Genomic DNA, 72,089 nt, shown 5'->3' with positions numbered 1-72,089 from the left:
CGTATCCCCAGATAACATGTATGGATAGCGTACACATTCAAAATATATGTCTATACATCAAGAGGCAGGCTCAGACGGTGTTAGGCCCAGTATGGATTGCACGTGATTGCACAAAGGTGAGAAAGGGTACCGTATCCCCAGATAACATGTATGGATAGCGTACACATTCAAAATATATGTCTATACATCAGGAGGCAGGCTCAGATGGTGTTAGGCCCAGTATGGCTTGCACGTGATTGCACAAAGGTGAGAAAGGGTACCGTATCCCCAGATAACATGTATGGATAGCGTACACATTCAAAATATATGTCTATACATCAGGAGGCAGGCTCAGACGGTGTCAGGCACAGTATGGATTTGACGGCCCAGACTACACAGCGGAGGAGCAGGGAGAGGTAAAGATTGCAAATGCTGGGGCCCTGCCCAAGCAAGGGGGGCCCACTCGTGGGTGTCGGTACTGGCACTGGGCCCCCCATAGTACGCCGGTGTGTCTGACGGCGGGTGTGCACCACCACCATCAGAGACACTTAATAGCACTATGAGGGACCCTGTGCCAGTGCCCGCGCCCAGGAGTCGGCCTACCCACCTGTCCAGGGCAACGGCACTCGCACGGTGTTGTGCGCTAGGTGGTGACCACGGCCTTGGGGGGGGAGGCAGCACAGTTAGGGAGTTTTTGAAAGTGGCATATGTTGATGTTGGACATTCAGCTGATGCAAAAGGCGAAATAGGTCAAGTCCCAGGAAGAGGTGGACCAAAGCAAGCCATTTTTCTGTCACCCTATGTGTCATCAGGGGAAGGTGGGACAAAATCCTTGGAAACCCATGCATGGTTCATTTTAATGAAGGTTAGATCATCCACATTTTGGGTTGACAGACGGGTCCTTTTTTCTGTCAGGATTGATCCAGCTGCACTGAAGACTCTTTCCGATAGCACACTTGCAGCTGGGCAAGCGAGCTCCTGTAAGGCATATTGGGCCAATTCAGGCCAGGTGTCCAGTTTAGCGGCCCAATAGTCAAAGGGGAATGACCTGTGTGGGAGAACATCGATATGGGAGGAAAAGTAGTTTGTAACCATAGTTGAAAACTGCTGTCTCCTGTCACTTTCCATCGATGCAGTATTACCAGTTGTGTGAGCGGTACTTGAAAAATCAGTCCACAACATTGTCATGAAACCCCTGTCTCCAACGCCACTTCTGCTGTGTGCACCACGAACACCTCTGCCAAGCTGCCCCCGGCCCGTACGGCTCGTGTGAGAACCATCACCGCTGCTGTGTGCTGGGAATGCCTCAAGCAACCGATTTACCAGAGTTGCTTGTTTATTAGCCAATATTAGGTCAAGGTTCTCCTGTGGCATGATGTTTTGTAATTTGCCTTTATAGTGTGGATCCAGGATGCTGGCCAACCAGTAGTCGTCATCGTTCATCATTTTGGCAATGCGGGGGTCCCTTTTTAGGATCTGCAAGGCATAATCTAACATGTGGGCCAATGTTCCCGATGTCAATGATGCACTGCGAGTGCTGGTTGGAGGAGCACTTTCTGGAAAATCCACATCCCTCCAGTCACGCACAAACCCTGTACCAGACCTTGCCACGCCAACATTTTCACTTGCCCCACGAGATGCATCCTCCTCCCCTAAGTAATCATCCCCATCATCCTCCTCCTCCTCTTCTTCCTCCACCTCGTCCAGGAGAGGTCCCTGAGCAGACAATGGCTGAATGTCATCAAGGATTCCCTCCTCCTCTTCCTCCTCATCAACATTGGCTGCAGAAGCCTGCTCCTTAAGGTGCGTCAAAGTTTGCATGAGCAGACGCATAAGTGGGATGCTCATGCTTAGGATGGCGTCGTCTGCGCTTACCAGCCGTGTGCATTCCTCAAAACACTGAAGGACTTTACAGAGGTCTTTCAGCTTCGACCACTGCACACCTGTCAACTCCATGTCTGCTCTCAAAGTGCCTGGCTGTGTATCCTCCCACAAATGCATTATGGCCTGCCTCTGCTCGCACAGCCGCTCCACCATGTGCAGGGTGGAGTTCCACCTTGTTGCAATGTCGATAATGAGGCGGTGGTTGGGAAGGTGGAGCAATCGCTGCAGCTTCTGCATACGAACGGAGTGTACAGGCGACCGGCGGATGTGCGCGCACAGTCTTCGCACCTTCTGGAGCAGGGCTGTTAACTCCGGATAATTTTTGAGGAAGCACTGCACCACCAGGTTCAAGGTGTGAGCCAAGCAAGGTATGTGGCTGAGTTTTGAAAGGGCTATGGCTGCCACAAAATTACGGCCGTTATCACTAACTACCTTGCCTGCCTCAAGATGTACACTGCCCAGCCATGACTCAGTTTGTCGCTTCAAGTACTCGGCCAGCACCTCGGCGGTGTGTCTGTCGCCCAAACACATCATCTGCAACACAGCCTGCTGACGCTTTCCACTAGCTGCTCGATAGGGGGACACCTCGTGTGCAACAGTGGCAGCTGCAGATGGAGTGCTCGTACGACTGCGCTCTGTGGACGAGCTTTCGCTTCTGGAGGAGGAAGAGGAGGAGGAGGAGGAGGGTCGAACGCCTACAGCCAACTGTTTCCTATACCGTGGGCTAGGCAGCACTGTCCCACCACCGCTGTCCCCTGTGGACCCTGCATCCACCACATTAACCCAATGCGCAGTGATGGACACGTAACGGCCCTGGCCATGCCGACTGGACCATGCATCAGTTGTGAGGTGCACCTTTCCGCTCACTGACTGCTTGAGTGCATGGACAATGCGGTCTTTCACATGATGGTGGAGGGCTGGGATGGCTTTGTGAGAGAAGAAGTGGCGACTGGGTAGGTCATAGCGTGGTACTGCATAGGCCATGAGTTCGCGGAAAGCTGTGCTTTCCACCAACCGAAAGGGCATCATCTCAAACGAGATTAGTTTGGCAATGTGGGCGTTCAAACCCAGTGTACGCGGATGAGAGACTGAGTACTTTCTTGACCTACTCATAGTGTCTGGGAGGGTGAGCTGGACTTGAGAGCTGCATATGGTGGAAGTAGCGGTGGACAGGGCGGACAGAGAGAGGGTTGATGATGGTGATGGAGTTGTTGTTCTTTCTGATGGCCTAGAATCAGTCTTTCGTTGATATAACAGTGGGATTCCCTGACTGCTGTGGCCTTGCAACGACACCTCAACATTTGCTGCTGTGCTAACCGGTGGCTTACAGTGGGGGAAACAATGTAGCGTTGCTGACTACCTTCGTTGTGATCAGTTGCACATGTGGCACTTAAGGTTTGGTGTTGTGTCCACGCTTGCAAGTGCATGGTGGTTAAATGTCTAAGCATGCAACTAGTATTCAAATTTTTCAGATTTTTCCCTCGGCTAAAGGTCTTTGCGCACTTTTTACAGATAACCTTGGCCTGATCATGAGGATTTTGTTCAAAAAAGTGCCACACTGCACTCTTCCTACTTTGGCAGACATTTTGTGGCCTAGCACGCTGTGATCTTTTGACCCTCTGGACAAGCTGTCCAGCAACTCTTTTGATTTTTGGAACCTGTCTTTGGAGTGCTCCGGGCCTGCCAGATAACAGCTGTTGCGATGTCGATGTCTGCTGTGGATGCTCCTCATCTGAGCTATTGGAAGCAGCACCCTCTTCCCCCAATGGATGCCAATCTGGGTCAACAACTGGGTCATCCATCACCTCCTCTTCAATGTCATGTGCACCTTCCTCTGTGTCCCTGTGTATGGTGGTATAGTGTGCGGGAAGGGGCACCTGAGTCTCATCAGGGTCAGAATCTGGCTCTGTACACTGCGAGGACAATGTAGTGCTCTGAGTGAATGTACCAGCAGAATCATCCATCAGCGGCTGTGCATCAGTGCACTCCATGTCAGATTCATCTTGGCCTGGGTAATTCACCATTTCACTTGATAATCCAGGCATGGTATGTGAAAACAGCTCAATGGAGTAATCAGTAGTATGGCCTGCGTCATCCTTCAATCTTGGTTGGGGTGAAGGACACAAGGAAAGGTGTGGTTCATGAACATGAGCCTCCAATGACGACTCAGTGCTTTTACTTTTTACAACTTCAGAAGAGGAGGCGATAGAGCTGGAGCCTGAGTCAGCAATGTAAGACAAAACTTTTTCCTGATGCTCTGGCTTTAAAAGCGGTTTGCCAACTCCTAGAAAACTAAGCCTTCGAAGGCTTATGGAGCCAGACGATGACGCAGGCTCAACACCTCCTGCATTCGGTCCTATTTTGCTCTTGCCACTACCATCAGATCCACCACCAACACCATCATTACCAGCTGCCAACCCCCGCCCAATTCCACGGCCTCTTCCACCAGCCTTCCTCATTTTTTGTAGAAATGTAGACAAAATCCAACAAACTATATAGTAATGTAAAACAAGGTACAAGGTGTCTATAGGACAGGGGAGAATATTAGAGCGCTATGTCACAGGCTCAATGGCACAGGTGTGAAAAAAGTGACTAGAGGATAAGGGAGATTTTGAATTTCTGCACACACTTGTGGACACTGGACACTTTTGGATTGTGTGAGGCCCACTGAATATTAGAGCGCTATGTCACAGGCTCGATGGCACAGGTGTGAAAAAAGTGACTAGAGGATAAGGGAGATTTTGAATTTCTGCAGACACTTGTGGACACTGGACACTTTTGGATTGTGTGAGGCCCACTTAATATCTGAGCGCTAAGTCACAGGCTCGATGGCACAGGTGTGAAAAAAGTGACTAGAGGATAAGGGAGATTTTGAATTTCTGCACACACTAGTGGACAATGGACACTTTTGGATTGTGTGAGGCCCACTGAATATCACAGCGCTATGTCACAGGCAGAAATTGGCTAGTGTATCACAATCTACAAGGTGTATGTAGAATTGGGCAGAATAGGAATCTCCCTAGAGTGTAGGTCTGTAAGAACGGAACAAGTCCTCCACTTATCCTTCCACAGTGACACACAGATAGCTTCACTGTGGCCGTGATAACAGCCGTTACACGGTACTGAGAGGAGCGTGCACGTACACGGCTGTCCGGTGTACGTTAAATTGTCAAGCTCCGTGTTTTTTAAGTATACGGACTGACACACGCTGTCTCTCTATAGTTTTGAATGCGATCAAACAGCAAATATATTTAACTGTTTGAAAGCTAGACAAAACTAGTAGGTGCAGGTCTGTAAGAACGGAACATGTCCTCGACTTATTCTCACAGAGTGACACACAGATAGCTTCACTGTGGCTGTGATAACAGCCGTTACACGGTACTGTGTGAGGAGCGTACACCGCTGTATGGTGAGAAAAAATGCACGCTCAGTACCTCAACAGGACAAAAAAAAAAATTGGGATTGCTTTTAAAAAAGCAGTTTGCAGAGCAGTGGGTAAACAGCAATGCAGCTGTCAGGAAGCCTTAGAAGGCAGCCTAACAACCAACACCACTGATACACCACTATATAGCCTCCCCTTGCACTGAACACACAGTGACTGGTGTGTTGTACAGGCAAAATCGCTAGCAGCAGAAGCAGTTTTTTTTTCTTCTTCCCTGCCTAACGCTCTCCCTACAGAATCATCATCAGCAGCAGCTCTCCCTATGCTAAGATCGGCAGAAGTAAGATGGCGGTCGGCATGCACACCCTTTTATACCCCCTGTGACGCCCACCAAAGCAAGCCAATCACTTGTATGCCCTTCTGAAAGATGGTGGTGACCCGTGCCTATGTCATCACGTTGCCCACAGTGTCCGTGGATCCTGATTGGCTGAAAAAGAGCGTAAAACAAACTTTTGAAACGCGACTTTGGCGCGTAAGTCGCCGACCTCATGGGCGACGTCATCCTAGGGTCAGGTTTCGTTTCATGAAACCCGACTTTGCCAAAAGTCGGCGACTTTTGAAATTTTTCGACCCGTTTCGCTCAACTCTAGTAAATACCAAGCCACGCACCCACCAGCACGAATACTGAATGCTCACATTGCCAAGTTGCAAGCCATGGAGAAGTTGCCGTTTAGGCTTGTGGGGACACAGTCTTTCCATGATCTTTTGGCTGTGGCTGCCCCATGATATTCGGTTTCTAGCCATCACTATTTTTCCCAATGTGCCGTCCCCGCGTTACAACAGCACGTCTTAAACAATCTAAAGCGTGCTCTCACCAGCGCCTTAACCGGGAAGATCCATCTTACAACAGACAAGTGGACAAGTACTTGTGGCCAGGGACGATAAATCTCTGTCACAGCACACTGGCTCAACCTGGTGGAGGGTGGGACAAAGTCTCAAACTGGACCATCAGCACATATCATACCCACACCACAAATAGTGGGCCCAACCTCAATTAGGGTTTCCTCCTCATTATATACGTTCAGCCTCCCCTTTTCCTCCTCCTCCACCTCATCATACTATGCTGAATTACCCTCCACATCACTCCCAAGTTGGGAGCTGTGCAGCAGCGCATCGGCAAAGGGGCAAAATGCTATGCTGAAGCAGATCTGCTCAGGTGAAACACCACACACTGCAGCATAGCTGTGGCATGGAATAAAACAACAGACCGATCAGTGGCCCTCCCCACTGCAACTCTAACCTGGTCTGGTTGTCTGCGACAATCGCCGTAACCTGGTGGCAGCTTTAGAGCTCGGGAAGCTGGTACACGTGCCATGCATGGCTCACGTGCTGAACCTAGTGGTGCAGAAACTTCTAAAAACATACCTTGACTTGCTGTACCTACTTGAGGTGCGCCGTATTTGCGCCCATTTCCGCCACTTCTCAGCCGCTGTTGCCGGTCTTGCAGCAGTTCAAAAGCAATTTAATTTGCCAAACCACAGACTCATTTGCGACCTGCCAACAAGGTGGAACTCAACATATAATATGTTGGCAAGGGTAAGTGAGAAGCAGAAGGCACTTTCTGAATACCAGCTTAAACATGCCCGTCACACTGAGACTCAGCCAAGACACATAACAACTGTCGAGTGGGTGTGGATCGCTGATATTTGTGAAGTGCTTGATAACTTTGAGTACTGCACCAAGCTTGTGAGCGGTGATCAGGCTATTATCAGCGTAACCATCCCTATGCTATGTCTGCTGAAGAAAATCGCTGCAGAATCAAAAAATGGAATCTTTACATGCCCAGCAGCTGGGTATGTTGCAAGATTTCACAATGGGTGATTCTACCCAGCCCAGCCAATATCATCAGGTAACATTGGGGGATGAAGAGGATGATGAAAATGAGGATGGAGAGGACTTCTTTTTCAGTGGTACCGAGAGGACGCCTCATGCTACAGAGGGGAATCCCAACCCCAGCTTCATGTCTGTCCAGCATGGGTGGGCTGGAGAGGTGGAGGAGGAGAGTCAGTGTGAGGAGAGGATGGGTATTGTTCCTCCTTCAGGGGTCACAGAACATTTGCCTCTTTGCAGCTTGGCACAAATGGGACACTTCATATCTGACAGTCTGTGCCAAGACCCTCGTGTAATCCACATTTTCAGAATAAAGGAAAGACTATGCAAAAAACTAATTTAGGATCCCCACACTGATAACTAATAATTGTGAAAAAATCATGAATTTTATTGTACATCAGGTCATGAAACACTACACACAATAAAAACATTTAAAAACAAGGTAAGGGACTGTAACAAACAAAAGGTCCCGTTGTCCACAATATGTCCACCAACTGCCTAGACAATATACAAATCACATATAAATAACTATTTAGTAGTAGTATGCTGCTGGTTGTTCCATTTAGGTAAGACCATAGGTTATGTCAAGCAAGACCTGATACACAGTGGTTATAATATACTCAGATAAAGTGTAATGTCATATCAAGCATAATAACTAAATAAATAACCACACAAAGTATGTGTTTAATCCCATTAGTCAATGGCTATAGCAAATCAGAAGTGAAATACTGAAAGATGCACTAGCCCTGGTTGAAGTATAGCTATATATCACCATTTCCCTATCAGGATAAGTATCAGAGTCCGGTCACCCAGTCATCCCAGTCAGCAGTCAGACAGGCAGCCCATCAGGTGGCATAAAGAAACCGTCTTTTTCTCTCTAAGATTAGAGAAGAAATTAAAGACAGGGAATTAAAATTGGAGTCTTTTGATAAGAAAACCTTGGTTGATCCTTTTAAAAATCAGCTCAGAGACCAATTGGATCGTTTTGAAAAAGATATAATTCGAGGGAAGAAGAGCAAGTTTCAACGTGACAGGACAGACTCGGATAGACAAAGAGTATTTAAATGGTCTCATCAGGGCAATATGAGGAAACAGTCCTTTAAGATTTCGACCAATAGAACAGGAGTAACAGAGAGTGGCCCTATCCCTAATTTGAGCAGTGATTTTTTATCCACGGATACAAGCGACAGAGAAAGCAGCATAGAAGGGGGCGAAGGAAGCCTAGGCCCTCGACAGAAAAGGAACAGGAACTCTCGAGTCTGGTCACCGACCTCGAAAAGAGAGACCAGGTTCAACAATCGGAGATATCGATAGGCACTGATCCCCGGCAGGACAATATTAGTGATGTGGGAAATTTGCGCATCATCAATTTGTCCACGTATATACTTTCTGACATTGAAACCAAGCTACTCACCAAAGGACTCTCATTTTCACCCATGATGTGTCTGGACAAATTCGAGTTGACAAAAGACTTGTATCTTTTCTGTAGGCAATTGACCTTTAAAATGCTGTATCATCAGCCGTCCCTCATTGATGAACTCCCCGACCAAGACAGACAGGTTTTCCGTGACTTGCTGGACTTACTAACTGAAAGTGAGACCGGACAAACCAGGCACAGATTTACTGGCAGACTCCCCTCACAGGCTACTCCCAAATTCTCGCTGTTTCCAGTAATACAAATATTTTTTGAGAAGACATGTAGTGATATTAGGGGCCTGAGGGTCGACAAGTATCGGGGCAATAATTTAAGTGTGGCTGAGAGGCAAGCCCTATATGATTTAAAAAATAATGATGCCTTTGAAATTAAGGAAGCAGACAAGGGCGGAAATATCGTCCTATGGCCCAAAACGATGTATTGCCAAGAGGTAAGAAGACAATTGGACAATAGCCATCATTACCAACTACTCCCTTCTGACCCTACTTTTATTTTTATTTTTAAAGGACAATTGGACAGAATTCTAATGAGGGCTCTTTCCTGTGACATCATCAATAAGAAAGAGCTGGACTTTCTGACAACTATCCATCCTGTGGTACCGACGATGTACATGTTGCCAAAAATCCATAAGTCTATGACACAACCTCCAGGTAGACCTATTATCTCAGGGATGGGGAGTTTATATGAGAGGCCATGTTCTTATTTGGATTACTTTTTGCAGCCAATGGTACAGACTCTGGACTCGTTTGTTCGTGACTCAACACATTTGATACTTCTTTTGGAGAAATTGGACCTACCGGAGGGCGCCATCTTAGCAACACTGGATGTAGAAGCTCTCTATACCAACATTGATCACAGTCTAGGTTTGCATGCTGTATCTTTTTTTCTGGAACGTCAGACTACGGGGGAGAGGGGACATGATGCCTTTATTCTGGAGCTCTTAAAATTCGTCCTAGAGAAGAATTATTTTGTTTTTGATAGAGCATTTTACAAACAAGTATCCGGGACGGCTATGGGAGCTAAATGTGCGCCCTCCTACGCCAACCTCTTTATGGGGTGGTGGGAGGAGACACATGTGTATAAACAACATCTATTTAAGGAATCAGTCACCAAATGGCTACGATATATTGATGACATTGTGATCATCTGGTCTGGTACATTGGATAAACTTAATGAATTCACTGGTGGTCTGAATGATAATTGCTGGAATATCAAGTTGACCTCTTCCTTCTCTTTTAGTTCGGTGGAGTTTCTGGATTTGAAACTGATGATACATCAGAAGCGTATAACCACCACTCTATTCAGAAAGAAAACCGCCACGAACAATGTACTACATTTTGATAGTTTTCATCCGGCACATCTACGACGAGGGATACCAAAAGGGCAGTTCTTGAGGCTTAGACGTAACTGTAGTCATACGGGAGACTTTTTACAGGAATCCCGACAGCTTACCAAAAGGTTCCATGAGAGGGGCTATCCAAAGAAGACTGTTTCAAGAGCCTTTGAATACTCGATGAACAAATCAAGAGATGATGCCCTCAGACCTCGGGTAAGGATGAATACACATAAGATCAGTCTTATCACGAGATTTAATAATCAATGGAGTGACATCTATCGCCTTTTGGGGAACAATTGGGGTATTCTCCTCAGTGAACCCAAACTTAGGGGCCTCATTGGTGATCAACCTAAGGTGGTAGCCAGGAGGGCTAAGAACCTTAAGGACCATTTGTCAAACAGCCATTATAGGCGTCCTATGGCTAAACTGAGGTCAGGACATGACAACAGAGGAACTTTCCCCTGTGGGGGTTGTACGATTTGCTCTATCACCATTTCTAACCAAGCTGCTCTTTTGGTTCATCTACCCCTACAGCTACAGTCTAAGGCCTACTTTAACTGCCGCACTAGGAACTTGGTCTACGCATTGGTTTGCGGTTGTAGAAAGATCTACGTTGGACAGACGACACAGGAACTGCGACGTAGAACACAGCAGCATTTATCGAACATATCTACCGCTCGGGTGGACAAGTCAAAGGGTAAGCCCATTTCATCGGTGGCAGCCCATTTTTTGGATTATCATGGGGGGTCTTCGGCCTCTCTACGAGTCATGGGCCTTGAGGGTGTACAGACCAACATTAGGGGTGGCAATGTTACGGATGAATTACTTCGGCGAGAGGCTAGATGGATATTTTATCTTGACAGCCTCTCCCCTGCTGGTCTAAATGAGGAACTGCTATACACCGGCTTTTATAGGAGATCTTAATTTGGCTTCTCGGTGTTAGATTGGCATGCGACAGCACCTCTCTAATTCAATCCTTTTCTTTCACAGGTCTTTGAAATGAGAGAGTGGCATTTCTGGGAGTTTCCTCTACTGTCCGGCTTTTCAAAAAGCAAATCTACTGAAGATCAAGGAGCTCTCCTTTGCTGTCTGATTTCCCGATTTAAACCAACTGAGGAATAGGGATCATATGCTGTTAGCCCATTGTATTCCCTTCCTATATATTATATTTGTCTTTATCCTGTTTCTACCCCCCTTCTTCTTTTTTTGTACTCTGCTTTTCTTTTCATTGTCACTTTGAATTGTTGAATCTTGTGTGGTAATATTGTAATACCCATTATATACTACGCTAAAAGGTGATTAAAATACTTAGGGTTACTCTCCAGTAGTTAGCGCATATATTGCATTAGGTTGGTGTTACAGCATTGTACACACATAGAGGGAAGAAAGGAAAAACTTCTTGCCATCTCTTAGAACTTCCCGCCTCTTTTTGAGGCACCTAGTTTGGAGTATGCTGCTGGTATGTGTTCCAAACCTTGCATTAAGATAGCTTCTAGTGAATACTTTTTCACTGAGGCATGTAAGGTAACAATAGGTCCCTTGATTATACCTATATAGGGACTTCTTATTGGGATTTTTCCCAATCTGTGTTATACCGCTCTCTTATATAAGTGCTGTCTCTGTATGGCTATTTTTACATCTATATGTGGTCTGTACAATATACCGTAGCTACAGGTTGACTCGGATGAGTACCTCATCCCAAGCTCTGTGTATTATCATCCTGTAAACTTGCGTCATATTACTTTCACTATGTAAATATTGTCTCTGTTTGGAGAGATTTTTTCACCCATATGTGCTTCACACAAAAAATATATCTTGGATGCAGGAGATCTGGATGAGCATGCAAGAAAATAATAGGTTTTTTAATCTGGACTAGTATTTTATCATAAGCTCTGGGTGTACTAATATCGTGCTAATTTGCGCTATATTACTTTACTATATAAGTGTTGTTTCTGTATGGAGATCTCTCTATCTATATATGCTTTGTACAACGTACTTTAGACGGAAGAGATCTGGATGAGCTTGTAGGGCAACAACAGGTTACTTGATTTTACCTACTTAGGGGTACTCTATGAGGACTACTTCAATATAGCCTTTGTATAGTAATTTCGTCAATCTATATGAGTCCTGTATGATATACATAAACGCAGGAGATCTGGATGAGCAGTCTACCTTGAAACTCTATTTGCTTAAATATTCTGCTGATTTGCGCTATACCACTTTACCATGCAAGTGGAATTACTGTATGGCAATTCTTTACATTTTTTTCATTTATATGTGCCTTGTATAATATATTCTTTAATATAGGAGATCTGGACGAGTTTTGTTTTTTTTTTTTTCTTCCTCAAACAGGTGTTTCCATGTAAACTAACTTATATTGATAATGTGACTTCTATATCTGTAAATATAGGTGTTTTGTTTAGAAACGCTATGCAACGTACCCTTTGTGCCATATTTGGCGTTTGTACGGTTAATAATTGTGTTGACATATATGGGAGCGTCTGATCGGGATGACTTTTTCACCACATGAGGGCGCTGCCTGCTTAGCAATCTCCCTCATACTTTCGTCATCTGTATAACTCCTCCCCTGATGTTAACTGTTCTATCTGGTACGTTGTTTGCGTACACAACTTGGAGTAACTCTGGAGGATTAGCCCGTGCTGTGCTCTATGAGCGTAGACGTCTTCTGTGTTACGTCACAGACGCCTTTGGGTCACTTCCCCCGCCCTGAGCGTGCTCTTCCGGGTATTACACCATGCGCCGAGATCCTGATTTCAACCGCTCTATTGCTGAGGGCTCCCAGCTGGTAATAATCTTTTCATTATCTTTTAATGAATTTAGTATATAAATATCTGGTGTACACAGGGATGGGGTACACTCACCTTGAGGAAGACACCTTGTGTGTCGGAACGCGTGGGTTTCTTTATGCCACCTGATGGGCTGCCTGTCTGACTGCTGACTGGGATGACTGGGTGACCGGACTCTGACACTTATCCTGATAGGGAAATGGTGATGTATAGTTATACTTCAATCAGGGCTAGTGCATCTCTCAGTATTTCACTTCTGATTTGCTATAGCCATTGACTAATGGGATTGAACACATTCTTTGTGTGGTTATTTATTCAGGTATTATGCTTGATATGATATTACACTTTATCTGAGTATATTATAACCACTGTGTATCAGGTCTTGTTTGACATAACCTATGGTCTTACCTAAATGGAACAACCAGCAGCATACTACTACTAAATAGTTATTTATATGTGATTTGTATATTGTCTAGGCAGTTGGTGGACATACTGTGGACTACGGGACCTTTTGTTTGTTACAGTCCTTTACCTTGTTTTTAAATGTTTTTATTGTGTGTAGTGTTTCATGACCTGATGTACAATAAAATTCATGATTTTTTCACAATTATTAGTTATCAGTGTGGTGATCCTAAATTAGTTTTTTGCATAGTCTTTCCTTTATTCAGAATCTATAGTACTTCTATGTAAATTTGGTGATCCCATTAGGTTATATTTTTGTACTATTTACTGATGGTGCCCGCTTAAATTGTCTTTTAATCCACATTTTCAATAGCAACCTATACTGGTTGGCCACCTTTCTAGACTCACGGTACAAGGACAAATTTCCTTCGCTACTGTTGCAGTCACGAAGGGGTTTCACAAAGGAATCCTTCAAGAAGGCCGTTGTCGACCATTTGATGGCAACAGCACCCTCAGACACCACTGCTAGCGGAGATACCAGCTCTGTGCAACAGCATGCATTAATGGGGAGAGATACGCCAAGCAGATCCAAAAGAGGTGGTGGTAAAATGTCCACAAACAGGGCTATCTTCAATAAACCGGCTCATCACCAAGGACTAGCTGGAACAGTAGCAATGTCAAGGAGGGAGAAGTTGAACAAGATGGTCAACGACTAAGTGACCATACCTGCATACTTCTTGACGCTTCTGTACCGTTTAGTTACTGAGTATCCAAGAAAGCATAGTTGGCCTGACCTCTCCTTCTATGCCTTGGAGGTGCTGGCCTGCCCTGCTCCTAGTGTACTACACCTTCCTCCACTTCTGCTGTCTTTGGTCTCCCCCTAGTGGCCAAAACCCTGTACTGCAACATTCTTCTCCTCTGTCTAGCTGTCTCCCACCTTTATATACAGCAGTCCATTTCCAGCACAATGTACATTAACCCTTGCTCTACAGACAGGTCCGTATATCAGTCCACTTCCCCTACACTCCCCCTTCCTTTGTCCATTGTCATCCTTGACAATCTCGTCCCCTCTCTTTGTCGTTCTGAAGCTTCTCCACCTTCTCTTGTCAGACCGGTTGTTGAGCCAGGCCCGCGATACACGGGGGGCTTAACCAAACCGGGAGCACCATGCTCCAAGTAGCTTACGGCTACCCGCCGGCATGTACGTCACCATGACAACTACTTCTGGTTGGGCTAAGACCACCCGGACTACGCTATGGGTGCGTACTTCCCACTTTTCTCCCCTTCTGTCACATTCTACAATTTGGAGCCCAATGACCGAGGCCCTAACCTACCAGGTCATCATCAGCGTCCTCCTTTCCTTTCGGGGTGTTCATGGTACTCAGGACCTAACCTAGGGACTGTTGTCTGTTTCAATCTCATCTGTCTCTTTCAAATTAAATAGTCATGGTCGGCATTTTTCTCTTCACTTTGAGTACCCGGGATCTGTTGAACAGCTCTTTTTTTCAAATAACATTTCAAACTCACTATATACATTATATATAGTTTCGACATTACTTTTTGATGGGTAGAACATTTACCCTATTCTTTGCAACATTCTACATTAATTACCATACTATACTTAAACTACTCACTAGTTTTGTTACCTATTTACAAAAGAACTACTCTTGATATGAAACTATTCACTCTTTATTCCCATTATACCTATATCTACCAGTATCATTATGCAACGTTTCAAACATTATCAAAAACATTTTTTTCCTCTTTAGTTTTAACCATTTAAACTAGTCACTTTCTCCGTTACTTCACAGACATCATTCCTACAATCTTATCAAACTGCACATCATTATCATACTGCTTCATGATGCATTTTTAAACATTTTTCAACAATACTTTTAAACAGTGGTGCTCACCCTTCCTTTGCGAACAGCACCTCCACACATCCCGGCTGCGTCAGGCACAGGGCTTCTTAACCCGAGGGGACATGGAAGAATCCCCTGAGCTGTGCAACGGTGCGCAGCAGTCCCGGTAGTCCGTGAACATCAACGGTGCTCCAGGCCATCTCCTGATGGCCTTTCTTCTTTGCCAGCAGTAGGGCACCCCATTGCCCTGGAACCCCCTGGATGTCTGTCAGTCCCTGGGCCACGAGTGCCCACTTTCCCCACAGTACTTCTGCTATAAGAGCGCACCAAGCGCCCCCTAAAAATTTTCTTCAGGTCCCGTGGACCGTCATGAACTCTTCAGATGAGCGCTGCATGGTTCCTTACCCTGGGGGAATGTGGGTCAGTCCTAGGGGCATCAACATGCACTAGAAGGGGGCCATGGAGGGTAACGCCGCGTGCATCCTGCGCTGTATCTTCACTTGGGAACCAGGCCCTGGCACAGGCCGAAGAGAACTCCACCGCTGCAGCATCTTTAAACGGTGGAAGAGTCTTAGGGACAGAGAAATGAGAAAATGGAAACGGTCTTAGGAGCGCAGGAAGGAGACTCAGACAAGAGATGGGGTTAAACTACAACACGTTTCGACGGAGAATCCGTCTTCATCAGGTGGAAGTTTATTAATGACATAGGGGATGGGGTATTTAAATGGGAGGCAGCCAATCACAACAGTCAAAACAGTCACATGTTATGATAGAATCATAGAATCGTAGAGTTGGAAGGGACCTCCTAGGCCATCTAGTCCAACCCCCTGCTCAAAGCAGGATTCGCTAAATCATCCCAGTCAGATGACTGTCCAGCCTCTGTTTGAAGACTTCCATTGAAGGAGAACTCACCACTTCTCGTGGCAGCTTGTTCCACTCATTGATCACTCTAACTGTCAAAAAGTTTTTTCTAATATCTAATCTGTGTCTCCTCCCATTCAGTTTCATCCCATTGCTTCTAGTCTTTCCTTGTGCAAATGAGAATAAAGTTGATCCTTCTACAATGTGACTGCCCTTTAGATATTTGTAGACAGCTATTAAGTCTCCTCTCAGTCTTCTCTTTTGCAAACTAAACAATCCCAAATCCTGCAACCTTTCCTCATAAGACAGGGTTTGCAGACCGGTCACCATTCTGGTTGCTCTTTTCTGAACTTGCTCCAGTTTGTTGATGTCTTTTTTTAAAATGCAGTGCCCAAAACTGGACACAATATTCCAGATGAGGTCTGACCAAAGAGGAGTAGAGGGAAATAATGACTTCACGTGATCTAGACTGTATGCTTCTGTTAATACATCCTAGAATTGCATTTGCCTTTTTTGCTGCTGCATCACACTGACTCATATTCAGTCTGTGATCTATTAGTATACCCAAGTCTTTTTTACATGTGCTGTTGCTTAGCCCTATTCCTCCCATTCTGTATATGCTTTTTTCATTTTTATTGCCCAGATGTAGTACTTTGCATTTTTCCCTGTTAAAAACCATTCTGTTAGTTGCTGCCCACTTCTCCAGTTTATTTATATCTTTTTGAATCCTCTCTCTCTCTTCTCTAGTGTTAGCTATCCCTCCTAGCTTTGTGTCATCAGCAAATTTAATCAGTTTACCCTCAATTCCTTCATCTAAATCGTTGATAAAGATGTTGAACAATACAGGACCCAGGACAGAGCCCTGTGGTACCCCACTTGAGACATTCTTCCAACTGGATGTGCAGCCATTTACGACCACTCTTTGGGTCCGATCACTAAGCCAGTTATGAATCCACATAACAGTTGCCTTGTCCATTCCATACTTAGTCATTTTTTCAATAAGGATTGTATGAGATACTTTGTCAAATGCTTTGCTGAAGTCAAGATATACTATATCTACAGCATTTCCTTGATCCACCCAATCAGTGATTCCATCATAGAAGGAAATTAAGTTAGTCTGACATGACTTATTAGTTACAAACCCATGCTGACTCTGTTTAATCACTTCATTTTTATCCAGGTACTGACATACATGTTGTTTAATAATTTGTTCAAAGATCTTTCCTGGTATAGAAGTCAGACTCACCGGCCTATAGTTGCCTGGCTCCACCTTCTTCCCCTTTTTGAAGATAGGAACAACATTTGCTCTTCTCCAGTCTTCAGGGACTTCTCCTGTTCTCCAAGAATTTTCAAAGATTATGGAGAGGGGTTCAAAAATTTCTTCTGCTATCTCCTTCAGTACTCTGGGGTGTAATTCATCTGGACCTGGAGACTTGAATTCATTTAGGTTAGCTAAGTGTTTCCTCACTATCTTTCTGTTTATAGATATCCTGGATTCTTCTATTCCCTTAATAGGACAGTGAAGAACAGTTGATGTTACATTTCCTTTCTGAGAGAAAACAGATGCAAAATAAGAATTTAAAAGTTCGGCCTTCTCAACATGCTGTCTTACCATTTCATCATTTTCATACTGTAAAAATCCTATAGCATCTTTGACTTTTCTTTTACTTTTGACATATCCCCAAAATCCTTTATTATTGCTTTTGACATCTCTTGCAAGCCTCAATTCATTGCCAGCTTTAGATAATCTGATTTGTGCCCTGCAGGTTCTGCAGACAGCATTATATTCTTCTTTAGATATGCCTCCCTCTTTCCATTTTATAAACATTTTTTTCTTCCTTTTTAGCATGTGCTTAAGTTCTGTGTTCATCCATCCTGGCTTCCTTAACTGCTTCCTATTCTTCCCTCTTTTCGGAATTGTTAACAATTGTGCTTTGAGAATTTCATTTTTCAAGATTTCCCATCCTTCCTGGACATTTTTGTCTTTAAGGATGTCCAGCCATTGGATCCCTCCAATTCTCTTTCTGAATCCCTTAAAATCTGCCATTCTGAAATCTAACCTTGACGTCTGAGTCTTCACAGGTCTTCCTCCTCTGGTTATCCAAAATTCTAAAATAGCATGGTCGCTACCTCCTAGGGTCCCAGCCACTTTTACCTCCTCAACCATTTCCTCCCTGTTTATAAGGATTAAATCCAAGGTAGCACATGTTACGACAAGATGACATCATATATTATAATACAAAAAGCAACTTACATAAAACGTGAGATAAAACAGCATTAGGTAAACAAGTTTTAAATGTATAAAATGTGCTAAAAGGAGTGATAAAATAATATAGATAAAAATGAATAAAATTATTAACAGGTTAGTAGACCAGTAAAAAGACCAATAAAAAAGCGAGAACCCATATTAATAATAAAAGCATGTAAACAATAGCTTCTAGGTAAAACGCAATGATGCTAAAAAGGCAAATAAAGTTATCTGGTTACTTTATCTATAGTTAAATTCAGGCCTTCAGGGGCAAGTGTGCCAAGCTTGAATATCCAAAAGCTTTCTCTATTGATTAAACTGTTGAAGCGATCAGCCACGGTATCAGGTATGTGGTCAATAATCGCTAGTTTCAAAGTTATTGGATTTTTTTGATGCACAGTTAAAAAATGTTTGGAAAGGCCGTGCAGGAGAATGCCATTTTGGATATTCTGTCGATGCTTGTTCAATCTAGCATGCATCGTTTGTATGGTTCGACCTACGTACTGTAGACCGCAACCACATTCAATCAAGTATACCACAAAAATAGATTGACAGTTAACATGAAAATTAATTTTATATGAGGTACCTGTAGTGTTGGATTTAAATTCATGTACCCCATAGCTCCTTACCCAGTACTGGTTCATCCTGAAAGGGGACCCAGTTTTGACCAAGCATATTCCCCCCCGACCTAGAACGGTATTCCGCAGAAACCGCACGTTACGGAACCTTGTTGCACCAAGCAACACCACCTTGAGTTCAGGCTCCCTATCCTCTCTCCCAATTTCTCTGAACCCTGGTTGCTCTGCATGTAGAGCCCCCAAATGTCTTTGCTGCACCTCCATTTTAAATGGGGTACATGAATTTAAATCCAACACTACAGGTACCTCATATAAAATTAATTTTCATGTTAACTGTCAATCTATTTTTGTGGTATACTTGATTGAATGTGGTTGCGGCCTACAGTACGTAGGTCGAACCATACAAACGATGCATGCTAGATTGAACAAGCATCGACAGAATGTCCGAAATGGCTTTCTCCTGCACGGCCTTTCCAAACATTTTTTAACTGTGCACCAAAAAAATCCAAAAACTTTGAAACTAACAATTATTGACCACATACCTGATACCGTGGCTGATCGCTTCAACAGTTTAATCAATAGAGAAAGCTTTTGGATATTCAAGCTTGGCACACTTGCCCCTGAAGGCCTGAATTTAACTATAGATAAAGTGACCAGATAACTTTATTTGCCTTTTTAGCATCATTGCGTTTTACCTAGATGCTATTGTTTACATGCTTTTATTATTAATATGGGTTCTCGCTTTTTTATTGGTCTTTTTACTGGTCTACTAACGTGTTAATAATTTTATTCATTTTTATCTATATTATTTTATTGTTCCTTTTAGCACATTTTATACATTTAAAACTTGTTTACCTAATGCTGTTTTATCTCACGTTTTATGTAAGTTGCTTTTATTTTTTTTTTTTTATAATATATGATGTCATCTTGTCGTAACATGTGACTATCATAACATGTGACTGTTTTGACTGTTGTGATTGGCTGCCTCCCATTTAAATACCCCATCCCCTATGTCATTAATAAATTCCACCTGATGAAGACGGATTCTCCGTCGAAACGCGTTGTGGTTTAACCCCATCTCTTGTCTGAGTCTCCTTCCTGCGCTCCTAAGACCGTTTCCATTCTCTCATTGCTCCTATCCTCCATTGGAGGTTTTCGGCTGGAGCTGCGGTGGAGACCTGACATTTTTGTCTGTCCCTTGGTTGCTTCCTAAGCGCTCCTCTATGACCGCTTATCACTGACTCTTAGGGGCAGAGAAGGCCTCAGTCGCCCCTGCGCATGGGTTAACACCTCCTCCGTAGGGCCCGGTGACCCCCAGAGATGCCCGGTGTGGATGTTCAGCAACAGGGACTCCAGACCCTGTGTCCCCACCGGGGGATAGTGTCGGGACCCAGCAGTTCACCACCGGTGGTGGTGTGGGCACGCTCATCTCCAGCAACGTGGTGACTCCACTTCAATCGGCTCCTAGCTCCTGCAGCTCCAACCGCAGGCGGGGGGCCGGGAATGCCGACCGGCAAGGAGCAGAGCGGGGAAGTCGGGGCCTGACAGTTCAGGCGTCAGTCGGCTCTGCAGAGGGGGCGGAGCCCGGTGACCAGCCGCGGTCTGGAGTGCGGCAGGGGCAGCCACAGGTGCCGGTGAGTAGGCCGCCACCGGGGTCAGGAACGGGGAAAAGGCAGCCGCGGTCACCGGCTAGTAGGCTGCAGCCGAGGATGGAGCAGCGGCGGCCGCAGATGCCGGTGAGTAGGCCGCGGAGGCTGGCAGCTCGACGGTCATGGCGATCTGGAGCGGGGCTGGAGTGGTGGCAGGCCCTGGTGGATAGGCCGCCGCCAGAAGATGGAGCGCGGCAGGGGCAGCCGTGGGTCGGTTGCGCACCGGCGACACGGGATGAGGTGCCGCCGGGCGGGGTGGCTCGGGGTCATTGGCGGAGGCGTTGTTCAGCCCGGCGGGGGCCGCAGAGTCATCGGGAGCATGGGGCGTAGGAGCGGGAACTGCCTGCGGAGCCGCCGGCCGAGCCGGGGGAACGCTCACCTTCCCTGGCGCCGCAGCTCCTTTCAGGCCATTCCACCACTCTTCTAGTGGTCAGTGCGGGGAGTCGCTGGTCTCAGTTGCTCTCCTTCGCAGCTCCCGGTCCCATCATCTGAGGTCCGCTGCTGCTCTTCATCCTGCCGTCCGACAGGACCAACCTCCAGGCCTGATGGTTCCGCATAGTAAGTCAGCAACAGATCCTCATGCGGCTTCTCCTGGTAGTCCAATGTAGAAGCACGCTCCTCCAATTCTTTCAGGTGCTTATAAGCCACTGCCATCCTATAAAGTTTTTTTTTCCCGCTCCGGATCCGCCTGATGACAGCCAGCAGTCCTGAACTGTTAGGAGTCGGATTCCTGTGTTTACTCAGCAGGGATCCAGATCCTCACATTCCGCACTCTCCTCCTATTTTTACATTGCAGAGAAGATTGCAGAGGAGATTGCCTTGCAGCAAATCTTTCCTGAGGCTAAGTCCTTCTGTCCTCTTACTGGGCATGCTCATGGGACGATCTCCCATTGGAGATCGGGAGTCATGAGCTCATGTCCCGCTCCAGTTCTCATTGGTCCATCTCAGAGATCTGGAAGCGTGCAGAAGGTCCCGGCTGCTATAAAAGGCGCGCATGGCTGTTCCGCCACGTGCTAGTATAGTCATACTTGCTGCTGTGTGTATGAGGACAGATGCATGATTCTGGTGACTGACTCATTTGAAACCCCTTCCCTCTGATATTACGCATGTGAATAGGGACTGAGTTAGTTTCAGCGCCAGCGCTCCTCTGCTTCAACTCGCACAGCTGCTAGCGTCCGACATTGCGCTCGCGCCTTGCCTTTGTCGTTTGGTGGCAGTGTCCACGCTGTGCTGCAGTAGCAGCCTCCTTTGCATTTGCAGTTGCAACGCCGTGCACACGGTAGGTCTAGATGGACGTAGTGCCGCCGTCTTGAGCTACTCCTGTGACCGTATACTGTGTGTGCGTTTTTACTGAGTACTGTGACTACAACAGGCTCAGTTATTTGTGTTTGTACTTTTTGCATCTCCGTGAGTTTAACTGAGATTGCTCTGCGCACCTGGGTGGAGTTTAACCCTGTGTGCAATTCCACCATATTGCTCCTGCCACCACATAGCAGAGGATATTTCACCTACTGCACGGTGGACCCCGAGCGGTGAACGCACTTTATTTATATTTTTATTTAGTGCGTTCTGCCGTTCCTAACATTATACTAGCGCCAGGGTCTGGCTAGTGATGGCAGAACAGCAGCAACTCTTATAGTGTATTCGGCAGCTTGAGGGCCGGCTGGCCACTCTTGAGAGGGCATTCTCAGCTGCACAATCCACCGAAGCTGCTGTAAAGGCAATCACATACGCGGTTTCCCATATGTCCATGTCCTCCCCCGCGCCGACAGTTACCCGCCTCCCGTTACCCGATAAATTTTCTGGCGATGGCGCCTCCTGTAGGGGTTTCATCAGCCAGTGCTCCATTCGACTGGAGTTACTGGCTGCACGATTCCCTACGGAACGGGCCAAGGTGGGGTTTATTGTTTCCCAGCTGTCGGGCAAAGCGTTGGAGTGGGCTACGCCACTATGGGATCGTGGTGAGCCAGAGGTCCGGACCGCTGCTCACTTTCTAACAGCTATTAAGCAGGTCTTCCTCGGTCCAGGGGTCACGCACGATTCCTCTCTTCAGCTTCTAGCTTTGACTCAGGGATCCCTCTCGGTTAGTCAGTATGCCGTCTGTTTTTGGACACTGGCTTCCAAGTGGAGTGGTCAGATAAAGCCCTCATCCCTGTGTTTTGGAGAGGTTTGGCGGAGCCCGTAAAAGATGCTCTCTCCACTAGAGAGGTTCCTGCCAGTTTGGAAGAGCTGATTGCCATTTCCACCTGCATTGACCTCCGTTTTTCGGAGCGTGGTATGGAGCGTGATCAATCCAAACGGAAGGTTACTCCGGCTCCCAACTTTTTTGAGCTTCTGGAACTACCCGAGCCAGAGGTTCCACCTCCAGAGCCCATGGAGGTGTCTTGCGCTGTTCTTCAGGCATGTCTGGCAAAAGACTCCAGTTGCGGCCTTATTTGTCAACACGCGGGTTCTCAGAAAAACTGTGCCCCGCAACGGCCAGATTCTGTACCACCGGGTAAGACCCTTGTTCCTCCCCACCTTCGGCTGAAGGTTCTTGCCTGGGCACACACATCCAGGAGGGGTGGTCACTGCGGCTATATGCAGACCACAAAACTCCTGGCAGAGTCTTACTGGTGGCCGCACAGGGCTCGGGATGTTAAAAAATATATTCGGGCCTGCGCCTTTTGTGCTCTGAATAGCGTCCTTAAGCGTAGAGCGGAGACGCCTGCCGACACACGGTGGCGTTCCACTTTAACTTCTGCTCCCGCTGTCTCCCACGGATCCCTTCTCAGACCTGGCAATCTTGCCACCCCTGAGGCCTTCCACGTGTCCCGGGTTTCTGTCATCTACCGGGACATCAGACTTGCCTGCGGACGAGTCTGATGCCTATACCTCTTACGGGCACAAGTTGGTGGATCGTAAGGCTCAGGGAGGGGGGGCCCTATGAGACGGGGTAATGTTAGGAGTCGGATTCCTGCGTTTACTCAGTAGGGATCCAGATTCTCACATTCTGCACTCTCCTCCTATTTTTCCACTGCAGAGGAGATTGCAGAGGAGATTGCCTTCCAGCAAACCTCTCCTGAGGCTAAGTCCTTCTGTCCTCTTGCTGGGCATGCTCATGGGACAATCTCCCATTGGAGATCGGGAGTCATGTGCTCAGGTCCCGCTCCAGTTCTCATTGGTCCACCTCAGAGATCTGGAAGTGTGCAGAAGGTCTCGGCTGCTATAAAAGGCGCGCATGGCTGTTCCGCCATGTGCTAGTATAGTCATACTTGCTGCTGTGTGTATGAGGACGGATGCATGATTCTGGTGACTGACTCATTTGAAACCCCTTCCCTCTGATATTACGCATGTGAATAGGGACCAAGTTAGTTTCAGCGCCAGGGCTCCTCTGCTTCAACTCGCACAGCTGCTAGCGTCCGACATTGCGCTCGCGCCTTGCCTTTGTTGTTTGGCGGCAGTGTCCACGCCACACTGCAGTAGCAGCCTCCTTTGCGTTTGCAGTTGCAATGCCGCGCACACGATAGGTCTAGACGGACGTAGTGCCACCGTCTTGAGCTACTCCTGTGACTATATACCATGTATGCATTTTTTACTGAGTACTGTGACTACAACAGGCTCAGTTATTTGTGTTTGTACTTTTCGCATCTCCGTGAGTTTAACTGAGATTGCTCTGCGCACTTGGGTGGAGTTTAACCCTGTGTGCAATTCTGCCATATTGCTCCTACCACCACTTAGCAGCAGTTATTTCACCTACTGCACGGTGGACCCCGAGCGGCAAACACACTTTATTTATATTTTTAATTTAGTGCGTACCGCCGTTCTTAACATGAACACAGTCCAACTTGTAATCCACAGGGAAAATCTTCAACCCATTCAGCTTGGGTCCTTTGGATCTTTGGGACAGGCTTACCGCGGAAGATGGTGTATTGGCGGCGATGATCCTGCCGACTACGCCAAATGTAGGTAGGTGTGCCGACCGGGGGTGACCCTTTTCTTTGCCGCGAACAGACAGAGACTGTAGCGGTCCTCTTTATAGGTCCTCTTTATTGGCCATCCTCTTGACGACCAACAGCGACACACAGCAGCTGCTCAACAAACTCTGCAGCACCACACAGCAGCTGCTCGATGCCGCATCTCCACACAGCAGCTGCTCGACTCCGCACACAGGCCCGGGTACCTTAACTTCCTTCCTTTGGCTAATTGACGTCCCTCGCGGCTCTTTCACTGTGGCTGCCCTAGGCCTACAACCACATCGCTTCACCAGTCTGAGTCCGTCTGTCTTGTGGTACCCCAGGCTGTCTCTATCTCTGGCTCTCCTGTCAGGGCCACCCCCCTGACCGTCTCTCTCACCAGTCCTTCTCTGGAGCTTCTTCCTGTCTCATCTCTCCTTCCAGTCTTCTGTACTCCTGAGCTCCTCTCCCTGGACTGACTGTTCTAGAACTCTCTGCCTTCCTTTTATCCCCTCTCTCACTGGGAATTCCCCTCTAGAGTTCCTGTAACCTCACCCCCCATGACTGTACGGTTTCGTAGCCCTAAGCTGATGTTCAGTCCTGCTCTCACTGCTCCCTGCTCCCATCTTGTGGCCAAACTGCAGTACTACACCTTCCTCCACTTCTGCTGTCTTTGATCTCACCCTAGTGGCCAAAACCCTGTACTACAACATTCTTCTCCTCTGTCTAGCTGTCTCCCACCTTATATACAGCAGTCCATGTCCACCACAATGTACATTAACCCTTCCTCTGCAGACAGGTCCGTATGTCAGTCCACTTCCCCTATACATGTATACAGTAAGTGGGTGTATTCCTGAGGATAAAGGGGGTGGTAGTCACAATATACGGTACTGCTGGCACTGTACTGTAATTCACAGATCTCACAAAACAGAGCATCAGCCACAGATAATATTTTTGTATTTCATTAAAGGTTTTTGCACACTGTTTGGCTCAAAATATTTTTTTTTTGTTTCCTCTCTAAAACCTAGGTGCATCTAGTAATCAAGTGTGTCATTTAAAGAGAAAAATATGGGAAATATGTGTCTGAGCAAAGTGTCTAAATACTTATCACCATGTGATATTTCAGTTTCTCTTTTTTAGTAAATTTGCAAAAATTTCTACATTACTCTTTTTTTTCAGTCAGTATAAGGTTTCCACTGAGCCCAAAGCCTCAGGTAAAACAACATGGCTCCCCCAAAAGAAATCCAGTGACATCTGCACTCCAAAGTAGAAATGCCTCCTCCTTCTAAGCCCCGCAAAGCACCTAAACCACATTTACCGTCAACATTTTTGGAATTACTGTAGTGAGGAGAACCAACCTATTTTATGGCGGCATGTCTCCAGAAGCATGAGCTTGGCAGCATGTATAGGCTCTGCAATATAGCGGCACTACAATGTATTGGGCACTACACCGGCCTATTTGCATTTTCACTCTAAAACATTAACTGCGCTTCTTTCAGGAAAACACCCATAGAGTTAAAATCGTCAGTACACCCATAAATGACTTCCCATTGGGGTGTATATTTCTAAAAGGATTCATGTGAAGGTACTTTTGCTGTGATGGCACTTGTGGGCTCTGAAAATAATGTATATGCAAAATATCCTAGCAAAATCTGTGCCCCAAAAGTCAAATAGCACTTCTTCTGTCCTGAGCCCTGTCTCACGGTCAAACATTACTTTAAAGGGAACCTGTCACCCCCCCCAGACGTTTCTAAGTAAAAGAGCCATCTTGTGCAGCACTAATGCTGCATTCTGTCAAGGTGGTTCTTTCACTTAGCGTCCCTTCCTCCGCCGAAATAATCGTTTTTTAAATTGGTCAGACATGCCTGAATTTTGACTGGGGGGCAGGTCTTTCCCCCCTGGACACAGGCGCCTCACATACGTCAGTCATGTCCTGCTTTTGAATTTGGCGCCGCCTCCTCAGCGTTCATTTCTTTTTCTCACCTATGCTGTAATATTCTGATGTTACCACAGGTCTGCCCTGCTCAGCTCCACCCCTACTGGTCACATGGTGCTGACGTCATCACAGGTCCTGTTGCACCTCTGCCCTGCTCAGCTCCGCCCCTACTGGTCACATGGTAATGACATAATCACAGGCCTTGCTACACCACTGCTCTGCTGAGCTCCGCCCCTACTAGTCACATGGTGCTGACGTCATCACGGGTCCTGCTGCACCTCTGCCCTGCTCAGCTCCACCCCTACTGGTCACATGGTAATGACGCCATCACAGGTCCTTGCTGCACCTCTGCCCTGCTCAGCTCCACCCCTACTGGTCACATGGTAATGACGCCATCACAGGTCTTGCTGCATCACTGCTCTGCTGAGCTCCGCCCCTACTGGTCACATGGTGCTGACATCATCACAGGTCCTGCTGCACCACTGCTCTGCTGAGCGAGAAAAAGAAATGAACACTGAGGAGGCGGCGCCAAATTCAAAAGCAGGACATGGCTGACGTATGTGAGGCGTCTGTGTCCGGGGGGAAAAGACTTGCCCACCAGTCAAGAAACAGGTATGTCTGACAACTTTTAAAAGCAATTATTTCGGTGGTGGAAGGGACGCTAAATAAAAGAGCCACCCTGACAGAATGCAGCGTTAGTGCTGCACAAGGTGGCTCTTTTACTTAAAAACGCCTGGGGGGTGACAGATTCCCTTTAAAGACATACTGCATATAGGATGTTGCAACCTTAAGGAGGAATTGTGTAACACATAGTGAGGCCATTTTTTTATCTATTTACGCTTGTGAACATAAAATACCTTGGACTAGAACAACATAGTAAAAATGTAAACTATTGGCATTCCTCTTCTCTTTTCATATTTTTGAGGTTTTTCATGCATTTATTGATAAAGTAAAGAGAGTAATTCACGACTATACTTTGTCCTGTATAAATAGCTGTGATATGGCCACATTGAAAGGCAGAAAAAAGCTAGGGTCAAAAATGTAAGATAAAAATAAATTGCTTCTTCGTAAAGGGGATAAATAGATATTCTTCATCTTTTTCTAATTAATTAAAGTTCTTTAATATTTTTAAAGAATATTTTGGTTGAATTGACATGATTTATTGCATTGATTAGTATATTTGAGGATTATTTCATGCATGGCTTTCCTTATGAGGGTAGGCTCGCACGTCCATGTTCTCTCCATCCGAGAAAACAGTAAGATCATTCTAGTTTACAGTAGGATCCATTTTTCTCAGTGGTGGAGAGAGAAAAAATTCTCCCCCTTGTCGATTCAGTTAACCCGTAAAATTTGGACAGTACTTGGATGTCATCCGTGTGCCGGCCGATATTTTCCGCAGACCCAGATTTGCATTGATGATTCTGATTCAACACTAAGATCAAAATCAGACCTGTCACCATTTTTATTTTTACTTAGACGAGGTCAGCTGTGCAATACTCAAAAAAACTGCAAAAAAAACAAAGTACAATGACTTTATTTGCACCAATTAGTACGGTAAAAGCTTGAGTTCTTGACAGTGCAAATATGTAGAATACTGAGCAAATAAGAATTGATTTATAGAGTTGACAGCAGAAAACGACTCTTTTTTGCAAAAGAGCAGAGTGTCATTGTGTAAGTTTGCAAAGTTGTTAGAATAATGCTCTTTGGACAAAGGTGACACAAGGTCGCAATGACCTGTGTCACATTTGGTCAAAACCAGGCACATCATATCCTCAAATGCCTCATGCCGATTATCAAGGACAATGGACGAGGGATGATAATTTAGGCTGCGTTCACACACAGCATTTTTTAGCGTTTTTTTAGCGGTTTTCCCTATAAAACCGCTAAAAATAAGCTTCCCAGTCATTTCTATGCATTTTGCACTTTTTGTGCACATTGATGCGTTTTTTTACTTCGAAAAAACCGCATTGCGGTAAAAAAACGCAGCATGCTCATTAATTTTGTGGATTTTTCTGCGTTTCTGGCTAGTTCAATGCGTTTTGAAAACGCGCGGAAAAAAAAACGCACAAAAAACTTGCAAAAAAACGCGAGGCAAAAAAAAGCGCGGTTTCTGGGAAGGGAGTCAGGTTTTCTAGCAGAAATTTTCTGCTACGTGTGCACTTAGCCTTAGGCTTTTTTTGCAGCTACAAAATCTTTGTAACTTGGAGTCATTGAGTCACAGAAGGAGGCACAAAAGGCAAATTATCTTTGTTTCACAACAAAATTCATCTTCATCCATGGCTACAATTTTCTTCACCGTCGATGTGGAAATTTATATTTTTGGGATAGATTTAGATTTGAATAAAAAGGAAGTTTATTTAGATTAAAAGTTACAAATGAAAAGAGATAGGCAAAGATACGAGTTAAAGTGATATGTACTGTATATGAAGGTCCATATGAAATTGGAAAGAGAAATGTAGAGTGCAGCATAATATATTCAAAGAAGAGCATAATAATTAAAGAAGCCCTCCTCCGCCTTCTCCTCCCATCAATGTTTTTATCCTCTTAGTATATTGCAGTTGTCATATTATACAGCACTGTGCACTTACAATTGCTCATTTTGCCTTTCTACCCAGCTAATTCTTCTCTTTTCTCTGCTCTATACAGAAACAGGAAATCTTTTGTCCCTGCAGAAATCACTCCTCTCTTCAACTCCTGACCCTGACCTCACACTCCTCCACCCCTACCAAGAACATTTTGCAGTGACTCATGAGTCATACAGGGTAAATTGACCCCCTGTTTCTACCTAGAGCTTAGAAGGATTCAGCTCGCCTATGTTTAATCACGTGATGTCGTAGACCTGATGGAAAAGAGAAGAATTAAATGAGTGGAGAGACAAGATGAGCAATTGTAAGTACACAGTGCTATATAATATGATGATTGCAATATATTATTAGGATACAAATTTCAATGGGAGGAGGAATGATTATTTAAATAAGTTAAGTAATATTGGCAAACTGAGTGCCTCCTCTAATTGCCTTTGTTTCACTGATTCTGGATGTCTTTTTTTCTGTGCCCCTTCTGTGCAAAGTTATGCCACCTAATAAAAAAGAAGCAACTTTTTTTTCAACAAACTTGTGGTATATCCTAGAAATGTTGTCACAGAGGAGAGAAAGAAAACACCTACAGAGAAATTATCAGGCAGGCATGCTGATGGGTAAAGGGATAAATGTCCTTCTTTATTATCAGAAGGCAACTTTGGAACAAATGGGAACAGAAAAATAATGAAAAAGTGCTCCAGAATTAGTGAAGAGCAGCAATTCAAGGACCATGAAAGGTCCTCCTTATAGCACCACTGCAGAATGATTTCTTCACTGTAGGGTTGATGCTTTAAACCTAAGGTCCCTGCCCTACTCTTACACTCACCCTCTGGCACTTTCATCTTGTTTTAGTGCCGCTCCAATCCCACGGTGTCAACTTGTGACCACAGCTTCTGACTGTCCGGAAGTCAGAAGTTACGACACAAGCTCTGAATGTAAGTCTATGGGAGCAAGAACAAGGCTCTAATAAACCTCTATTGAGTTGTGACTTCCGGCTCACTCCATGAATCACTGGAACAGCTGACTGGTCACAAACCAACAGGAGAGATAACAGATGAAGACCCTGCAAGGTGAGTATAAAAGGATATTCATGAGTTAAATTTGAAGCACCACTCCAGCAGTAAAATAAAAACAAAATGATGGAGTGATGCTTTAGCGCTTTTTTTTGGTTTGCCTACCAAGTCATTGTGTTCCTTTTTCCCTTTCAGCTTTATTATGGGTAAATTATTTTGAAAGCTTCCTCTTTTAATTTGTAGTTCTAAATTTAAACATTTGCAAATTCATAGGAAATATAAATGGTTAATTAGTCACCGGTAATTTCTTGCAAAGTGATAGATTTCACTGATGACTTTTTCAACCGCATTTCTTAAGTCTTTGTTTCGAAGACTATATATTATGGGATTCATTAGTGGAGTCACCACCGTGTACAACAAGGACAGGAATTTGGTAACATTCCAAGACTGATTACCGCTCGGAACCAAATAAACACAGAGAAGAGTTCCATAGTACATGGACACCGCAAACAGATGGGCGCTACAGGTGGAGAAAGCCTTCTGCCTTCCAGTGACTGATGGAATCTGTAAAATTGCGACTATAATATAAACATATGAAATAATGATGATGACGAAAGGGATGCCCACCAGAAGAGCACTCAGCATTGTAACTTCTATCTCAACTGCTGTGATATCCGAGCACGAAAGCTGGAGTATGGGTTCAAGATCGCAGAAGAAGTGGTCGATAATATTGGGTCCACGAAAGTCAAGTTTGGTTATCGTTAGAGTGTGAATTAATACAACAGAAGCGCTCGTTATCCAAGTCACAATTACCATTCTCAGACAGAACTGGTGAGTCATAATATGTGTATAGTGAAGAGGTCGACAGATGGCCAAGTATCTATCGTAACACATCACAGTTAGAAGGAGACAGTCGGCAGTTTCTGAGACATCGAAGAAGTAGAACTGAGCAATGCAGTCCGTGAAAGATAGTACGTTGTCCTTAACCACAGCAGCTTGGAGAATATTAGGAAGGATATCAGAGGCCAGGATGATGTCTGACACGGAGAGCTGTGTGAGGAAGAAGTACATGGGAGTGTGGAGGATCCGGCTGTAGGACACCAGTGCTATAATGAGAAGGTTCCCACATACTGTCACACAATAAACCGCAAAGAAAAGGAAGAAGAAGGTTTCTCTGCGGGTATCCTGGAACCCTAAGAGATGGATCACAGATACGGTGGACACATTTATCTCCTGCATTATCTGAAAATAAAAAAATGGACAGGCAGATTCCTTGAAATATCACAAAAAAACAATGTTTAACTGGAGTTTTATGAAGTGTTCAAAAATGATCGTTTTTTCTAGCAAAACATGACTTTAGAAAGATTTCTTTTTTCAGTAGTTTTTCTTTTGATGAAATGTTTCCTGGAGAGAAATTGAAGATGTTTTGGAACAGATTTATCTTCCCTGAAACATTTTTTTCTGATTTCCCATTGCCTAACTTGGGGCAATTCTATCAGGATAAGCTTGACATGCACATCTTGATTTCTACATGCATTTATTAAAACTTCTTTTGAAGAATAACAAAAAAGGGGGACTCAAAATACTCACAAACACCAAAGTTGGTTTCCCATAAAAATTGAATATGAAAAGGTTACCGAGTAATTTTGAAGTGATCTTTCAGGGAGATTTTGGAAAGGGTCCTCTTAAAAAAACCTCCTTATTTACTTCTGATTATAGCCTAAAGGCTCATACACATATCAATATTACAATAGGCAAAAGGCTAAATGTAAAGTTGAAAGATATATGCCAGGCAATAGCCGCAGTCTCTCCAGTGCCCTTTAATAAATGGTGTAAGACTGGCCAAGATAGAGATTTTGCACTTTTGGGTGATCGTGTAACAAATTATACAGCTGTTCAAAGCTCCCAGCCAGAACCAAATATCTGCGCAGTCCTGGCCACTGTGCCTGCCTCTGCCCAACGCCTCAGTAGTGCTTTATGTTGAGGACCTTCTGCCATAATGTGGCATTCAATGGACCTGGTTTCAGAATACCCATCATTTTATTTGAAAATGAAGAGGAGGCGGAAACCTCTTTCCCTCTTCCAGAGTCACAATAATCTGCAAAAGTGTAAAAAATAAATAACATTTTCATTTTCTGGCCCCCTTGTGTGATTATTTTTCATAGCATGATCGAAAGCCCTCCGAAACGTCACCTTCATATGACAGGAACTGTTTGCTGTTAAATAGGAAATTGGTATTGAAATGCTTTTAAATAATGTTTGCTAATTATGAAGACTCTCTGGTGAAACGGTAAAAACTGCGTCTCCCAATTTACGCAGCCTGGGGAAAACGGTAATCGCTAAGGAGCAATAAATGCTCACGTGGGATTGTGTTATCTTTGCTGAATAAATAATGAAACGCGTGACATGCAGTACTGTGGCAAACAGAAAAATGTTCCAAATTAAGAAAGAAAAGTATGTGTATTTATATCCTCATAAATGAACAGATATATAGATTCTTCAGTGAATTCTATTTGAATTTTACAAAAATCCACATTCGTCAAAATGGGATTTTTTTTTCTAATTCTCTTCTGTGAGGATTCTACAAAATGACAGCCAATGCCATTTTTTCTAAACCGGAATAGGACATACATTTTTTTTTTTAAAATAAGAGAAAATAAAAGCATTGTATTCACCTTTCTGGCTCCTCTACTACTTCCCACCACTCATCCGGTCATACCATGATTACGGCTCTTAGCCGAATCGTGTTGGTTGTTCATCCCAGGTTGTGGTGACCAGGATCCGACTAATTTACAGAATAAAAGTTTTTTTTATCTTTTTACAAAAATCTTACTTTCCTTTTTGATTTCATCACTTCAGGTTCTCGTCTCTCACCCTTTTCTATCATCCGGTCAATGTTTATTATCAAGATGATAATGAGGTGCGTTCGGAGCCTGGTGTCCACCGTGCAGAGATGTAGAACTGCTGCTGGGTAATGGCGAGGTTATATGGCAAATAATAAATGAACACATGTGAGTTAGCATCACCCGGTGTGTACAGGAGTGATTTCTGTTGATTCACAGAACCGCAGTGCCACACAATGTAAATGCCGAAGCCTGTTAAGCTCACAGGGCTCGGCTGGATGAGCGCTACTATACAGACACAGGGCTCTGCCCCAAGGACACGGGGTTCTTCTAGTCCACTAGCGCTCGGCGCCGCTGCAGCGGAGCCAGCAAGAGAGATACAGAATAATAACGCACTAAGTTTGCACTGCACCGCTCTGGTGGATGCCACTAGCCACCCTGACTGGGTAAGGAAAGCGCTAGACCTGCGCACGGCGCCGCGCTGGTGGATGCAGCCACTTTGGTGCCTTGTGCTGGATGGCACAATATGGCGCTGATAGAGGTGCTGTGACTTGGAAGCACCGTGGCGCTAGGTTTAGCCACTACAAAGCGCTGACTCAGACTTAGATAACCCTTCAACATTCGTATCAAAGGGAGGGGTTTCATAATGAGTCAATCACCAGTTTCATGCATCCATCATCACACACACGTTATAATAACTGTCTATACTAGCGCATCATGGCTGAGACTTTTTTATAGCGGCGTCCTTCCGGGAACTTCCCAGTGAACCAATCCAAACAGAAACGGGAACTGAGCATGTGACCTCCGACCTCCAATGAGAGGTCATCCCACGGGCATGCTCAGTAAGCAAAAGACAGGACAGTCCCAGAAGCGTCTGCTGGCTGCTGACTCAAGCATGGTGTTAAAGCAGAACCAGAAGGAGCAACCAGACGACTATCATCAGCCTGGGCAAAACGCCAATACCGACGTCTCTGCTGAGCAGGAATCTGTCAGGGACACCGCACTACACTTGCGCATAGAGCCAGTGCGCGTGTCCTGAGTACAGAAGCAGTGCTAAACGAGGTACAGGAGGGATAAACAGATGGGAGGTCAGACAAAGCCAAAGGTCATACACAGGATCACAGTACAGTACCAGGGATGAGACAGAGCGGATAATCGGCCAAGCAGAGATCAAAACCAAACAGACATAGGAGGTACCAGGCAGAATCCAAAGCGATATCCAGGGAACAGACCGAGTCATACACAGAGAATCAAGTAACCAGAACACAGCACAAACACACTCAGGGGTCACCACACAATGCCAAGGGCAAAAGTATAACTGACAGGGATGGGAGCGTCCTGAGGCTATAAGAAGCCTCCCCCAGAACCAGGGAGAGGCCACAATCACAGCCCCAGGTGTGCAGGTAAGCCTGCACCGGGATCACAACCTTTAACCCCAGAAATGCCAGTCATCAGTACTGGTTCCATACATTAACCCCACGTGTGCGAGACAAACCCGCACTGAGATCATGACAGAATCTATGCGGCCGCAGAGGACATGGCTTGTGATTGCCCCTGTGCAGTGAAGGAAACTCGACGCCTAACATTACCCCCCCAGGGCCCTCTTCCTCCTTGAGCCTTGCTACGCTCAAAGGTCGCAACAAGTAGCGGAGCGCGGATGTTCTCCAAAGGCTCAAAGGTCCGATCTTCTGGGCCATGACCCTTCCAATCCACCAGATAATACTTTATTCCTCGCATCATCCTGCACCCAACGATGGCATTCATCTTTAACTCATCCGAGGAAAAGCCCGATGTCCCGGCAAATGACTTGGAGAAACGGGATATGTGGACGTGCTTAAGGAGGGACAGGTGGAAGGTATCGGTGATACTCAGGTGTGGAGGAAGGGCAAGCCTGTAGACCACAGGGCTAACCTGTTTGAGCACCTTGAAAGGACCTATGTAGACAGGCATGAACTTAGTAAACTCGACCCACATCCTGATATTACGAGCGGAGAGCCACACTAAGTCGCCGGTGTGCGTCTGCGGAGACCCTCATTCTCTCCTTGGAGGCCCGAATGGCATCCTGGGTGCGGTCCCAAGTATCACGTGCCTCCACCGCCTAGTGTGCCACCCTAGAGTGGGTGGATGACACAGGCATGGGCACAGGGACGCGCGGATCCTGGCCGTAATTAAGGAGGATGGATGTCTGGTCGGTGGAATCGGCCACAGCGTTGTTCAAAGCAAACTCCGCCCATGGTAGCAAGGATGCCCAGTCATCCTGCCTTGCTGATACAAAATGTCGTAGATATGTGACCAAGGTCTGGTTGGCCCTATCTACCAACCTTCTCGGGATGATAGGCTGAGGAGGAATTTAGCTCAATGCTGAGCAGACTACAGAGCTCTCTCCAGAACCGAGATGCAAACTGGGGACCCCGGTCACTGACTATCTTGTCTGGCATGCCATATAGGTGAAAGATATGCTTAATGAACAGTGCTTCCAGGCCTCGTGCAGAAGGCAGCCACGAGAGGGGAACCAGGTGCACCATTTTAGAGAAATAGTCAGCGACAACCCAAATAACCGTGCTGCCACTGGACTTTGGCAGACCGGAGCCACGGTCCTCAGGCTCTCGGATGAGATGATCAGCCGAGGCTCTGTCTCCTCCTCTGATGATGACACTACGGAGCAAGAGAGAGCATCGGCCCAGAGGTTCTTCTCACCGGACAGAAAATGAAGGGTGAAATGGAGCCGGGAGAAGAAAAGCGACCATCTGGCCTGGCGAGAATTTAGCTGCTGGACCGTCTGCAGGTACAGCAGGTTTTTGTGGTCGGTGTATACCTGAAAGGGGAACTGGGCTCCCTCCAGGAGATGTCTCCACTCCGAGAAGGCCAATTCCATTGCCAGCAACTCCCTGCCCTAGATGGAATAGTTCCTCTCCACCTGTGAAAAGGTCTTGGAGAAAAAGAAGCAGGGTTGCTTCCGACCTTGAGCGTCCTTCTGGAAAAGGACCGCTCCAGCACTGACGGAAAAGGCATCCACCTCCAAGATAAAGGGTTTCTCCTCATCAGGACGATGTAGAATGGGATCACTGGCAAAATGAGTTAGCCAAACCCTGGGCAGAGATGATATAGCCCTGGAAAGGCAAGGGCTCAAGCAGGCTCTTCTCCAACTTGGTGTAGAGGGAGTTAGCTCGTAAGTGGGTGAAGACTTTGCCAACCTCTCTATGGTTGGAGTCCATATCTGGAGAGAAGATGAGAATTGGCCCACTCCAAAACCCTGCCCGACAAGATGGAAATAATAAGTCCCAACTTAGCCCGCTCAGAGGGGAATCGTGCAGCCAGCAGCTCCTGCTGCCTGACAAGGGGAAAACTTGAGGAAATGTACTGAGCACGTTTTATATTGGCCATATACTCCTCATCTATACTCACAGGACAACTTATTTTGAAACTTACTTGAAAGTATAGTTATCCTATAAGTGCCCCAGATTAAATGACTATGCCAATCTTTCAACATAACTTGAGTACAATAGGGGTCAGTGTCTCTGAAAGATCGGCTATGTCTCACAACGTCTCTGAAAAAATATTATGAAATAAAAATAAAAGGACACAATCTGAGACTGGAATTTATGTTTGTGATCTGTCCTCGCATTATTACTTACTCTGACGTCAAAAATGTTTACTTGGATGTTAATATATCACGGTTCACATCTTAGATCTCTGAGATCTACGTCTTTCCCCACTTATCTCTCCCTAGTTATCTTTACATGAATGATGCATTCTTTCCATATGCACTTTACCCACTTCCGTCTCCTCATTCCGCACAGATTATTTCCACTGATATTCACAATACAGAACCATCATGCAGTTTCTCTACTTAGTTTTATTAGTATATTCTTGTTTTCATATTTTTCTGGTTATGCTTTGAAAATAATCCTTATCCTTCTCTGTTGCGATCCTATGTGCCCCTGGAATACAACACATTTTGCAGATTTTACATACGCTTACACAGAATTAGGATTTCAAAGTGATGTTGACTAGTGATGAGCGAGTATACTCGTTGCTCGTGTGTCCTCCGAGCATTTTGCCGTGTGGGGATTCCCTAACAAACAGGCATTCCTCACATGTATTCAGCCTGTCTAGCAGCCACAAATCAAGCAGCTGAGGCGACGAAAACTAAATCTCCGAGCATGCCAAAATACTCGGAGGACACCCGAGCATGCTCGGGAAAACCCAAGCAACGAGTATACTCGCTCATCACTTATGTTGACAATTTGTGGAAACCTGAGCCAAGCACTAAATGTATCACTGTTCACCACCAACCAAAAATATTTTCACCATTCTTCCGAGACAAATGATCGTTGGATCTTAATTGTCTAATGATATCAGACTCCTTATAAACTGTTACAGACTTGATTGAATTTGGATTGATCTTCTTTTGCATACCTACCAATCTTACCCAAGTGCTAATGCTTTTGTTCTTTTCATATATTGAAGTCAAAGCTCAGGAGTGAATGCAAAAGCGAGGAGAAGCATAATTCCATAAATGACTGTTCTTCATGTTTATGATTCAGTCCTTATGGAAATACAGGGTGTATGGACACATTATGTATTTGCTGCAGGTATTTCTGCACCATAAATGTACCCCTTGGCATAAATAATGAGCATTTTTAATGTGTTTTTCCTCCAATTCATTAGTATAGGAGAACACCACTGCAAAACACGGAAAGAACTGTCATACCGATGATTTGAAATCTCTTCAAATCTGCACAGAAAACAATAAGCAACATGTGAATAACATTTCAAAAGTTTAATTCACTTTGTTGAGTCAGTAAAATGCTGCATTTTTCGTTGAAAAAAAAAATCATGGAAGAAATGTGGTGAAAATGTGAACATAGCCCTAACAAACACTGTAGTATCAAATCTCTCATGTGAAAAACAGCACAAGTATAAAGAACACCTGGCACCTAGCTGTGGTTCTAACCCTGCGATCTGACTTATTAACCAGGATACAAATTGCATCATATGAACAGATTGTAAAACATAAGAATCTCATCAGTGATGAATTTATAGCTTTGGGCATAAAGCATAAAATGCTCACCCCTCTCTTGTCTTTCTTATTCTTACTTTGAAAACTTTTGCTAAGCTAGAAGATTTGAAAGCAAACTTAAGAGATCTACTAAATGTCAAATGATATCAAACCAATACATTTCATGTTAAGAATCAACCAGTGAAGGCCCTCCATAAGTTATCACTACAGATGAGCGAATGTGCACAGAAAACGTCTTATCCGAGCATGCTCGGGTGTAACATGTTAGCCTGAACATATGTAGAGATTGCCTGTTTGTTAGGGAATCCCCACATGTGTTCAGGCTGTCTAACAACTGCAAATCATGCAGCTGCAGGGACTGGGACATAATATACAAGCACACCCACGATACTCCGATTACACCCGAACGTGCTTGGATAATACATTATCCGATCGCAGTCGCCCATCACTAGTTATAGCACTGCAATTTCATTGATATTTCTTTTGCCCACCATTGTTGCACCTTGTCCATAAATTCTGCTCTTTATACGTATGCTTGTATCCTTGTTGAAATAGTCTACAGTACAGAAATCCACGTGTGTAAGATCTTCAAGGAGTCCGTTGCATCAAAGTAGTAGGACACGTCATCAACACTACCGATTTTGTGAGCTAGTTCATAATAATAATAAATATTTATTTAAATAGCGCCAACATATTCCGCAGCACTTTACAATAAGGGGTGAGATATACAGACAGTAACTTCAATACAAGGTAAGACAGTTGAACAGTTACATTTGGAGTGACGCTCCGGCTCACAAGCTACAACCTACAAGGACATAGGGGGACACAATAGGTGAGAAATTCTCATTATTCAGGTCCAAGCATTATAATAGAGGTTTTCATGTAAACCTGCACAATCCGGTCATCAGCCAGTGAGTTTAAATGCATTATCAAGTGCGTTTATCGTGTGCCTAGAGGTTGTGGAGACAGATGAATGGGAGGGAGCAGATTCCGTATAATGTTTAGAAGGAGGGAACAATGGAGAGTTTGGTTAGTGAGTTGAGGTGATAAGCTTGGTTAAAGAGAGTTCTTTTTAATGCCTGCTTAAAAATGTGGGGCTAGGTAACAGTCAGATCGTCTGAGGTAATGCATTCTTCTTCTGATGGGTGTCTTTTGATCCCCATTTAAATTGAAGGCTTATAGCCCAAGAGAGGCATGTTTAGGTGATAGGACCCATCATAGTAACATAGTAACATAGTTCTGAAGGCTGAAGGAAGACCTTATGTCCATCTAGTTCAGCCTATTTTTAGTGCAGCTGTTCTGCATTGTTGATCCTGGGGAAGGCAAAAAACCCACAGAGTAGAAGACAATTTTCTCCATAGGGAAAACAATTCCTTCCCCTAAGCTGGGTCACCCATCTACCTATAATATTCTGTTATTTGTAACCTTCTATACTGTTACTCACAAGAAAAGCCTCCATTCCTTTCTTACATTCATTCAGTGAGTTGGCCATCACCACATCCTCAGGAAGAGAATTCCAGAGCCTCACTGCTCTTACCGTGAAGAACCCTCTTCTATGCTGGTGCAGAAATTGTCTTTCCTCCAAACGAAGAGAATGCCCCCTTGTTCTTGTCACAGTCCTTGGTACAAACAGTTCATTGGAGAGATCTCTGTATTGCCCTCTGATATACTTGTACATATATATTAGGTCTCCCCTAAGTCTTCTCTTTTCTAGAGTAAATAGACCTAATTTTGATAACCTTTCTGGGTATTGTAGTGAACCAACTCCATTTATCATTTTAGTAGCCCGCCTTTCAAGTTCAGTAATGTCTTTCTTGAGCACCGGCGTCCAAAATTGCACACAATCCTCTAAGTGTGGTCTGACGAGTGATTTGTACAGAGGGAGAATTATGTTTTCATCTCGTGTCCCCAGACCTCTTCTAATGCATCCCATCACCCTATTTGCTTTGGTGGCAGCTGCCTGACACTGGGCACTCCAATTTAGCTTCTTATTGACTAAGATGCCTAAGTCTTGTTCCATGTCTGATTTCCCCAGCAGTTTCCCATTTAGTCAGTAATTGTAGCATCTGTTTCTCCTTCCCATGTGCATAACCTTACACTTATCTGTGTTAAACCTCATTTGCCATTTTTCAGCCCAATTCTCCAATTTACTCAAATCTGTCTGTAGTTGCAAACTGTCCTCCTTTGTGGTAACTACCTTACATAGTTTTGTATCATCTGCAAATACTGATATTTTACTGTGTAAGCCATCCACTAGATCATTAATAAATATATTAAATAGTAGGGGCCCAATACAGAACCCTGTTTTACCCCACTAGTAACCCTGGCCCAATCTGAGCAAGAAGGTAACCTTGCCATGGTTGATGGGCATACATGAATTGACCAATTAATGCTCTAAGACCCTTAATTTTTGGAAAGTTAATTTTAATCTGCAGCAATGTAGTTTAGATCTCACGTTTTCAGTGTTTGCATATATCTTAGCCCTTAAGGAGTGCTGCTGTGTCTATTTTTTGTATGAAGGATGTTAGTATTTGGTCAGTTTCAGAACCGAGGGCATGTGCAGGGCAACAGACAGAGATGAGGGAGGAGATAGAGGGGGGCACAGAACTGTTGAGAGCTTTGTGGGTGAGAGATATGAGTTTATATTGTACTCTGTATGGACAGCCAGTGTATTGACTGGCACAAGGTGGAGGCATTGGCGTAGCAGCTGGATAGAAATATCTCCCTGGCTGCCACATTCTGGACAGATTGGATAGGAGAAAGTTCTTATGTGAGGCTGGAAAACAGAAAATTTGTTGAAGGTTTAGTCTCGAAGCAGCGTGAAAATTCTCTTGGCTTCTAAGATGCTTCACCCTTCAGCGCAGGAATTTATAGATTTTAATGGATGCATTCCATTCTGCTGGGGAAGACTTAGAGATGTGATATGAGCACAGCATTGTTATTATTTATCATTACAGCTCCATTTATTCCATGGCGCTTTACATGTGAGGAGGGGTATACATAATAAAAAACAAGTACAATAACCTTAAACAATACAAGTCACGACTGGTAAAGGATGAGAGAGAACCCTACCCATGAGGGCTCACAATCTACAAGAGATAAGTCCTTTTGGATAAGTATCAATCTCAGGCTTACTGTGCGCTGCTTGACCAAGATAAAATTACTACCACATGAGAAGTTTAACCATTTATTCCCAAAGCGTTTCAAAGTGTAAAACCACTTCTTCTTCAGGGGATGACATGTAGTGAACAGATACAGCTTTCTCTGGTTAAATACATACAGTGTTTGAATTTAGGCGCCAAAGAAAAAACATGTGATGGAAAGACAAATGTCAAAGTTCAAGGGTTAATAGTGCGCAAAATGCATTTAGATTTAATCAGGTTGCTTTTTACTTTTAACCTATTTACATTTCTGTTATAGATAGTGTATTGGCAAGAAAGAAAAAAGGAAAAAAAGAAGAAAAAAAAAGGAAAAAACTCGAATATAACGAAAAAAGGAGTGAAACGAACTTACTAACAAAAAGTGTCATAAACCAGAGTCAGTACCACTAGGCTGGGGAGGATTTCGTTTGGGAGAAGAAGATATGTTTCTGGGAAGGAATAATAAAAATATATTTAATTGGAATATATTAAAAATGTAAAAGGATCACCTTTATTGAAAAATGCGAATATATATAATAAAAATATATAATAAAATATATGATAAAAATGTGTTAAAATTATGAATTAAAAATATATATGTGTGTGAGTAGACTTAATTGTGTGAAATTGTATCTGGAGAAACATCAAGGTGGTCCGTGGCACACGGCAAGGAAAAAGGAATCACAGAAGCGTCAGTATGAAATCACTTCATGAAAATGAGATCGCCACTCAGAAACAGGAGCTACATTTAGTATTAGCAATATTTTTAGAAATATAACATAAAAGGTATGATAAAAAATCTCTACATTATTATGGATTACCCTATAATGACAATTCATAATTTCAATGGGAGCGCTCTACTGAAAAAAAGGGAAATATAAAAAAACATTCTGTCAGAAAATATTCCAAACAATTATTAAAATAAAAATATACCATTAAAAAATTACAGTTATAAGAAAACTTCAGTGATTTCGTTGAGTCCGTTAGGTTTCAATGTATTTAATCTATAGATCCAAAAGACTTCTTTGCGATTTAATTGTCCAATTCTATCAGGATAATCGCTAGGTATATGCTCAATGGGAGTGATTTTGAATCCATTATAGTTTTTATCATGTTTTAAAGCAAAGTGTCTGGAAAGACCGTGCTGCATAAAACCTATTTTGATATTATGTCTATGGGAGTTAACCCTCTGATGTAAGGGCTGGGTTGTTCTTCCTACATATTGCTTCTTGCAATCACATTCGAATACATATATGACGAAATCTGTGGCACAACTTAAAAAACTTTTGATAGGAAAACATTCTTTGGTAAAAGTAGATTTTGCAGCATAAGCAATTTTTTCTACCACATTTATATATTCCTAAGAATGAATTTGATGGAGAGGACAATGGTCCAATTCTAAGACGACTCGGAGCTACTAGATTTTTAATAGTGGGGGCTCTACGGAAGGTAATGCTAGGATTTCTCGGAAGGACTTTACATAAAATAGGATCATTTAGAAGAACATGCCAGTTACGTGTCAAGATCTCCCTAATTTTAATGTTCTCAGCACAATATCGTGGAATGAAGTTACTTGTGAAACTTTTGTTATCAGTTGCGCTAATCCTCATTGGATTAATTAATGATTTTTGGGAAAGACGTTTGCATGTATTATAAGCATTTTTTACTAAATCCGCAGGATATTTCTTAGCTAGAAACCTAGTTCTCAAAATTTCAGCCTGGTTTTCAAAGTCCCCTATATCAGTACAATTTTTTCTAATTCTTTTATATTGGTTAAACTTCTCATGTGGTAGTAATTTTATCTTGGTCAAGCAGCGCACAGTAAGCCTGAGATTGATACTTATCCAAAAGGACTTATATTGTTGGTCACGGTGTGGACCTTCAGGCGTGCAGCAAGCTGACATTGGTTTTTATGCCTATATCCTTCTTGGAAAGGGTGAGTAAATTTCATCAGCTTTTATTCCATTTTCCACCCAGATAAGACCCTGTTGCGCTTTTCCTTTTTCCTTAGTTTTTATATTGAATCTACAAGAGATGGGTGAGGATACTTTAGGTAGAGCTGATCATGTAGCGGTTTGGTGGATTGGTGGTTACTGCAGGTTGTAGGCTTGTCGGAAGAGGTAGGTCGTCAGGTTCCTTTTGAAGGCTTCCTTGGTAGGCAAGAGTCTGATATGTTGGAGTAGAGAGTTCCAGAGTAGGGGGGATACATGAAACAAATCTGGTATGCAACTATGGGAAGAGGAGATAAGAGGGGAGTAGAGAAGGAGATCTTGTGAGGATCGGAGGTTGCATGCAGGTCAGTACCGGGGACGAGGTTACAGTAGTCATAGTTTTTCAGTAGAATGAAGTAAGCATAGTCACATTAAAGTACAGAGTGTGTTTTGACTCCACATTATTGAGGACAAATAAATGAAAGCATTAGGTCCACCTCATTTTTGACAATGACCCCTTTCGGATGAAGATTCTCTGGTTCTCGATGGCATGAGGTCATTTGCCAGACATCCAAAATAGTTACTGGAAGCTCAGAAAACATAGCTCTCATCACTGTATCCAACTGATAGGACAACCAATCGCTTCCATGGTCAAACCTATATCCAGTGTTAGCTGATTTAATGAGAATCTTTGTATCAGGGCTACGTTCCAAGAGTTGTTTAACAGCTTCTCGAATGTGCCATAATCGTCGGACATAAAATGAAATGGGATATGTGAGGAAGTGACTCCAACAAGTCAAAACAATGACCATATTTTTCCGTGGCCCAAGTCTATGAAGCTCTGTAGCAATGTACTGAAGCTCTTTAATCCCTGTACGTTCCATGCGCAGAGGCTTCTGATGTGCTCTCCACTCAACTATGTAGTTATTATCCGAGTCTGTGGCCAACAACGGACCAGGGTTATGAGTAACGTGAAGATCTATTTGCTTGAGAGCTGGAAATGTAAAAAATAAAATGGGTTAGCTGAGCTTTACAACAATTTAAAAAGCAAAATCTTGAAGATCTTTGTAAATTATAGTATACAACCCATATAACCCTTTATTAATGAATAACTTTTAAAAATGTAATATATATTTATTTCTATTCCAGTAAACTCTGATGTGCTTTTGGCATTTATGAGCACTCATATGAGTCATTTGGACCACCTACTTGGAACAAACTTCACTAGGTATTCCCACCATTGGCGGAGTGTGGAGTCTCCGAACATGTAGACCATCTTTTCAGCAAGGCATTGAGCTACTTTGATGGAGGTATTGAAGTCTTGATTGTAGCACACGTGAGAAGTCCATATATCTTTATAATAAAATCCAGATGGATTTGGATTTTTCAGTAGAGATGCACAAGTATTGTTAGCTGCTTATTAAAAAATATGTATAGTTAATTTGCAGTTTCATAACTTCATTCATTTGATTAGTTTTTTTGAGATTTTCAATAAATTATCAAATATTTGAAAGATAATTAATTTGAAAATGAAGAATAGTAGACAATCACCAAGGAAGCCTTTGCATATACAACAAAATAGTCTCCAAAATGTTTCTCATTACTTGACGCTCTTCATTCTCTACGGTTTTTTTTTATTTTTGTGATGTTTATGGTTTTTGCACTATTTTATTACTTGTCACTTAGCATACACAGCTGGGTTTGTAGACAGCGGCTGCATCCATTAACTCCATATGTGAGGTTGGGTATAACTCGTATTTTTCAGTGCTGAGATCATAGGGGAAGATTAGCAATTCATGGGATGGATCGGGACTGGTCAATGTCAGCCACCACACTGGGGCAAGATCAAGGATGAATAGAATGTCCAATTCCAATCACTTATTTGATCAATATAAATTGTCACATCACAAATAAGGGGTAACTATGATTTTATAACGTGACATATGCTGTAATTTAAGGAATAACATTTCTCCTTACGAAGAGTGAGATGCCTGGCATGTCAGTTTAAAAACGCTTATAGGCCAATACAATGTTCCTCTAGAAAATTAAATACCGTATTTTTCGGACTATAAAATGCACTTTTTTCCCAAAACATTTTGGAGGAAATTGTGGTGCGTCTTATAGTCCGGATGAACTTACCAGGAGTCTTATCCCAGGCTGATGCGCGGCAATTTCGTGGATGCTCGGTGGTGCAGGGGGCACAGCCGACATTTTGTGAAATTCGGAAGCCACCACACATCCATCCCAGACTGGTGTACGGCAGTTTTGGAGATACTTGGTGGTGCATGGGCTCGCCGACATTTTGTACAAGCCCGGAGCCGCTGCATTTCAATTGCTGTAATGCGTTGGTCTCCAGGAAAATGGCCACCGGAGGCTGCGCATGTGTAGATTGAGATCTCGGGATCATTGCATGGCTTATAAGCCTCCTTACACTGACATATCAGCATGTCACTTTCCACAAGGAAAATTGTTCCTTCTTATATTCCAGTTTTAAGCCTCTCGTGAACTACATCCCATACTTCACATTCATTAGGGGTAAAACACTCCAAAATACCGTGTTTGTAAATTGAGATTTTGGTTTTCATCCCAAGTCATGTGACAAGGCTCATTAACAGGTCGATATCGACTTTTAGGATTGCTACTTCGAATCGGTGGCACTGGAGTTCCAGATCTGTTCCTCTCTGAAGAGGCAATTTACAATATATGCTGTAAGTATTCAAATTCATTAGAATGAGAAATAAAATTAAGGAATAACACCCACATAGCAGCAAAAGATGCAAAAATGTAAAGGAATTGTTCATTTAAAAAGAAAAATAAAAAAACATTGCTCATTAATCTCCGGTTACCCTTATTCTGACACAAAATCTGATTGGCTCCACTTCCTGCTAAGGCGATCTCCCAACAGAAGGACATATTGCCATCTATTTCCAGTGTGTCAGAGAATGCACCAGGAAGCACTGACAAGCCAGGACTAGAAAAGCTTTGGAGCAAAAAAATGCAGGGGGATCACCTAGGGTCGTATTTATTTTTTGTTTATGTTGTCTGAACCCTTTAATTAATATTTTAAATTCCTTGAAAAATCTTTTTAAATGAATTGAAGGAAAGATGGATGATGATGATGAAAGATAGACAGACTGACAGCTAACAAATTAAAGATAGATAGATAGATAGATAGATAGATAAAACATACCTCTGACATAATCTTTTTGGGGAAGAACACTAAAAGGTTTGACATTTGATGAAAGTTCTTGCTCAATCAATGACCTTGCAGAGAAAGAAAATACTGTTTTTGCCTTTGTGTTCCAGTACAGATAAACTATTTTGTGATTTTATTTTTTGATTTGTTGTCTTAAATGGAATTTGCCAGCAGGATTTTGCTACCTCATCTGACAGCAGCATGATGTAGGTAAAGAGAAGCTCAATCCAATGATGTATCATTTAGTTTACTGGGTGCAATCCATCTGGAAAAAATCAGAATGGTGATCGGTCTGCAAACCATGTCCTATGAGGAACGATTAGAGGATTTGGTAATGTTTATCTTGCAAAAAAGAAGACTGAGAGGAGTCTTAATAGCTGTCTACAAATATCTGAAGGGCTGTCACATTGTAGAGGTATTGTTAGGCGTTGGATTCCTGCAGCGGTTCAACAGGAATCCAGAGCCTCACATTCTGCGGTCTCCCTTTATCTTTCGACCACAGAGGAGATTGCTCAGCAATCCTGGCTTCCCAGATGCTCTGCCCTGTTCTACTCTGTGAGGCTGGCTATTGCTGCCACCTTTGGGTCAGCAATGGCAATGCAGGCTGCTCAGCAGCAAATCTCTCCAGAGGCTGAGTCCTTCTGTCGCTCCACTGAGCATGCTCACGAGACGATCTCCCATTGGAGATTGGGAGTCACATGTCCAGGTCCTTCTCTAGATCTGATTGGTCCATCTCAGGGATATGGAAGCTTCCGGAAGGTCCTGGCTTTAAAAGGTTCGCTTGGCCCCTCGGCCATGCGCTAGTATAGTCTCTAGTTGCTAACTGTGTGAATGATGATGATGCATGAACCTGCGAATGACTCATTAAGATCCCCTCCCTCTGATATTATGTGGGTGCATAGGGACTTAGATATAGAGTCAACGCCAGCCAGTGGCAAGCTGCAAGCCACAACAGCATCCTCCACAGCGCTAGCGTCCGACAGTGCACCTGCTTCCGGGCACTGTCGATCAGCGGCAGTGTCTGTCGCTGCGCTTCAGTCTGCAGCTCTTCTTGGCGTCCGCAGTTGCGACGCCGCACGCACGGTAGGTCTAGACGGATGCTGACCCTCTGCCTAGGGCCCAGCTCCTGTGACCATATACCATGCGTGCACTTCTCTGAGACTTGTGACGCTAACAGGCTCAGCCTTTTTGTGTTTTACACTTAAGGCATCGCTATGAGTAAACAGAGATCGCTCAGCGCACCTGGGTGACGTTCAACCCGCGTGAGTTGTACCGCCATATTGTACGTCCGCCATTAGCTAGCAGCAGTGTTAACACCTTCTGCAAGGTGGACCCCGGGCGGCGAACGCACCTTACATTATTTTATATTTAGTGCATTCCGCCTTCTCTAACAGGTGTCAACTTTATTCTCATTTGCACAAGGAAAGACTAGAAGCAATGGGATGAAACTGAATGGGAGGAGACACAGATTAGATATCAGAAAAAACTTTTTGACAGTTAGAGTGATCAATGAGTGGAACAGGCTGCCACGAGAAGTGGTGAGTTCTCCTTCAATGGAAGTCTTCAAACAGAGGATGGACAGAGATCTGTCTGTGATGATTTAGTGAATCCCGCATTGAGCAGGGGGTTGGACCAGATGACCGCGGGGGTGCCTTCCAACTCTACCATTCTATGAGAAAGCTGCCCCCACCCACAGTAGGCTCTCCAAGCACAACATCTATAGACATTGAGGTGGTTATCACATGAGTGGGCGCTGCCAGACTATTGTAGTCCAGTAATGTGAATCTCTTAGAGATAAATCCTTCACAGTTAGTAAACAACAGCACACACTTTGACAAGTGACTCATAATAATAATAATCTTTATATAGCGCCAACATTCCGCAGTGCTTTACAGTTTAAACTCATCCTTGACTTCTGTGTTTCAGCCTCTATCTCCTGCTGTTTTCAGATTATATAGAAAAATCCTGCTGAGAGAATCCTATTAAGGCCGGTTTCACATTTGCGTTTAGGGCCGCAGCGTCAGCCTGCGCACGGCCGCCGCTAAGCCCCGCCCCCTGCCATGCCTCCTCCGGTAGCTCCGCCTCCAGTTGCATGATGCTGCATGTGTCATGCGTCCCCTATCTTTATCACTGAGGACGCAGGCCGTGCGCAGTATGCGTTTGGCGGCGCCTGTGTCCTTTTGACGGTGAGCCGAGCACAACCAAATTGCAACAGGTTGCGTTTGGCGCTGGTCGGCGCACCGTCTAAAGGAAGCAAAGGATGGAATCTCCAGCGCTGGACTTCAGTTAAAAATACATCATTTATTGTAAATTCTTAAAATCGAACAGAAAAAGTGTGGATAAGGACATACAGGCAGATGGGGTCTCTGGTGGTCTCCAACCAACGCGTTTCGACCTAGAGGGTCTTACTCATGGTTCACACTAGACCAATACTGACGACTACAAATAGTACAAAAACTAGTAAATCACAGGTGTTGGACAAAAGAATTAATGAAAATAGGGAGTATCCCTACCAGTTAACTCTTGCAAACACTCAGCCTAATGTGGAGCTGAAACAAAAACTAGTCGGAAAAACAGGGAAAAAAAAAAAAAAAAAACCTAATAAAAAGATATCATAAGAATATAATAACAATCACAAAAATTATCAGAATAACCAGAATTGAATAGGACTAAGTAGAATGTAAATATACAGAAGAAAATATCAATCTAATTGCAATATTAAATCAAGTCGTTTGTTCAGACCTAATGGTACTCTTGTATTTAATTTAAAAATCCAAAAGGATTCACGATTTAATAATTTTCTCCTGAAATCACCTCCCCTAGTAGATCTATAGACTTTCTCTATTGCTATAATTTTGAGGCTATCAGTTTTACCTCCATGAACAGTTTTACAATGATAAGAAACTGCTGAAATATTATAATTGTTACTAGTAGCTTCTGACAAATGTTTCCTAATTCTCTTTTTAAGAGGTCCTATTGTGCAGCCTACATATTGTAGGTTACAAAAAACGCATTCAATAACATATATGACTCCTTCTGAATTACAATTGATGTGAGACTGAATAGGGTATGATATGCCAGTAACACTAGAAGTGAATCTGCTGGTTTTAACCACATAGTTGCAGACTTTACAGGGATGATGTCCACATTTGGAAAAGCCTTTATATGACAACCAAGTATTATTTTTAGTTCTCCTATTACTGATAAAAAGACTGGGGGATAAGATATCGCTCAAAGCAGGAGCTTTCCTGGCTATGTATCGTATCTGGGTATTGTCCAGAATTTGACCAAGTTTATTATCATTGTGTAAAATAGGTAAATATTTTTTGACAATGTCCGTTATCTTATTGAATTGTGGACTGTACATGGTAGAAAAACTAACTATAGGACGGTCATAATTATTACAGGGGGCCCGTGTGCGATTCTTTTTCTTGTTAGCAGTAACTCCAGTGTGTACAAGGCTCAAAGGAGATTCATTCAGCAGGGTGTGTCTATCGATCCTGCTGACAATATTATCAGCTTTCCTTAGCATCCGATTGGCATATCCTCTGTCCTTAAGTCTAGAGAGGGTTTTGTTTGATTCTTTAGCAAATATTATAGGTGAACTGCAATTTCTTTTTAACCTAATTAATTCTCCCACTGGAATGTTTTTAACCACGTGCTTGGGGTGACAAGAATAAGCTTGTAAAATTGAATTTGTATCTGTGGGTTTTCTGAAAGGAAAAACGCAGACCTTTTGGCTGTCAGAATTCACAGACAAAGTCACATCCAAATAACTGATAGAAAAATCCGACACTGTAAATGTAAATGAAAGATTAAAATCATTCATATTGATATAGCTAATGAAATCAGTAATCCCTGAGATGTCTCCCTTCCAAATCAAAATCAGGTCATCTATAAAGCGGCCATATAGTTGTATATTTTGTGAAAAGGGATTATTGTTACATAAGATATATTTCTCTTCCCAAACAGCTACTGTAATATTAGCTAAAGCTGGGGAACATTTACCCCCCATACTTACTCCTTGTTTTTGTAAGAAAAAAATTCCATCAAATGAAAAATAATTATGTGAGAGAAGAAAGGAAACTGCATCCACAATGAAGGATTGAATTTCTATCACATATGTGCTATATTTGTCCAAAAAGAATGTGAGACTAGAGATAATCACATTATGTGGTATGGACGGGTATAAACCCACCACATCACAGGTAATCCATGAATATTCTGGTGACCAATGATAATCATCCAAGGCAGAGATTAACATTTTGGTGTCTCTGATATATCCTGGAAGATCAATGACCAAAGGTTGTAGGTAATGATCAACCCACTCTGCCAATTTCTCTGAAAAAGACCCTATCCCCGAAATTATAGTTCTAAAGGGGGGGGGAACAAATCCTTGTGGATTTTAGGAAACGCATGATAAATGGGAATCACAGGGTTCTTGATATTAACATAATCATAAATTTTCTGTGTTATGGCCCCTGTGACTAAACCATCGTTTAATAATTTTGACAAATCACACTGAAATTTAGACGTGGGATCACTAGAAATCTTAGAATAGGTAGCAGAATCATTCAAAATGCGCAGATTTTCTGAATAATACAGGCCAGCATTAAGCACGACTACTCCACCCCCTTTATCTGCCTGTCTCACCAGAATGTCAGCATTATCTTTTAACTCTTTCATAGCTGCTCTCTCTTGTGCTGTTAAATTGTCATATGTCATTTCTGTTATTTTATCAAGCTCCACTAAATCTTTCTCTATTAGTTCTTGGAATATATCTAGAATAGCAGGTCTGGACTGAACTGGATAAAACCCTGGATTGGGCATTTTAAAGAGATCATTTAAAGTCCTATTTTTTGGTAAGGAATGTGATTGTAAGTCTCTAAGAGTGGAATAGCCTATAAGATCTTTAAAAGAAAAATTTCCATAGGGAAAAATTAACTCAGGAATATTTGTAGATCCAGACAGTGACAAGGTCTCTGAAGAGGTGGACTGGTAGTCAAAATGACATTTCAAAGTTAAATTTCTGGCAAACTTATTCACATCTAGAAGAGTCTGATAAATATCAAATTTGTTGACTGGACTAAATCCCAAGCCTTTGCTCAAGAGAGTCATATGAGCTTCTGATAGGATATAGCTTGAAAGATTTATTACAGGGCATGTTGATATCTCCTCCTGTTTCTGAGGTGGTAGTTTCTTTTTATGTTTCCTCCCCGCTCTTCTCCGTCGTTTTTTGATCTCCTTACGATAATTCCATCACTACGGATATCCTCAGAATGATTAGTGTTGAAGGAAGCATCTAAGAACTCTTCTGACGTATTCAGATTAGAACTGGAAGACACTGTTGAATCATGAGACCTGGTGAAGCTGACCCTGCGATCTCTATGGTGAAAGCCTGAAAAACCATGCTGATATCGTTTTTTACCTTCTTGAAAAGGACGGCTTTTCTTCCAGGAATAGACCTGGTTCAATTCAAAGTCGCGTTTGTCTCTTGTGAATTTACTGCGTTTTATATCTGCAATATATTCTTCCAGTTTGGAAAGATTTTTTTCCATTCTTGAATTAAATTTGTCAAAGTCTTTCACATTATTGTGTTTGTTCAGAGAAGTCTGCATCTTAGTGATCTCTTCTTTAACACAAGTCATCTCCAGTTCCTCATATTTAATAATCAACTCCATTAATTTGAAAGAACTTTGTGTAAGAGTCTGCTCCCACTCTAATCTGAAAGTGTCTGAGTAGATGAAGGTAGGTCTTTTATTCAGTCTCAATCCCCTAGGGATAAGTTTTTTCATCAGATAGGATTTTAGAGAGGTCATGTCCCACCATAATCTGGGTTTCCTTATTTTTCCGATTTTCCAGTTTATTAAAAAGGTTTTCTAAAGACTCTACCTGAGAGACCCCACTGCTCACATTAGTAACATCATCTGTAGAGTCAAAAATGGCTGCAAAGATATGCTGCCTATTTCTGTCCAAATCCATGTCCATAGAATTAGTGTTTACAAGCGTCCACAACAATTATAGAGTAAGGGAGCAGGACTAGATCATAAATATAATTATAGAAGGATAGGGAAAATGAAGGGAGGTCAGCTCACCAGTCTCGGTTGCGATCCATAATCCTCCTGCGCACGGAGTCACCTTGATCAGGGGTGTTGACTGAAGCAAAATAAAGAATGGAATCTCCAGCGCTGGACTTCAGTTAAAAATACATCATTTATTGTAAATTCTTAAAATAGAACAGAAAAAAGTATGGATAAGGACATACAGGCAGATGGGGTCTCTGGTGGTCTCCAACCAACGCGTTTCGACCTAGAGGGTCTTACTCATGGTTCACACTAGACCAATACTGACGACTACAAATAGTACAAAAACTAGTAAATCACAGGTGTTGGACAAAAGAATTAATGAAAATAGGGAGTATCCCTACCAGTTAACTCTTGCAAACACTCAGCCTAATGTGGAGCTGAAACAAAAACTTGTCGGAAAAACAAAAAAAAAAAAAAAAAAATCTAATAAAAAGATATCATAAGAATATAATAACAATCACAAAAATTATCAGAATAACCAGAATTGAATAGGACTAAGTAGAATGTAAATATACAGAAGAAAATATCAATCTAATTGCAATATTAAATCAAGTCGTTTGTTCAGACCTAATGGTACTCTTGTATTTAATTTAAAAATCCAAAAGGATTCACGATTTAATAATTTTCTCCTGAAATCACCTCCCCTAGTAGATCTATAGACTTTCTCTATTGCTATAATTTTGAGACTATCAGTTTTACCTCCATGAACAGTTTTACAATGATAAGAAACTGCTGAAATATTATAATTACTACTAGTAGCTTCTGACAAGTGTTTCCTAATTCTCTTTTTAAGAGGTCCTATTGTACAGCCTACATATTGTAGGTTACAAAAAACGCATTCAATAACATATATTACTCCTTCTGAATTACAATTTATGTGAGACTGAATAGGGTATGATATGCCAGTAACACTAGAAGTGAATCTGCTGGTTTTAACCACATAGTTGCAGACTTTACAGGGATGATGTCCACATTTGGAAAAGCCTTTATATGACAACCAAGTATTATTTTTAGTTCTCCTATTACTGATAAAAAGACTGGGGGATAAGATATCGCTCAAAGCAGGAGCTTTCCTGGCTATGTATCGTATCTGGGTATTGTCCAGAATTTGACCAAGTTTATTATCATTGTGTAAAATAGGTAAATATTTTTTGACAATGTCCGTTATCTTATTGAATTGTGGACTGTACATGGTAGAAAAACTAACTATAGGACGGTCATGATTATTACAGGGGGCCCGTGTGCGATTCTTTTTCTTGCTAGCAGTAACTCCAGTGTGTACAAGGCTCAAAGGAGATTCATTCCGCAGGGTGTGTCTATCGATCCTGCTGACAATATTATCAGCTTTCCTTAGCATCCAATTAGCATATCCTCTGTCCTTAAGTCTAGAGAGGGTTTTGTTTGATTCTTTAGCAAATGTTATAGGTGAACTGCAATTTCTTTTTAACCTAATTAATTCTCCCACTGGAATGTTTTTAACCACGTGCTTGGGGTGACAAGAATAAGCTTGTAAAATTGAATTTGTATCTGTGGGTTTTCTGAAAGGAAAAACGCAGACCTTTTGGTTGTCAGGATTCACAGACAAAGTCACATCCAGATAACTGATAGAAAAATCCGACACTGTAAATGTAAATGAAAGATTAAAATCATTCATATTGATATAGCTAATGAAATCACTAATCCCTGAGATGTCTCCCTTCCAAATCAAAATCAGGTCATCTATAAAGCGGCCATATAGTTGTATATTTTGTGAAAAGGGATTATTGTTACATAAGATATATTTCTCTTCCCAAACAGCTACTGTAATATTAGCTAAAGCTGGGGAACATTTACCCCCCATACTTACTCCTTGTTTTTGTAAGAAAAAAATTCCATCAAATGAAAAATAATTATGTGAGAGAAGAAAGGAAACTGCATCCACAATGAAGGACATCATCCCTGTAAAGTCTGCAACTATGTGGTTAAAACCAGCAGATTCACTTCTAGTGTTACTGGCATATCATACCCTATTCAGTCTCACATAAATTGTAATTCAGAAGGAGTAATATATGTTATTGAATGCGTTTTTTGTAACCTACAATATGTAGGCTGCACAATAGGACCTCTTAAAAAGAGAATTAGGAAACACTTGTCAGAAGCTACTAGTAGTAATTATAATATTTCAGCAGTTTCTTATCATTGTAAAACTGTTCATGGAGGTAAAACTGATAGTCTCAAAATTATAGCAATAGAGAAAGTCTATAGATCTACTAGGGGAGGTGATTTCAGGAGAAAATTATTAAATCGTGAATCCTTTTGGATTTTTAAATTAAATACAAGAGTACCATTAGGTCTGAACAAACGACTTGATTTAATATTGCAATTAGATTGATATTTTCTTCTGTATATTTACATTCTACTTAGTCCTATTCAATTCTGGTTATTCTGATAATTTTTGTGATTGTTATTATATTCTTATGATATCTTTTTATTAGATTTTTTTTTTTTTTTTTTTGTTTTTCCGACAAGTTTTTGTTTCAGCTCCACATTAGGCTGAGTGTTTGCAAGAGTTAACTGGTAGGGATACTCCCTATTTTCATTAATTCTTTTGTCCAACACCTGTGATTTACTAGTTTTTGTACTATTTGTAGTCGTCAGTATTGGTCTAGTGTGAACCATGAGTAAGACCCTCTAGGTCGAAACGCGTTGGTTGGAGACCACCAGAGACCCCATCTGCCTGTATGTCCTTATCCATACTTTTTTCTGTTCTATTTTAAGAATTTACAATAAATGATGTATTTTTAACTGAAGTCCAGCGCTGGAGATTCCATTCTTTATTTTGCTTCAGTCAACACCCCTGATCAAGGTGACTCCGTGCGCAGGAGGATTATGGATCGCAACCGAGACTGGTGAGCTGACCTCCCTTCATTTTCCCTATCCTTCTATAATTATATTTATGATCTAGTCCTGCTCCCTTACTCTATAATTGTTGTGGACGCTTGTAAACACTAATTCTATGGACATGGATTTGGACAGAAATAGGCAGCATATCTTTGCAGCCATTTTTGACTCTACAGATGATGTTACTAATGTGAGCAGTGGGGTCTCTCAGGTAGAGTCTTTAGAAAACCTTTTTAATAAACTGGAAAATCGGAAAAATAAGGAAACCAGATTATGGTGGGACATGACCTCTCTAAAATCTTATCTGATGAAAAAACTTATCCCTAGGGGATTGAGACTGAATAAAAGACCTACCTTCATCTACTCAGACACTTTCAGATTAGAGTGGGAGCAGACTCTTACACAAAGTTCTTTCAAATTAATGGAGTTGATTATTAAATATGAGGAACTGGAGATGACTTGTGTTAAAGAAGAGATCACTAAGATGCAGACTTCTCTGAACAAACACAATAATGTGAAAGACTTTGACAAATTTAATTCAAGAATGGAAAAAAATCTTTCCAAACTGGAAGAATATATTGCAGATATAAAACGCAGTAAATTCACAAGAGACAAACGCGACTTTGAATTGAACCAGGTCTATTCCTGGAAGAAAAGCCGTCCTTTTCAAGAAGGTAAAAAACGATATCAGCATGGTTTTTCAGGCTTTCACCATAGAGATCGCAGGGTCAGCTTCACCAGGTCTCATGATTCAACAGTGTCTTCCAGTTCTAATCTGAATACGTCAGAAGAGTTCTTAGATGCTTCCTTCAACACTAATCATTCTGAGGATATCCGTAGTGATGGAATTATCGTAAGGAGATCAAAAAACGACGGAGAAGAGCGGGGAGGAAACATAAAAAGAAACTACCACTTCAGAAACAGGAGGAGAAATCAACATGCCCTGTAATAAATCTTTCAAGCTATATCCTATCAGAAGCTCATATGACTCTCTTGAGCAAAGGCTTGGGATTTAGTCCAGTCAACAAATTTGATATTTATCAGACTCTTCTAGATGTGAATAAGTTTGCCAGAAATTTAACTTTGAAATGTCATTTTGACTACCAGTCCACCTCTTCAGAGACCTTGTCACTGTCTGGATCTACAAATATTCCTGAGTTAATTTTTCCCTATGGAAATTTTTCTTTTAAAGATCTTATAGGCTATTCCACTCTTAGAGACTTACAATCACATTCCTTACCAAAAAATAGGACTTTAAATGATCTCTTTAAAATGCCCAATCCAGGGTTTTATCCAGTTCAGTCCAGACCTGCTATTCTAGATATATTCCAAGAACTAATAGAGAAAGATTTAGTGGAGCTTGATAAAATAACAGAAATGACATATGACAATTTAACAGCACAAGAGAGAGCAGCTATGAAAGAGTTAAAAGATAATGCTGACATTCTGGTGAGACAGGCAGATAAAGGGGGTGGAGTAGTCGTGCTTAATGCTGGTCTGTATTATTCAGAAAATCTGCGCATTTTGAATGATTCTGCTACCTATTCCAAGATTTCTAGTGATCCCACGTCTAAATTTCAGTGTGATTTGTCAAAATTATTAAACGATGGTTTAGTCACAGGGGCCATAACACAGAAAATTTATGATTATGTTAATATCAAGAACCCTGTGATTCCCATTTATCATGCGTTTCCTAAAATCCACAAGGATTTGTTCCCCCCCCCCCTTTAGAACTATAATTTCGGGGATAGGGTCTTTTTCAGAGAAATTGGCAGAGTGGGTTGATCATTACCTACAACCTTTGGTCATTGATCTTCCAGGATATATCAGAGACACCAAAATGTTAATCTCTGCCTTGGATGATTATCATTGGTCACCAGAATATTCATGGATTACTTGTGATGTGGTGGGTCTATACCCGTCCATACCACACAATGTGATTATTTCTAGTCTCACATTCTTTTTGGACAAATATAGCACATATGTGATAGAAATTCAATCCTTCATTGTGGATGCAGTTTCCTTTCTTCTCTCACATAATTATTTTTCATTTGATGGAATTTTTTTCTTACAAAAACAAGGAGTAAGTATGGGGGGTAAATGTTCCCCAGCTTTAGCTAATATTACAGTAGCTGTTTGGGAAGAGAAATATATCTTATGTAACAATAATCCCTTTTCACAAAATATACAACTATATGGCCGCTTTATAGATGACCTGATTTTGATTTGGAAGGGAGACATCTCAGGGATTACTGATTTCATTAGCTATATCAATATGAATGATTTTAATCTTTCATTTACATTTACAGTGTCGGATTTTTCTATCAGTTATTTGGATGTGACTTTGTCTGTGAATCCTGACAACCAAAAGGTCTGCGTTTTTCCTTTCAGAAAACCCACAGATACAAATTCAATTTTACAAGCTTATTCTTGTCACCCCAAGCACGTGGTTAAAAACATTCCAGTGGGAGAATTAATTAGGTTAAAAAGAAATTGCAGCTCACCTATAACATTTGCTAAAGAATCAAACAAAACCCTATCTAGACTTAAGGACAGAGGATATGCTAATTGGATGCTAAGGAAAGCTGATAATATTGTCAGCAGGATCGATAGACACACCCTGCGGAATGAATCTCCTTTGAGCCTTGTACACACTGGAGTTACTGCTAGCAAGAAAAAGAATCGCACACGGGCCCCCTGTAATAATTATGACCGTCCTATAGTTAGTTTTTCTACCATGTACAGTCCACAATTCAATAAGATAACGGACATTGTCAAAAAATATTTACCTATTTTACACAATGATAATAAACTTGGTCAAATTCTGGACAATACCCAGATACGATACATAGCCAGGAAAGCTCCTGCTTTGAGCGATATCTTATCCCCCAGTCTTTTTATCAGCAATAGGAGAACTAAAAATAATACTTGGTTGTCATATAAAGGCTTTTCCAAATGTGGACATCATCCCTGTAAAGTCTGCAACTATGTGGTTAAAACCAGCAGATTCACTTCTAGTGTTACTGGCATATCATACCCTATTCAGTCTCACATCAATTGTAATTCAGAAGGAGTCATATATGTTATTGAATGCGTTTTTTGTAACCTACAATATGTAGGCTGCACAATAGGACCTCTTAAAAAGAGAATTAGGAAACACTTGTCAGAAGCTACTAGTAGTAATTATAATATTTCAGCAGTTTCTTATCATTGTAAAACTGTTCATGGAGGTAAAACTGATAGTCTCAAAATTATAGCAATAGAGAAAGTCTATAGATCTACTAGGGGAGGTGATTTCAGGAGAAAATTATTAAATCGTGAATCCTTTTGGATTTTTAAATTAAATACAAGAGTACCATTAGGTCTGAACAAACGACTTGATTTAATATTGCAATTAGATTGATATTTTCTTCTGTATATTTACATTCTACTTAGTCCTATTCAATTCTGGTTATTCTGATAATTTTTGTGATTGTTATTATATTCTTATGATATCTTTTTATTAGATTTTTTTTTTTTTTTTTTGTTTTTCCGACAAGTTTTTGTTTCAGCTCCACATTAGGCTGAGTGTTTGCAAGAGTTAACTGGTAGGGATACTCCCTATTTTCATTAATTCTTTTGTCCAACACCTGTGATTTACTAGTTTTTGTACTATTTGTAGTCGTCAGTATTGGTCTAGTGTGAACCATGAGTAAGACCCTCTAGGTCGAAACGCGTTGGTTGGAGACCACCAGAGACCCCATCTGCCTGTATGTCCTTATCCATACTTTTTTCTGTTCTATTTTAAGAATTTACAATAAATGATGTATTTTTAACTGAAGTCCAGCGCTGGAGATTCCATTCTTTATAATAATAGTTAGGCATTGAAAACTGGGGGTTATTTGGCTAAAGTTGTGGGGTGGTAGGGCTGGCTCCAGATTTTCGGGGGCCCTGGGCCAAAGAGTGTCATGCCACAATTCATGATCCTCTGATATGGCAGAGAATTAGCGGTATAGTACAATGAAAAATACTTCACTTCTTACATCACATGACTGATATCCATTTTAAATTCTCCAATAGCTCCAAAAACAGACAGTATATAACTCCATACAGTATTATGGCCACCGCATAGTGCGCTATACAGAATAATGAGGCCCATATATTTCTCCATACAGAATCATTGGTCCCATATAATGCTCCATACAGTATATGATGAGCTCCACATAATGCTACAGTATATGTTGGTCCCCATGGATGAAGTTCCACTGAGTTATGGGCCCAAATAATGCTCCATATATAATGGGCCCCATTTCTAATGCTCCAGTGTATAATGGGCCCTGTAAATGCTGCTCCAGTGTCTGATGTCCACCTTTGGAATACTCCAGTTGATGGTGGGCCTCATATATCATTCTCCAGAGTATAGTGCTCCCCAAAAATTGCTGTCCCAACACTGAAATAATTAAATAAGTCTCCTCGCTAGGGAATCCCTGTACTAGTCTGGACTCCTTGTCATCCCCATCTTCCATCTCACTGCACTTGGACTGTTTAGACAGAGGGCGTACAGAAGTGATGTCATTGCGCTCTGTGACCAGAATGTCACTGTCAGGAAACGCGGAAGACGTCATGGCAGTGGAGCAGGGAGAGGTAAGTATTTTAACTTTGCAAGTGCTGTGATCCTGAGCAAACAGGGGGGCCCACTCATTGATGACGGCACTGGCACAAGGCTCCTCATAGTACGGCGGTGTGTCTGACAGCGGGTGGAGGGCCCTGCCACCGGCAGAGACACTTTTGCGTACTATGAGGGGCCCTGAGCCAGTGCCATCGCCAATGAGTATGCCCCCCCACCTGCTCAAGGAACCTGCACTTTCATCTGCACCTTCCTCTTTGTCACCATGTAAGGTGGTATAGTATGCGGGAAGGGGAACCTGAGTTTCATCAGGGTCAGATTCTGGCTGTGTAGAGTGCGAGGGGAATGTATTGGTCTGGGTCAATGTACCGGCAGAATCATCTAGCAGTGGCTGTGCATCAGTGTACTTGTGACGCGCCCAGGAGGACGGTCGCCACAGTGGCATTACATTCCTCCTAGGGAGTGTGATGTCATGCTTGTGAGCAACGAAGGATCTCTCTAGCAGTTAAACCAACACACAACACATTTCCCACTCCTGGCCAGCAGGGAGACCTCTGAACCTTACTGCTGAGGAGCTGCTCTCTGTGGTCGGGAGGAGGGAAGTTAGGGCAGTCTGTGAAGGGAAGGGGAAGTGTGTGGACGTGAGAAGGGGAGCTGGAGGATGAGCAGAGTTAAGGCTCACTCCTAGTTGGAGCACATGGTCCTGATTCCTGTCTCTGAGTTTGTAGGGACACTGACGGTCCTGCAGCAGAAACCGGAGGAAGTAGCAGCTGTAAATGCTCTGTTCCCAACTAAGGCTCGGAGGCCCCAGCAGCGACGTGTTGATATGGCACACAAAATGCGTGTGTTGTCATCTTAATTGTCTGTGGCCGAATTGGATCTCTGGCAGAGATTATACGTGCACGGAGAAAAGAATACACAAGACAAGGTATATCATGTCAAATGATTCTTCCTTACTTTTAATCAGAGATGTACAGTTTTTATAACAGAAATCGAGCTGTCTCATTGTGTTACATCATGGGTTCTTTTCCAAATTACTGTTTACCTCAAATAGCAAATTAGTATTGATCTCATATGATCTCATGTGTCCTATATCTACTATATAATCATTACGCATATACTGTAATTATTGTTTCTAGCCTAGACTACCCTAATCCACCCAGTTTCGATGAAGCTGGGTAGGTTATAGAATACAGAAATAAGTCTTAGAAAATCAAGAATATCTTAAAGCTACATGATTCCAATATTCAGCAAAGTGTCCATATAGTATAATAGTGGTATAATTTTTGATTCTTGTATATATTCATATGCCATATATTCTCCCCTTAACGGTGTGTGAGCCAGAAGGAAAAGGCTATGGCTGCCTGCCATACGAGAAAATTCCAAAAGAGAGTCAACAGGGGGGACTTCAGTGAACTCAGTACTGCGAGTACCTCAGATAAGCGCTAGAACGGAGGCCACACTACCTATCTGCTGAGAGAGAATTCCAAGTTTGCTTCCAGGCTGACCAACTCCTTCTCCATCTGTACTCTGGGTCCTGGACGGCACTTACCAAGTACAGGTAAAGGAACTGCACGACTGTGTCTGTCATCTTTCTCCTGCGCCTTCCGCACAGCTCTGCTACATTCTGCACTGCACACCATCTACCAACTCTTTCATCTGCCCTGCGACTACGGCCCTACCTGTGCAGGGCTTCTACATTTTAGCTGCACTACAATATCTGTCCTAGAGAAGCGACACTGCAGCACGGGTCAATCTGATCAGAAACCACAGGTGGCATCACGTATCATTCACCTATAAACGTTATTCACCCCTTTGCATGGACGCCCAGGGCCACGGAACGGGTCGTCACCACCAACGTGACACATCCCTCTGAGACACTGGCCCGGTACCGATTAACCCCACTGCCCTGGCTGGCCACCCACACTCCATGTCAAATTCATCTTGGACTGGGGAATTCATCATTTGACTTGAAAACCCAGGCATGATATGATAGAAAGAGCTACATGGACTAATGTGAAGTTTGGCCTGCTGCATCTTTCACTTTTGTTGGGGGTGAAGGACACAAGGAAAGGGGTTCTTCCTGACCAGGAGCCAGCACTTGACAACTCAGTGCTTGCATTTTTTGAAACTTCAGAAGAGGAGGGCATATTTGCTGGAGTCTGTTTCGGCAATGTAAGCCAAAACCAGTTCCTGATGCTCCGGCTTTAAAAGTGGTTAACCTACTCCCAGAAAAGGTAGCCTTCCAGGCGTTCCGGATCCAGATCAAGATGCAGGCTCAACACCTCCTGCCTTAGCTGCTATTGTGCTTTTGCCACTACCAGAAGGTGCACCACCACCATCAGCACCAGCTGCCCCCCCACACCCACGTCTGCGGCCTCTTCCACCATCCTTCAAAATTTTGGAGAAAATGTACCCAAAATAACATCAGATATATGTACTGTATCAGAAGCGTACAGCTCTATACAGTCAAAGGATAATTGTCAATCTCCCTGTATATTCCATCAGTCACACAGAGATGCTCACAGGCTCAGTGTGGATTAGACAAGAATATAAAAAGTAGAAAAAGTGTACAGTGTCATCAGATAGCAGGTATATATAGTATAGTTTAAACATTCTAAATCTCCGTAGATATTTCAGGAGGCAGACACAGACGCTCTCAGGCTCAGTATAGATTACAACTAGAGTTGAGCGATACCATCCGATACTTCAAAGTATCGTATCGGATGGTATCGGCCGATCTTTAAAAAAAGTATCGGTATCGCCGATTCCGATACCGGAAGTCCCATTCAAGTCTATGGGACTTCCGGTATCGGAATAAGAAAAACCCTTTCCTGCCCTTGTACAGCCTCTCTGGGGTCTGTACGGGCCTTTCGGGGGGCTGTGCCGGCCTGCCAGGGGGTCTGTGCAGGCTCCGGTGGTCTGTGCCGGCCTGCCGGTGGTCTGTGCAGGCTCCGGGGGGCTGTGCCGGCCTGCCGGGGGGCTGTGCCGGCCTGCCGGGGGGCTGTGCCGGCTCCGGGGGGCTGTGCCGGCCTGCCGGGGGACTGTGCAGGCTCCGGGGGGCTGTGCCGGCCTGCCGGGGGGCTGTGCCGGCCTGCCGGGGGGCTGTGCAGGCTCCGGGGGTCTGTGCAGGCATCGTCCGATGGGACTACAAGTCCCATCGGGCGATGCCTGCTACCATGACAGTGATTGACACATTAGCCAATGATGGGACAGTAGTAGTCCCATCATCCGGCTAATGTGTTAAATGTAAAAAAAAAAAAAAATTACATGCTACATACATACAACATGCATACTACATACATGCTACATTCATACTACATGCAACATACATACTACATATATACTACATGCATGCTACATACATACTGCATACTACATGCTACATACATACTACATATATACTACATGCATGCTACATACATACTACATGCTACATACATACCACATACATACTACATGCTACATACATACTACATATATACTACATGCATGCTACATACATACTACATGCTACATACATACTACATACATACTACATATATACTACATACATGCTACATACATACTACATGCTACATACATACTACATGCTACATACATACCACATACATGCTACATATATACTACATGCATGCTACATACATACTACATATATACTACATGCATGCTACATACATACTACATGCTACATACATACTACATACATACTACGTATATACTACATACATGCTACATACATACTACATGCTACATACATACTACATGCTACATACATACCACATACATGCTACATATATACTACATGCATGCTACATACATACTACATATATACTACATGCATGCTACATACATACTGCATGCTACATACATACTGCATGCTACATGCATGCTACATACATACTACATACATACTACATGCTACATACATACCACATATATACTACATACATACAATACATTCATACAATACATACATAGACATACAGTACATATAACATAGAGTAACATACTTACCAATACTTGTCACATTGTTCCCCGAAGCCATTGTCGTCTACGGAATAAATATTAACATAACAAACCACAAAAATACTCACCCACGATCCGAAGCAGTCCACGAGTGTGTCCCACGACGATCTTGGGTAGAGAACTGCAGCATCAGCTGTTGCTGCCGTTCTCTACGGGCTGCAGGAATCCAATGACGGAAGGTAGGTATCCTTCCGCACTGTATTCCTCCACCACTTAAAAAAAAAAAAAGTCCCTAGTCTCACTTTATGCCATTGCTGTGTGGGAATTTCCCACACAGCAATGGCATAAAGTGAGACTAGGGACTTTTTTTTTTTTTAAGTGGCGGAGGAATACAGTGCGGAAGGATACCTACCTTCCGTCATTGGATTCCTGCAGCCCGTAGAGAACGGCAGCAACAGCTGATGCTGCAGTTCTCTACCCAAGATCGTCGTGGGACACACTCGTGGACTGCTTCGGATCGTGGGTGAGTATTTTTGTGGTTTGTTATGTTAATATTTATTCCGTAGACGACAATGGCTTCGGGGAACAATGTGACAAGTATTGGTAAGTATGTTACTCTATGTTATATGTACTGTATGTCTATGTATGTATTGTATGAATGCATTGTATGTATGTAGTATATATGTGGTATGTATGTAGCATGTAGTATGTATGTAGTATGTATGTAGCATGCATGTAGCATGCAGTATGTATGTAGCATGCAGTATGTATGTAGCATGCATGTAGTATATATGTAGTATGTATGTAGCATGCATGTAGTATATATGTAGCATGTATGTGGTATGTATGTAGCATGTAGTATGTATGTAGCATGTAGTATGTATGTAGCATGTATGTAGTATATATGTAGTATGTATGTAGTATGTATGTAGCATGTAGTATGTATGTAGCATGCATGTAGTATATATGTAGTATGTATGTAGCATGCATGTAGTATATATGTAGCATGTATGTGGTATGTATGTAGCATGTAGTATGTATGTAGCATGTAGTATGTATGTAGCATGTATGAAGTATATATGTAGTATGTATGTAGTATGTATGTAGCATGTAGTATGTATGTAGCATGCATGTAGTATATATGTAGTATGTATGTAGCATGTAGTATGTATGTGGTATGTATGTAGCATGTAGTATGTATGTAGCATGCATGTAGTATATATGTAGTATGTATGTAGCATGTAGTATGCAGTATGTATGTAGCATGCATGTAGTATATATGTAGTATGTATGTTGCATGTAGTATGAATGTAGCATGTATGTAGTATGCATGTTGTATGTATGTAGCATGTAATTTTTTTTTTTTTTTTTTACATTTAACACATTAGCCGGATGATGGGACTACTACTGTCCCATCATTGGCTAATGTGTCAATCACTGTCATGGTAGCAGGCATCGCCCGATGGGACTTGTAGTCCCATCGGACGATGCTTGCACAGACCCCCGGACATCAGCACAGCCCCCCGGCAGGCCGGCACAGCCCCCCGGCAGGCCGGTACAGACCCCCACAGGGTGCACAGACCACCGGCAGGCCGGCACAGCCCCCCGGCAGGCCGGTACAGACCCCGGGCAGTCCACACAGCCCCCCGGCAGGCCGGCACAGCCCCCCGGCAGGCCGGCAGAGACCCCCGGAAGGCCCGAAATGACGGCGCATCATGATGCGCACACACCGCGCATCATGATGACGTCAGGCCGTCAATCAACTGAACTTCCGATTCCGATGCCGAATTCCGATATTGAAAAAATATCGGAAGTCGGTATCGGAATTCCGATACAGCAAGTATCGGCCGATACCCGATACTTGCGGTATCGGAATGCTCAACACTAATTACAACACAATATAAAAAGCCATAAAATGGTAATGGATCTGAAGGGTACAGCTGTACACAGTGTAGGGGTCATTGTTGTCAATCTCAGTATTTATTTCCACAGTCAGAAAATAACTCTCACTTGGTCAGTTTGGATTAGACCAGAATATAAAAAGCAGGAAATGGGTAATGTATCACAAGCGTAGAGCTGTATACACTAGTGTTGGGGTAATTTTTAAATGTACATCTAAATTGCAGGACTAACCCACAGACTGGCAGGTATATATAGCATAGTTTAAACATTAAAAATGTACGTCTATATATTCAGGAGTAGTGTTGAGCCACCCCGCTAGTGTTCGAGTTTGTTTTGGTTCGTCAAACAGGAGGCAAGTTCGTCGAATGTTCGTCGAACGTTCGACGAACACCGTCGAACACCATTGAAAACAATGGCAGGCAAACACATACTAACACATAGAAAACAATTACAAAACACCTTAAATGGTGTCCCAAAGCAGACAAAATGCTCAGAATACAAAAATAACATATGGAAAAGGGCAACTACATATAGAAAAGAGGTGGAGGAGTGAAAAGAGGAGGAGGAGACGCAGATATAGGCATGTCATGCCTTTATGAAGTCAAGAAAGGCTGGAATAAAAATGTAAAATACAAAAAAAAATAAAAATCTGAAATCGAAGATGATCATATACCGTCGGACTTCCCACCATAAATTATACCAACTGCCGGCGGCGTTATTACCACGAACCTCCAAACAGCGTCCATGAAGGCAAAGTGTTTGGTTTCCGGGGGCAGTATGGTTGCAAAGCTGAACCTTAAAGGAATGTCCAGAAGGGCACCACTACAAGAAGTGGAGCCTGCGGCGTAATTCGTCTCCACCCGGGAAACCTTAACCATGCCAGCTATAGGAAAGATGGACAGATTGCAAGCTTTGTCAATTCAGTGGGTGGAGATGGATGTCCGTTTTTAGTTGTGCTAGCGATTTGTCAGCTTAATTCCATTATCAAACGAGACTCCGGCATGCCCCTGCGGTACGCTTCAAGCTTACTAGAGGGACACGCGGGGCTGAGACACGCGAGATCGAACAATAACAGGTCTGTCATGCCCTTACATGTCCGTGGCTGCATGCACGCTACACTGAAAGGACCAGCATGTGTCGCTTACTGGTGCAGATAACCCGCTGAACACCGTTAGTGATGGGGATCTGGGATTCCAATTCTTCCCCACGAACGAGGATTTCCCAGTAAGTGCAGGTCAACCGGAATTCCGGAATTAGGCCTAACCAGCATTCCAGAAAGAATGGAAAAATTAAGTGTCCAAACCACAGATGCTGCAGCTTGCTTAACAGCTGGGCTCCTATGCTGAGTAGCACGCAGTTCTTACATAAACAGGCGGCATAGCTAGGTTCACGGGTGGGCAACTCTGCTGAGTAGCAGACAGTGCTTACATAAACAGGCAGCATAGCTAGGTTCACAGGTGGGCTTCTCTGTTGAGCAGTAGACACCGGTACTAGTCCCAAAGTATTCACTGGCCTAAATGGAGTTAAAAAATGGTTCTTACATAAACAGGCGGCACAGCTTGGTTCACGGGTGGGCTCCTCTGATGAGTAGCAGACACAGTTACTAGGCCCAAAGTATTAACTGTGCTAAATGCAGTCAAAAACTGGTTCTTTCATAAACAGGCGGCATAGCTAGGTTCACTGGTGGGCTCCTCTGCTGAGTAGCAGACAGTGCTACAAGGCCCAAAAGGATTTTCTGGACAAGATGCGGTAAAAAATTATTAGAAACACACACGGTGTAGCTCCTTGACAGGTGTACTACACCTCTTGCTACCAAACACCGCTACTATGTCATGAAACAGTCTATTAACATTGAAAACCATTATTGATGCGAAAATGAAGTTACGCTTTTGGTGAACGAACCGTTCTCGAACAGAACCTCGAACAGTCGAATTTTAAGCAAAGTGTTCGAGTTCGACGAACGGCTCGAACACCGCCCAAAACAGGTGGAATTTTAACTTGGCGAACAGGTCGACTCGAACACCGCTCATCTCTAATCAGGAGGCAGACTCAGACGTTCTCAGGCCCAGTATGAATTCGACAAGATTGTAGAAAGTTGAGAAAGGGTACAGTATCACTGGATAACAGGTATATATATTTACACATGAAAAATCTATGTCTATATATCACGAGGCAGACTCAGAGGGTCTCAGGCCCAGTATGGATTCGACGTGATTGTAGAAAGTTGAGAAAGGGTACAGCATCACTGGATAGCATGTATATATAGCATACTTTAAACATTAAAAATCTGCGTGTATATTTCCGGAGTCTGACAAAGACACTCACAACCTCAGTATGGATTAGAAAAGAATCTAAAAAGTAGAAAAAGGGTTATGTATTCGAAGCGTACACCAGTATACACTGTTGGGGTATTTTTCAATCTTCATATATATTTCAGTCTCAGTAAGATAGTCCAGACTCTCCGCAAGAGGAAACGAGATGGATACAAGTACAGATGGAAAGTCGAGTGATTACAGAAATTTTGGAATTACTAATCACGGGAAAAACTCCCAGGTGAATTCTCAGAGGCGATGCTGACCCTCAATTACTTTGTCTGCGGAGACAGTGAAAACAGTTCTTATGAATGTCACACATCTTTGAGTCGGAAAACCGTGAAAGCTAATGATAAACCACCACTGCATCTCATTGTGAGTCAACGTCCATAACAAATGGAAGCCATTGATCATCTGAAGATAGAGCCCAGCAGGACAGGGCATAGCTACATCTTAACCATCATCTATCATTTCACCAAATTTGTATTGGCAGTCCGAGTGAAGTATTTAACAGGCCAGACTACACAGTGGTGGAGCAGGGAGAGGTAAGTATTGCAATTGCTGGTGCCCTGAGCAAGCAAGGGGGGCCCACTCGTGGGCGGCGCTACTGGCATAGGGCCCCTCATAGTACGCCGGTGTGTCTGACGGTGGGTGTGCACCACCACCTTCAGAGACTCTTGATTGTACTATGAGGGACCCTGTGCCAGTGCCCAAGAGTGGACCCACCCACCTGTCCAGGGCAACGGCACTAGCACAGGTGCATGCACCAGGTGGTGACCCCGGCCTTGTGGGGGGAGGCAGCCCAGTTAGGGAGGTGAAAAAATAGCATATGTTGATGTTGGACATTCAGCAGCTGCAAATGGAGTAATTGGAGAAGTCCGCAGAAGAGGAGGAAAAAAGCAAGCCATTTTTCTGGCAACCTACGTGTCAGCAGGGGAGGGTGGGACAAAATCCTTTGAAACCCATGCATGGTTCATTTTAACCCCTTCACCCCCAAGGGTGGTTTGCACGTTGATGACGGGTCAATTTTTACAATTCTGACCACTGTACCTTTATGAGGTCATAACTCTGGAACGCTTCCATGGATCCCGGTGATTCTGACAATGTTTTCTCGTGACATATTGTACTTCATGTTAGTGGTAAAATTTCATTCAAATAACTTGCGTTTATTTGTGAAAAAAATGGAAATTTGGCAAAAATGTTGAAAATTTCGCAATTTTCCAAATTTGAATTTTTATGCCCTTAAATCACAGAGATACGGCACACAAAAAACTTGATAACTAACATTTCCCACATGTTTACTTTACATCAGCACAATTTTGGAACCAAAATTTTTTTTTGTTAGGAAGTTATAAGGGTTAAAAGTTGACCAGCGATTTCTCATTTTTACAACACCATTTTATTTTTAGGACCACATCAAATTTGAAGCCACTTTGAGGGGTCTATATGATAGAAAATACCCCAAAGTGACACCATTCTAAAAACTGCACCCCTTAAGGTGCTCAAAACCACATTCAAGAAGTTTATTAACCCTTTAGGTGCGTCACAGGAATTTTTTTGAATATTTAAAAAAAAATGAACATCTAACTTTTTTTCACAAAAAAAATACTTCAGGTTCAATTTTTTTTATTTTACCAAGGGTAACAGGAGAAATTGGACTGCAAAAGTTATTGTGCAATTAGTCCTGAGTACGCTGATACCTGATTTGTGGGGGGGAACGACTGTTTCGGCGCATGGCAGAGCTCAGAATGGAAGGAGCGCCGTTTGACTTTTTCAATGCAAAATTGGATCGGACGCCATGTCACGTTTGGAGAGTCCCTGATGTACCTAAACAGTGGAAACCCCCTACAAGTGACCCCATTTTGGAAACTAGACCCCCCAAGGAACTTATCTAGATATGTGGTGAGAACTTTGAAGCCACAAGGGCTTTACAGAAGTTTATAACGTACAGCGGTCAATTAAAAAATCATATTTTTTCCACAAAAATGATATTTTCACCCAAATTTTTATTTTCCCAAGGGTAACAGGACCCTAAAAGTTATTGTGCAATTTGTCCTGAGTATGCTGATACCCCACATGTGGGGGTAAACCACTATTTGGGCGCATGGCAGAGCTCGGAAGGGAAGCAGCGCCATTTGACGTTTTTGGCTGGAATTGAGATCGGACACCATGTCGCGATTGGAAAACCCCTGATGTACCTAAACAGTGGAAACCCCCCACAAATGACCCCATTTTGCAAACTAGACCCCCCAAGGAACTTATCTAGATGTGTGGTGAGCACTTTGAACCCCCCAGTGCTTCACAGAAGTTTATAACGCCCGGGCGTGAAAATAAAAAATTCGTATTTTTTCCACAAACATGATCTTTTAGTCACCATTTTTTTATTTTCCCAAGGGTAACAGGAGAAATTGGACCCCAAAAGTTGTTGTCCAATTTGTCCTGAGTATGCTGATACCCCATATGTGGGAGAAAACTACTGTATGGGCACACGTCGGGGCTCGGAAGGGAAATAGTGACGTTTTGGAATGCAGACATTGATGGAATGGTCTGCGGGTGTCATGTTGCCTTTGGAGAGCCCCTAATGTACCTAAACAGTGGAAACCCCCCACAAATGACCCCATTTTGAAAACTAGACCCCCTAAGGAACTTTTCTAGATGTGCGGTGAGCACTTTGAGCCCCCAAGGGCTTCACAGAAGTTTATAATGCCCGGACATGAAAATAAAAAAATCGTATTTTTTCCACAAACATGATCAATTAGTCCCCAATTTTTTATTTTCCCAAGGGTAACAGGAGAAATTGAACCCCAAAAGTTGTTGTCCAATTTGTCCTGAGTACGCTGACACCCCATATGTGGGAGAAAACTACTGTATGGACACACGTCAGGGCTCGGAAGGGAAGTAGTGACGTTTTGGAATGCAGACTTTGATGGAATGGTGTGCGGGTGTCATGTTGCCTTTGGAGAGCCCCTAATGTACCTAAACAGTGGAAACACCCACAAATGACCCCATTTTGGAAACGAGAACCCCTACGGAACTTATCTAGATGTGTGGTGAGCACTTTGAACCCCCAAGGGCATCACAGAAGTTTATAATGCCCGGGCATGAAAATAAAAAAATCGTATTTTTTCCACAAACATGATCAATTAGTCCCCAATTTTTTTATTTTCCCAAGGGTAACAGGAGAAATTGGACCCCAAAAGTTGTTGTCCAATTTGTCATGAGTACGCTGACACCCCATATGTGGGAGAAAACTACTGTATGGACACACGTCGGGGCTCGGAAGGGAAGCAGTGACGTTTTGGAATGCAGACTTTGATGGAATGGTCTGCGGGTGTCATGTGCGTTTGGAGAGCCCCTGATGTACCTAAACTATTGAAACTCCCCACAAGTGACCCCATTTTGGACACTAGACCCCCCCACGGAACTTATCTAGATGTGTGGTGAGCACTTTGAACCCCCAAGTGCTTCACAGAAGTTTATAATGCCCGGGCATGAAAATAAAAAAATCGTATTTTTTCCACAAACATGATCTTTTAGTCACCATTTTTTTATTTTCCCAAGGGTAACAGGAGAAATTGGACCCCAAAAGTTGTTGTCCAATTTGTCCTGAGTATGCTGATACCCCATATGTGGGAGAAAACTACTGTATGGGCACACGTCGGGGCTCGGAAGGGAAATAGTGACGTTTTGGAATGCAGACATTGATGGAATGGTCTGCGGGTGTCATGTTGCCTTTGGAGAGCCCCTAATGTACCTAAACAGTGGAAACCCCCCACAAATGACCCCATTTTGAAAACTAGACCCCCTAAGGAACTTTTCTAGATGTGCGGTGAGCACTTTGAGCCCCCAAGGGCTTCACAGAAGTTTATAATGCCCGGACATGAAAATAAAAAAATCGTATTTTTTCCACAAACATGATCAATTAGTCCCCAATTTTTTATTTTCCCAAGGGTAACAGGAGAAATTGAACCCCAAAAGTTGTTGTCCAATTTGTCCTGAGTACGCTGACACCCCATATGTGGGAGAAAACTACTGTATGGACACACGTCAGGGCTCGGAAGGGAAGTAGTGACGTTTTGGAATGCAGACTTTGATGGAATGGTGTGCGGGTGTCATGTTGCCTTTGGAGAGCCCCTAATGTACCTAAACAGTGGAAACACCCACAAATGACCCCATTTTGGAAACGAGAACCCCTACGGAACTTATCTAGATGTGTGGTGAGCACTTTGAACCCCCAAGGGCATCACAGAAGTTTATAATGCCCGGGCATGAAAATAAAAAAATCGTATTTTTTCCACAAACATGATCAATTAGTCCCCAATTTTTTTATTTTCCCAAGGGTAACAGGAGAAATTGGACCCCAAAAGTTGTTGTCCAATTTGTCATGAGTACGCTGACACCCCATATGTGGGAGAAAACTACTGT

At 43.0% G+C, this 72,089-nt stretch overlaps 2 protein-coding genes and 1 long non-coding RNA gene across 3 annotated transcripts; 1 reads left to right on the top strand and 2 right to left on the bottom strand.

The window, feature by feature from the left end:
- The first annotated feature begins 12,556 nt into the window (after positions 1 to 12,556).
- On the top strand, positions 12,557 to 41,305 carry LOC141050271 (uncharacterized). Its single transcript, XR_012220508.1, has 4 exons — positions 12,557 to 12,712; positions 28,831 to 29,073; positions 29,616 to 29,833; positions 41,063 to 41,305. It is a non-coding gene; the product is annotated as an uncharacterized lncRNA (long non-coding RNA).
- Positions 30,071 to 31,015, bottom strand: LOC141049871 (olfactory receptor 11L1-like). Its single transcript, XM_073546712.1, has one exon. It carries the CDS (start codon positions 31,013 to 31,015, stop codon positions 30,071 to 30,073), a length of 945 nt encoding a protein of 314 aa, XP_073402813.1.
- Positions 41,306 to 42,663: 1,358 nt separating the features above from the next.
- On the bottom strand, positions 42,664 to 45,120 carry LOC141050038 (NXPE family member 3-like). Its single transcript, XM_073546872.1, has 3 exons — positions 44,853 to 45,120; positions 43,923 to 44,126; positions 42,664 to 43,707 (listed from the first exon to the last, which is right to left on the bottom strand). The coding sequence occupies exons 1-3, from the start codon at positions 45,118 to 45,120 to the stop codon at positions 43,175 to 43,177; spliced, it is 1,005 nt and encodes a 334-aa protein (XP_073402973.1). The 3' UTR covers positions 42,664 to 43,174.
- Positions 45,121 to 72,089: the final 26,969 nt, after the last annotated feature.

The sequence above is a fragment of the Dendrobates tinctorius genome, unplaced genomic scaffold, assembly GCF_039654945.1.
Source record: "Dendrobates tinctorius isolate UK_male_01 unplaced genomic scaffold, ASM3965494v1 ptg000151l, whole genome shotgun sequence".
NCBI lineage: Eukaryota > Metazoa > Chordata > Amphibia > Anura > Dendrobatidae > Dendrobates > Dendrobates tinctorius.
Note: the sequence above shows the minus strand (reverse complement) of the source record. Positions and strands in the feature narration are given on the sequence as shown.

What these genes read in the sequence shown, in the direction of transcription:
- LOC141050038 (XM_073546872.1), bottom strand. Translation starts at nt 45,120, where the DNA reads ATGATCCCGAGATCTCAATCTACACATGCGCAGCCTCCGGTGGCCATT. An exon ending in AGCCTGGGATAAGACTCCTG is followed by an intron (nt 44,127 to 44,852) that starts GTAAGTTCATCC and finishes TTTAATAAGCAG; the next exon opens with CTAACAATACTTGTGCATCT. An exon ending in CCTAGTGAAGTTTGTTCCAA is followed by an intron (nt 43,708 to 43,922) that starts GTAGGTGGTCCA and finishes TTACATTTCCAG; the next exon opens with CTCTCAAGCAAATAGATCTT.
- LOC141049871 (XM_073546712.1), bottom strand. Translation starts at nt 31,015, where the DNA reads ATGCAGGAGATAAATGTGTCCACCGTATCTGTGATCCATCTCTTAGGG.